The sequence below is a fragment of the Lolium perenne genome, chromosome 1 (genome assembly GCF_019359855.2).
Source record: "Lolium perenne isolate Kyuss_39 chromosome 1, Kyuss_2.0, whole genome shotgun sequence".
Classification (NCBI taxonomy): domain Eukaryota; kingdom Viridiplantae; phylum Streptophyta; class Magnoliopsida; order Poales; family Poaceae; genus Lolium; species Lolium perenne.
The window spans coordinates 75186918-75259006 of NC_067244.2; the positions used below are offsets into that span (position 1 = coordinate 75186918).

At 41.6% G+C, this 72089-nt stretch overlaps 2 long non-coding RNA genes across 2 annotated transcripts; both read right to left on the minus strand.

The window, feature by feature from the left end:
* Positions 1 to 28696: 28696 nt before the first annotated feature.
* Positions 28697 to 30386, minus strand: LOC139838509 (uncharacterized). The gene is made up of 2 exons (XR_011755559.1): positions 30162 to 30386; positions 28697 to 30087 (listed from the first exon to the last, which is right to left on the minus strand). It is a non-coding gene; the product is annotated as an uncharacterized lncRNA (long non-coding RNA).
* LOC127293538 (uncharacterized) lies at positions 30387 to 31501 on the minus strand. The gene is made up of 3 exons (XR_007845933.2): positions 31455 to 31501; positions 30583 to 31307; positions 30387 to 30490 (listed from the first exon to the last, which is right to left on the minus strand). It is a non-coding gene; the product is annotated as an uncharacterized lncRNA (long non-coding RNA).
* Between the last annotated feature and the right edge of the window lie 40588 nt (positions 31502 to 72089).

Here is a 72089-nt window from a genome sequence, read left to right on the forward strand (position 1 = left end):
CCCGCAACCCTCACTCGCCTCTATAAATACTGAGCTCCCCTGAGCAATCCAGGCACACCATCGCACTCGCCACTTCTCACTGCTTCTCAACCACCTCACCACTCACTCGATTCTCGCTGGAGCAAGGCCAATCGGAAGCTCACCGCCGCGGAAGCTCTGCAGCAATCGCCGGCGATCCTGACCACCTCAGGCGACGCCACCTGTACCAGGAGAACGGCCGTCGTCCACAACTTCGTCAAGCATACTGCCAACCCTAGCTGGAGCCGCCGTAAGCCCTCCGACCCCCTACCTGAGCCGCCGGCGAACTCTCTCTCTCGCCGGCGAGACGATGAACCTGAGCCGTTGATCCGTGTTCTAATCCAACGCGCCAGAGTGATCCATACCGCTTCGGGTTTTAAGACTCGCTGACGGGTGGCCCCCTGCTGTCAGGCAGCCCACGCGGGCACAGACGCGTGGTGGGCTGGCCTTGGGCCGTTTTATTCGAATCTGGCCCAGTTAGTTTTCCCGCCGGCCTGTTTAATTCAAATTCTATTTAAACAATTCCAAATGAATTTCAATACTGCCCAAACTTTGAAATTCAATAGAGTTCAATTGGCTCAACCAAATTTAATGAACTTTATATTGTTGGAAAGCTAATGAAAATATCTACACAATGCCACTGGTCCCATGCCAAGATTTGCTGTAGAATTAATTTGATAAAAAGAAGAAGGCAGGGACTATTCCATATTCAAACAATTATTAAAAATCAACCAAAATAGATATTAAGTTAAATCCAACTCTAATAGCTCACATTTCACTTAAACTAATTGATTATGCAATAAAATGGTGTGGTCACTTTGCATGATCATGCCCTAGTTAAATTAATGGACAATATGGCTAGTTTACTTAGTTGATATTATCCAAAACTATTAATTAAATCATATGAAGTATTATACTTCATTTAAACTTTGTCTCACATGAATTCATGTGATGTTTGGACCCCTGGTCCAAACTCTCTTATATGAATTACTTAGAGATTTAAATCATATGTAGCATTATTAAATGATATGAGGTGATCTACCTCATTTAAATCCTTTTTCTCAAATGATGATGATGAACATTTGACTTAGGTCAATATAAGTTCATATATGATTGTTTGAGAAATTAAGTCTTAAGAAGATTTCAATGAGAGGAAATTATTTCTCAAGAACCCTATGGAAACTATCATTTACATATTAAATAAAAAGAAGTGAATACTCCTCAAGCAACACAACCCATGCACCTTAATTAGATTATTTGTGTGCATAGAATAGTTTGTGTGTTTATATGTGATACATGGAATAGCCATTGAATTAGTGAGTAATTATACTCGTATTTAAATTTAGATGCTAGCACCGGAGAATACACCGAAGAAGAAGGTTGCTACCAAGAGGAGGAGGAGGAGAATTTTGAGAACTACCAAGGCAAGCTAATATTCTTGCAAAGTACAAAGCCCTTTTGGGGCAAGGCACCATAAATCTTATCTTTTCTTACATAAGCCTATCCCAAGTTCATACTTTACAAGTTTTACTTGTTGTTTTCCAAGAGTTACTTTTATAGTTAACTTTGGTCAAAGTAAAGGATGGTTACTAGAGTATTGAAGTAGTCTCAATCAAGCAAAGCAAGATAGCACCCCTCATGTTTTAGAGCTAGTGCTAATGAAATAAAACTTGACTACTCTAGATGGGAACAATGTGATTTGAAATGAATTTGAAACCTTGGAATGATGATGCATTCCATTGAATGATTTTTGAAGGTGAATATGACCAAGAGAAGATGGTGATTTTTGATAAACATGATGTTGGTTTGAATGCGAAACCTTTCCAATTAGTAAGTACCCTCACAATACCTGATTATGGGTAGGGCTTAACTAGAAGTTTATGCATCTTAGTATGGGTTCCCTCTGAACACACGTCATAGGGGTTACGCTTGAGGCTGCCTCCGTTGTTGAGAAATGATGTGAAATTGAGGTGAATTGTACGGCCAAGCCCTGTGCGATTCCTGTGTTGACAGTTGGTCTTCACTGGGAGGCCAAGCTCATGGGGAGAGGTGCTCATACTAGGGTTTGTAAGTGAAAGGTTATGGTTGATGATCCGCGTACTGTGTTACGATGATTCGGGGTAATCCCGACGGATGAAATCAAATGTTGTGGCACAAGTGTGCAACCTCTGCAGAGTGTAAATCTATTCGAATAGCCGCGTCCACGGTTACGGACGGTTGGAAAGTCCATACAGTTTCCGATGTCATATCTTTGAAAATGATGTTGAAAGAGGATGGTGAAAGGAATTGTGGTGAATTGAATTGAAATCACCACTTGAATGGTGGGAATGACACTAATGTTCCCACTTGAGTTAGTTAGCATATGAACAAGCTTTTCTCAAATACTTGTGAACTAAAATTGGCTTTATGCAAATAAACTAGAGCTTAGCAAACAATACTAGAAATGACTAGCACTTACATTAGTATTAGTTTGCGAGTACTTAAAGTACTCACGGCTTTGTCCCTGGCTATTCAAATGGCCAGAGTATGAAGATGACCAAGGAGATGACCAGCAGGACGCCTACGACAACTAGGAGTCTTCCGACGTCAAGCGTTGGCCTGTGGACTAGAGAGTCCTTGTATCTTACGCTTCCGCTATGAACTATGAACTTGTGTTTGTTCGTTGATCAATAGATCAACTATTCGTGTAATATGGATCATGTGATTCCAATTTGTAAGACTTATGGTTTGTAATGAATGATGACTGTGATACTTAACTATTATGCCTCACAACAACAATATTCCTGGGATTGCGATGTATGACATAATAGGCATCCGGACTTAAAAATCCGGGTGTTGACAGTTTTCCTCAGGTCTTCTTCCTTTTCCCAGGTGGCTTCCCTCTCGGGGTGATGCTTCCATTGTATCTTGCAGTACTTAATAGCTCGATTCCTGAGTTGTTTCCAGTTTTCCTCGAGAATCTTAGCTGGCTTCTCGATGTAGGTCAAGTCTGGTTGTAACTCGAGCTCGTCATGTGATACTGGCTCGTCTGGGGGTTTTAAACACTTTTTGAGTTGAGACACATGGAATACATTGTGAACTTGATCTAACCTTCCTGGTAGATCCAATTCGAAGGCTAACCCTCGGTTCTGACTCAGAATCTTGAAAGGTCCGATGTATCTAGGGCTCAACTTCCCTTTTACTCCGAATCTCTGAAGACCTTTCATCGGACTTACCTTGAGATATACCATATCTCCAACTTGTGGCTCCCATGTCCTTCTCTTTTGATCGGCATAGCTCTTCTGTCGACTTTGAGCTATCTTCAGCCTATCTCTTATGATGTCGATGATCTATTGCTTTTCCTTGACATAATCAGGATTGAACTCCTTGCTTGATCCAGCCTCATACCAACATATCGGTGATCTACACTTCCTTCCATACAGAGCTTCGAATGGTGCCATCTTGATGCTGCTTTGATAGTTATTATTGTATGAAAACTCTGCTAGTGGTAAGTGCTCCTCCCATGATCCTCCGAAGTCTAGGGCACAAGCCCTAAGCATATCTTCCAATATCTGGTTTGTTCTCTCTGTTTGTCCACCTATCTGAGGATTATAGGCGGTGCTATAGTCTAGCTTGGATCCTAAAGCTTCATGTAATTGCTTCCAAAATGCTGATGTGAACACGGATCCTCGATCTGACACTATCTTCTTGGGCACTCCATGTTTACTCACGATCTCTTTGATGTAAAGATCGAAGCTATGCAAGGAGTAGTGATTGCCATGCAACGGATGCACATAGAGCTATATGTGTATGAAAGCTCTCCAATGGAACTAGTGGGGGTGCATCCAACTTGGTTGATCACGAAGACCTAGAGCACTTTTGAGGAGGCTCATCATTGGAATATACAACCCAAGTTCTATAGTGTAAATTCCCCACATAGTTATACTAGTAAAACATGAAAACTCTCTCATATGGAGTGTAGGTGCTAAACATGAGCACAAATGATGACTATGAATATTGCAGGTGCTAAAACATGAGCCCAAGTGTGGATAAAAGATAGTAATGCTTCCCCCTTTTTCTTTCTCTCCTTTTTTTTTCTTTTTTTCTTTTTCTTTTTCTTTTCTATTTTTTTTCTTTCTTTTCTTTTTCTCTTTTTGATGGCCTCCATGGCTCTTTTCACTTTTAGGGGCAACATCCTAATATGACAACACACATTTTGGTACAAATAACTCATAATGAATAAAACATGTTGTATAAAACTGTATGCCTCTGCCAGTGTAGCAGGATGTGCAATGATCTAGCGTAACATGGGTAAACCTCACATCAGCTTTATAGAATCATGCAAAGCAATGTATAAATAATGAATGACAACAAGTCATGTAATGTAAAATGGAAGTTGCATGGCAATATATCTCGGAATAGCTATGGAAATGCTGTGGTAGGTAGGTATGGTGGCTGTTTTGAGGAAGATGTGTGGCTTATGTGTAGGAGAACAAGAGAAAGTCCTCCCACGGGTTTGGATGTACTGGCGAAGTATGCAAAATTCTCAATGTGAGCAAAAGGCAATGCACAGTTGTAATGTCCCAGGTTTAGAGACGATCGAGGGGTAGATTTTAGAAAGGGGTGTGCACTGCATCATAAATTCTGGGGAAATTTCACGCTTTTAAAACAAAACTGCATCGAAGGGGGGCAAGTTTCTCTCTCGACACCTTACAGTGTTAGGGTTTCAAGAGTGCGACAAACTTGCTTCTCATTCCACTAAGTTAGGGTTTTGAGAAGAGAGGAGAGTATGTGCATTACAACTTAAGTTGCATGATTGAATTCAAACCTAAGTTGCATTTGAATTTCAAATTCAAACCTCAAATGAATATCTCATAATTTAAATGTGAGGTAATTCATTAAGAAAATTATAAATAATAAAGAATATGAACAATACAAATATAAAGTAAAGCTCATTAGAGAAAATTGGAGCTTTATTGATAATCACACAAGATACATTGTCTTTACAATATTCAGATTTGGAATATAAGATATTACAACACATTACAAGAATCAACAAAATGGAAGAAAAAGAAAGAAGATTACAATTTAATGAAATTCCTAAACTACAAAATAATCTTCAGGAAATGCTTGTGCATGATGATCTTGAACTTCATTTTGATCATCACTTTGATCCCGGCACACAAACAAAGCAAAACACAAGTTATGCCAAGTGGCATTGCCACTTGGCAGGTTAGCAGGAAAATGGTTATTGGAGAGGATATGATCACAAGCTGCCGAGCTGATCCTCTCACAGCCCAAGTCCCAAGCCCAGGACACACACACACACCCTAGCTGCTCACCAGGCTATGTGCATGCACAATAGCACACACAAGCCAGGGGAGTCACCAAGTGTTGCAAGGTCAGCTGTCGACCAGGAGAGCAAAGAAAGGATGATATAAAAACCTTTTTCCATCCAAACCCTAGTCATTCATCGACAAGCCTCTGGGTAAGTTCACCAGAAACACAAGAACACACGAACAGGAAGAACAGCCACTGCTGTTCAACCTGCTCAAACAACCACAACACTTAATCAAGCACCACAAGCTTGCAAGGAGGAGCAGGGCAAGCAAATCAAATAGCACAGAAGCAATCCTCTACACCAACACCCATTTCTAGGAGCTGGAGTGAGGTATACCAGATAAACATGAGCAAACCATGGTTTTGCTCATAATTAAGCATGTGCATATGTCACAGAGGAAAGAGGGTAGAATACCCTGTTTGTGTCATCATCTGGCTACATAGTCAGTTGGTGCAAGCAAATGGGAGAGGCCAATAGGAAATCATCCTAGGGGAACACTAGTTATGTCAATCAGTGGCACAACTAAGGAAATCCAGCAAAGGATGGATTCACAGCTAGCCTAGCCCAGTTCACCTAGCACCTTGATACGTCTCCGACGTATCGATAATTTCTTATGTTCCATGCCACATTATTGATGATATCTACATGTTTTATGCATACTTTATGTCATATTTATGCGTTTTCCGGAACTAACCTATTGACGAGATGCCGAAGGGCCAGTTGCTGTTTTCTGCTGTTTTTGGTTTCAGAAATCCTAGTAAGGAAATATTCTCGGAATCGGACGAAATCAACGCCCAGCATCTTAGAATCCCCGGAAGCATCCAGAACACCCGAGAGTCGCCAGAGTGGACCCACATGGGGCCCAGGAGGTAGGCCGGCGCGGCCCAGGCCCTGGCCGCGCCGCCCTATCGTGTCACCGCCTGTTCGACCCTCTGACGCCGCCTCTTCGCCTATATAAAGGTCCTCGACCTAAAACTTCGAGACAAAAAAGCCACGGTACGAGAAACCTTCCAGAGCCGCCGCCATCGCGAAGCCAAGATCTGGGGGACAGGAGTCTCTGATCCGGCACGCTGCCGGGACGGGGAAGTGCCCCCGGAAGGCTTCTCCATCGACACCGCTGCCATCTCCACCGCCATCTTCATCACCGCCGCTGTCTCCCATGAGGAGGGAGTAGTTCTCCATCGACGCTCGGGGCTGTACCGGTAGCTATGTGGTTAATCTCTCTCCTATGTACCTCAATACAATGATCTCATGAGCTGCCTTACATGATTGAGATTCATATGAGTTTTGTATCACTATTCATCTATGTGCTACTCTAGTGATGTTATTAAAGTACTCTATTCCTCCTGCATGATGGAAAGTGGACAGTGTGTGCATCATGTAGTACTTGGCATAGTTTATGATTGTGATCTCTTGTAGATTATGAAGTTAACTATTACTATGATGGTATTGATGTGATCTATTTGGTTATGTTGATCTATCTTGCACTCTAAGGTTATTTAAATATGAACATTGAATATTGTGGAGCTTGTTAACTCCGGCATTGAGGGTTTGTGTAATCCTACACAATTAGTGTTCATCATCCAACAAGAGGGTGTAGAGTCTAGCATTTATCTATTCTGTTATGTGATCAATGTTGAGAGTGTCCACTAGTGAAAGTATAATCCTTAGGCCTTGTTTCCTAAATACTGCTATCACTCCTTGTTTACTGTTTTACTACTGCCTGCAATATTACCACCATCAACTACACGCCAGCAAGCACTTTTCTGGCACCGTTACTACTGCTCATACTTATTCATACCACCTGTATTTCACTATCTCTTCGCCGAACTAGTGCACCTATTTGGTGTGTTGGGGACACAAGAGACTTCTTGCTTTGTGGTTGCAGGGTTGCATGAGAGGGATATCTTTGACCTCTTCCTCCCTGAGATCGATAAACCTTGGGTGATCCACTTAAGGGAAACTTGCTGCTGTTCTACAAACCTCTGCTCTTGGAGGCCCAACACTGTCTACAAGAATAGAAGCACCCGTAGACATCACACCTACAGCTAGAATACCATCAGACAGATAGGCAACCTGTGCCTATTTTTGTTTGTCAATAGTAAAGCTCACTGGAAATCCAACAAGGAATTGCCAGAGAGCATTTGTCCATACACAGCAAGCCACAGAGAGGGGGAGCTACCCATGACAGCATCACAGAGCTGCCAGGGCCACCTCAACCCACAGCCAACACTTTGAACCACCACATCCTTACCCAAAAGGGTTCAGTAGTGGGCTAGGGTACCAACCAGTGGTTGGCATCCAGCTAGCCCTAACAAATTCATTGAAATGATCATCACTAAATCATAGTTCACATCATTCATCCATTTAATAAAGCAAGATAAACAGATAAATGAATTACACAAGCAATTGATGCACCAGAGCCTTGCAGATGATCCAATGGATCATTGCAAGCATCAACTGATGCTTGAGCAAGCACCATCACACACATGCCAAGCCTGTGTGATGCACACACAGCAAAGAGTGGGCACTAGATAGTCACAGATAGAAGCACAGCAGTTAATCATCAAGCAACTAATGATCATGTGATCATCAGAAGCTTGCTAGCACTTGTTACAGGTTGCTATAACCAAGCAGAGCATCAGTAGTTAGCCAGCTACTGAAGAATTACACCCAAGCAATAACTGAATAAACAGATACAGAAATAATGACTTTATAATTGTATCCAGAAGCACATCAAAGGCATGATGAACCACTGGATCAAGATACACAAATAAAGCACACAACATTCTCACCGGATAGTACTGATAAGCCAACAATAATGCCCAATTAAGCATGCTCATGAAATTAAGCACAAGATATAGCACATCAGAGCACTGGCACTTGCAAATTTGCAAGAATTATACACAGTCATCAAGCCAGGGCAGCATAATTTAATACACTTGAGTGTCTAGCAAGAATAGTAACAAGAACAGAGGCACGGGGAAGGATTCAAGCAAGAAATGCAAGCATAAGCAAGCACATAGCTTAGGAATCTTGCATAGAATCATGTACAGCATGGCAGGGCAGCACAACAGTAGTAACCATGGCAGTAGCAAGGCTAGCAGATACACAGCAGCAGAACAGCAGCATAGCAACACAGCACAGCAGCACATGCGCAGGCTAGCAAGGCACAGCAGCAGCGCATCGGCACGGCAAGCATCTCTATATGGAGATGCAGGCCAGTGACTGAGCAAGACACAGAGGAGGAGGAGAGAAAGGAGTAGAGCAGAGAGGGAGAGAAGGAGGCGACGGAGCACTTACAGGTGGCGTGAGGCGATGAGCACGGCAATGGCGGCCACGACGGCACACGCCGAGGGCGTGGCAGCGCCAGGCCAAGCCACGACGGCGCCGCAGCACCAGCACCACCACGGCCGGGCACGGCGGCGCCACGGCATCTGGAGCGTCGGCGGCAACGAGATCGCCACGGCACTCCACGCCAGGCGACCAGAGGTGAAGAGGACGAGTCGAGGAGGCGGCGAAACACGAATCGAAGCAGAGGATCTGAAGCGCCGTTGAACGGCGGTTCAGATGCGCTCCATCTCACCAGCGGCGATGGCCGGAGTTGGCCGGAAGAATTCGGCGAAGGCGGCGGCGACACGGGAGTCGCGAGAGCGAGGGCTAGGGTTCGTGGGAGAGTGAAGGAGAAAGGGGCGGGGCGTCCGACCGAGCCCAAGTGTGGCTCGGGTTAGGGTTAACCACTGGGCCGCACTGACATGTGGGCCCGGGGGCAATTGTGACATTTCACAATTCCATAAAATACTGAAACTTTGAAAATGCATAGTAAATGTTAAATAGCTCTAAAAAATAATTAAAAATATGAAAATCACTCAGTATAAAATTCTCTATCTGAATAAAATATAAAAAGGAATATTTGAAGACAACTAAGAATAAGTCTTAATTTGATGATTATAATAATCATTTAAATCACACCTTGTATTTTCAAAAATGAAAATAAGTCCATAAATGCTTTTGGACTTTCAAAACACCTAGACAACATTTCAAGGTTGTATTTTACCCTAAATAAAGTATTCCTAAATTATTCTTAGTATTAACCTCTCACATGAAATGATAAGACATCCGAAGGGGGGAACAAACCCTAAAACTGGAATCATGCACCAATGCTTCTTTAACCATTGCCCTTATCGGACAATGATGCTATTTTTCAGCAACAGAGGACAAGGGTCAGTCCACACCATCCAACTGCAACACTTTGCAGTGTTCAGGCAAGTTCATCACTTTCTCATGTCATTCGAGTATTTTTTACCAAATTACTTGCAAAGTACTATGTTTATCACTATTGCATGAAAAGCAAAACCACTATTTTCATAACTATGAATATGACTAAGTGGTGGGCAATGGAACCATGGATTGTGTTGATATGGTGGAGGTTCCATTGCAAGGGTTTATATCCATCTAGGATTAAACAACAAATGTCGTCCAGTGATTCTTGTGTCGTAATACCCGTGTTAACCTTAAGATCCGGAGTGGGACGGAGTAGTCAAAAGTGTTTCCACCTCTCGTTCATCAACGGATGCGCTTTACCGTAGTACACTTGTAATCCAAGGGGCAAGCGGTGAGGCTGGGGAGTCCTAAGTCCCCACGGCATTGTCCGTAGAACACTTGTCGCCCGAAGGAGCAAGCGGTGAGGCTGGGGAGTCCTAAGTCCCCACGGTATTGCGGTCTATGATGGGTTGCAGCTACCGGCGAAGGAGTTTGGTTCGATCCCAGACTGTCGTCGTGGTCGGGGTCCATCCTTAATTGGTGTAAGAGGACCGACGAGGACCCAGGGTCGGGGTTTGCAACAAAGGGTGGGTGTTCGAGGTAGCGGAGGAACATGATTGGCTAGACCTTATACCGGGCCTCACACCGAAGGAAGTGTGGACAGGAAAGCTGCCTGGTTGGCACCAAGGTTAAGATCTCTTATGGGTAAAGCAACACACCTCTGCAGAGTGTAATGAATCGTGACCTGTCACTCCCTGTTCCGGGATTTGGAACTGCGAACGCAGCCGGAAAGGAACTCCATGAAGTTCTAGTGAACCGGTGAAGGCTGACGGACATAGTTCTTTGGAATAAAAGCAACCTCTTGAAGAAATGTTTATCAAAACTTGCATTTGGTATTAGACTTTCTGGTCTAATATCGTAGCTAGTGCATTAAACACCTCTTTTCTATAATGAACTTGTTGAGTACGCTCGTACTCATACCACTCTTAAATCCCCTGCTTAGACCATCTGGAGGAGGACAACGACAACCCTGAAGGAGCCGACATCATCGGCTATGAAGAACCAGACCTCTCTGGAGGTGTTGAAGGTGTAGACTACCTTATAGTCTACGGAACCGGGGAGGGTTCCAGAGGAGAGCACGTGTAGACCTACCAAGTAGTATTAGTATCCGAGCAGTACGAACTCTTAGTACTTAACTGCTCGAGGGATAAATGTATAACTTAGTAAGACTGCTATATTGTAAGTTAAGTTGGGTTCACCTCGAACCCAGGAGTATCCCTCTTAGGACCCAAGAGGAGCTCCCAGATGATAGGTACATTATGCTTGTAATAATAAATGAATGAGTTATGGACCTGCTATGTTCTGTTGTACTACTCTGAGGGATGTAATATTTGCGGATTGGTACTTCGTGAATGTTATATCAACGACTGGCATACTACAACATGCAGTGGTATGCAGGGTCACCACAGTTGGTATCAGAGCAAAATCTTTGACCTTAGGTTGGAACCTAGTAAATGGGACAGAACGTTAGGAGTCAAATAGGATTAGTAAAGAATTCTCTAAAAATATTGTGTATATTCACTTGAGAATAAAACAATCATATCTTTTAGTGCGATTATTCTTTATTATCTCTATTATGATGCATTATTACTAATCTTATATTCTTTCTATTCTACAGCCAACTATGGCAAGTTCACGTTTGGGACGTAACGTGAAAGTGATGGAGTCAACATTGAGTGACTATGAAGGAGGACTCGCGGACATTCTTCGTGCCATGCTACTTGAATTTGGGTGCGATCCCCAGATCCAAGTAAGGAAATACATGTACTTTGATGGTACAGTATTGGCGAAGTGTAGGGTAGGACTAATACTTCCAGAATCCCTAGGAATGAGTATAGTGATGCCAGCAGGTGAGGCTAGAACTATCCAAACAGCCTACCACATAGCCATTATGAGAGCCATCACTGATATTCGGGAACATAAGACAAAGGAGCTTATGGGTTCCGAATTCTCACACATTCCTCATATGGAGGAGGATGATGATCCTATGCTTAACCACTTCAAATTTGCAAAACGCAAACCAGCAGAAGCCGCTAAGTACATGGACAATAGCCGCAACTTACTATCATTGTTCTTTCAGTTGAACCGACATCTGTCGGGGGCAATTGATACAATGCTAGAAGAGTTCACTGAGCCCAAGGAGGAGACTAAGGCGAAGGAACCAATGGAGAATGAAGTTCACACACCAGTTTATTCAGCTGGTGATTACATTAGTATTGACCATCCCGAACTACAAACCACACCCATTACACCTAGGTACTATCCTAGTAGTTCCCATGGAGGATATGAGGGTGGAGAGGAATCCGGAAACCATCAGCGTTCTGAGACTCCTATAGAGAACTCAACTGGTTGGCGTTGGGGGTCAGACACAGGAAACTCTGGCGATCCATTCAGAGATAATGCGGAGATGAATGAGGGCGCCACAACCCAGTTCCAGAACAATCAGTATAACAGGGGAGACTATGAGGAGTACCCTATACTGATTGAATCAGATATTGATGGTGGAAATACCTATGGCGGAGTCACAGGGGAGTACACCCGATGGGTGGATTATGATGTTTCGAATAATCAATTCATGAACACAGATTTCTCCCTGGGATCATCCTCTGATTCCGACTACCAGCCGACGGGAAGACCCTACGTTCCAGATTCTGTCAGGAGGACGACACGTTCGACCGGATGGAAGCCTGGGATGTACCGGGAGTGAAGCACGACTAGAGACCACCAAAGGGAGGCGAGACTACAATACAATAGTACCACATGTATTGTAGTGTGTAATATTTGTAGAAATTTGTACATATACTTCAATAAGTGAGTTTGCATACTCACATCGTCACTGAGTATTGTAATAAAACCACTTAAGTATGTATATACATGGTATATGTTTTGTATGATTTGGATTTGCTTCTTGATTTCCATTGCGTGACTAGTTCTGTGCACAAAGTTGAGCTCAGAAAACTTGCGCATGGAGTAACTATGAGTACCACTTTGTGTTGCAGAACTAGGGGGATATGTCGGGAGCGATAGGTGAGGAGAGTGAAGCGCAGCGCATAGAGCGTGAGGCCAAGCAGAAGGAGGAGGCTGATGAAGCAGCTAGAAACCAGTTTCCACCACTGATGCGTGTGGTTGGCACGTCCGTTGGGAACCCCAAGAGGAAGGTGTGATGCGCACAGCGGCAAGTTTCCCTCAGTAAGAAACCAAGGTTTAATCGAACCAGTAGGAGTCAAGAAGCACGTTGAAGGTTGATGGCGGCGAGATGTAGTGCGGCGCAACACCAGTGATTCCGGCGCCAACGTGGAACCTGCACAACACAACCAAAGTACTTTGCCCCAACGAAACAGTGAGGTTGTCAATCTCACCGGCTTGTTGTAACAAAGAGTTAACCGTATTGTGTGGAAGATGATTGTTTGCAGAAAACAGTAGAACAAGTATTGCAGTAGATTGTATTTCAGTAAAGAGAATTGGACCGGGGTCCACAGTTCACTAGAGGTGTCTCTCCCATAAGACAAACAGCATGTTGGGTGAACAAATTACAGTTGGGCAATTGACAAATAAAGAGAGCATGACCATGCACATACATATCATGATGAGTATAGTGAGATTTAATTGGGCATTACGACAAAGTACATAGACCGTCATCCAACTGCATCTATGCCTAAAAAGTCCACCTTCAGGTTATCATCCGAACCCCTTCCAGTATTAAGTTGCAAAGCAACAGACAATTGCATTAAGTATGGTGCGTAATGTAACTAGTGACTACATCCTTGAACATAGCACTAATGTTTTATCCCTAGTGGCAACAAAGACAACACAACCTTAGAACTTTCGTCACATCGTCCTGTGTAAATGCAGGCATGAACCCACTATCGAGCATAAGTACTCCCTCTTGGAGTTACAAGCATCTACTTGGCCAGAGCATCTACTAGTAACGGAGAGCATGCAAGATCATAAACAACACATAAGCATAACTTTGATAATCAACATAACAAGTATTCTCTATTCATCGGATCCCAACAAACGCAACATATAGAATTACAGATAGATGATCTTGATCATGTTAGGCAGCTCACAAGATCCGACAATGATAGCACAATGGGGAGAAGACAACCATCTAGCTACTGCTATGGACCCATAGTCCAGGGGTAGACTACTCACACATCACACCGGAGGCGACCATGGCGGCGTAGAGTCCTCCGGGAGATGATTCCCCTCTCCGGCAGGGTGCCGGAGGCGATCTCCTGGATCCCCCGAGATGGGATCGGCGGCGGCGGTGTCTCTGGAAGGTTTTCCGTATCGTGGCTCTCGGTACTGGGGGTTTCGTCACGGAGGCTTTTTATAGGCGGAAGGGCAGGTCAAGAGGCGGCACGGGGGCCCCACACCACAGGGCCGCGCGGCCAAGGGGGGGCCGCGCCGGCCTATGGTGTGGCCCCTCCGTGGCCCCTCTTCGTCTCTCCTTCGGACTTCTGGAAGCTTCGTGAGAAAATAGGCCCCTGGGCTTTGATTTCGTCCAATTCCGAGAATATTTCCTTACTAGGATTTCTGAAACCAAAAACAGCAGAAAACAAAGAATCGGCACTTCGGCATCTTGTTAATAGGTTAGTTCCAGAAAATGCACGAATATGACATAAAGTGTGCATAAAACATGTAGATAACATCAATAATGTGGCATGGAACATAAGAAATTATCGATACGTCGGAGACGTATCAGCATCCCCAAGCTTAGTTCTGCTCGTCCCGAGCAGGTAAAACGATAACACAGATAATTTCTGGAGTGACATGCCATCATAATCTTGATCATACTATTTGTAAAGCATATGTAGTGAATGCAGCGATCAAAACAATGTATATGTCATGAGTAAACAAGTGAATCATAAAGCAAAGACTTTTCATGAATAGCACTTCAAGACAAGCATCAATAAGTCTTGCATAAGAGTTAACTCATAAAGCAATAATTCAAAGTAAAGGCATTGAAGCAACACAAAAGAAGATTAAGTTTCAGCGGTTGCTTTCAACTTGTAACATGTATATCTCATGGATATTGTCAACATAGAGTAATATAATAAGTGCAATAAGCAAGTATGTAGGAATCAATGCACAGTTCACACAAGTGTTTGCTTCTTGAGGTGGAGAGAAATAGGTGAACTGACTCAACATTGAAAGTAAAAGAATGGTCCTCCATAGAGGAAAAGCATCGATTGCTATATTTGTGCTAGAGCTTTGATTTTGAAAACATGAAACAATTTTGTCAACGGTAGTAATAAAGCATATGCATCATGTAAATTATATCTTATAAGTTACAAGCCTCATGCATAGTGTACTAATAGTGCCCGCACCTTGTCCTAATTAGCTTGGACTACCGGATCATCACAATGCATTGTTTTTACCAAGTGTCACAAAGGGGTACCTCTATGCCGCCTGTACAAAGGTCTAAGGAGAAAGCTCGCATTGGATTTCTCGCTATTGATTATTCTTCAACTTAGACATCCATACCGGGACAACATAGACAACAGATAATGGACTCCTCTTTTATGCATAAGCATATAACAACAATTAATAATTTTCTCATTTGAGATTTGAGGATTGTTGTCCAAAACTGAAACTTCCACCATGGAGCATGGCTTTAGTTAGCGGCCCAATGTTCTTCTCTAACATATGCATGCTTAACCCTATGGTGGTAGATCTCTCTTACTTCAGACAAGACGGACATGCATAGCAACTCACATGAAATTCAACAATGAATAGTTGATGGCGTCCCAGTGAACATGGTTATCGCACAACAAGCAACTTAATAAGAGATAAAGTGCATAATTACATATTCAATGCCACAATAGTTTTTAAGCTATTTGTCCCATGAGCTATATATTGCAAAGGTGAATGATGGAATTTTAAAGGTAGCACTCAAGCAATTTACTTTGGAATGGCGGGAAAATACCATGTAGTATAGGTAGGTATGGTGGACACAAATGGCATAGTGATTGGCTCAAGTATTTTGGATGCATGAGAAGTATTCCCTCTCGATACAAGGTTTAGGCTAGCAAGGCTTATTTGAAACAAACACAAGGATGAACCGGTGCAGCAAAACTCACATAAAAGACATATTGAAAACATTATAAGACTCTACACCGTCTTCCTTGTTGTTCAAACTCAATACTAGAAATTATCTAGACCTTAGAGAAACCAAATATGCAAACCAAATTTTAGCATGCTCTATGTATTTCTTCATTAATGGGTGCAAAGCATATGATGCAAGAGCTTAATCATGAGCACAACAATTGCCAAGTATCACATTACCCAAGACATTTATAGCAATTACTACATGTATCATTTTCCAATTCCAACCATATAACAATTTAACGAAGGAGAAACTTCGCCATGAATACTATGAGTAGAAACCAAGGACATACTTGTCCATATGCTACAGCGGAGCGTGTCTCTCTCCCATAAAGTGAATGCTAGGATCCATTTTATTCAAACAAAACAAAAACAAAAACAAACCGACGCTCCAAGAAAAAGCACATAAGATGTGATGGAATAAAAATATAGTTTCAGGGGAGGAACCTGATAATGTTGTCGATGAAGAAGGGGATGCCTTGGGCATCCCCAAGCTTAGACGCTTGAGTCTTCTTGATATATGCAGGGGTGAACCACCGGGGCATCCCCAAGCTTAGAGCTTTCACTCTCCTTGATCATGTTGCATCATACTCCTCTCTTGATCTTTGAAAACTTCCTCCACACCAAACTCGAAACAACTCATTAGAGGGTTAGTGCACAATATAAATTGACATATTCAGAGGTGACACAATCATTCTTAACACTTCTGGACATTGCATAATGCTACTGGACATTAGTGGATCAAAGAAATTCATCCAACATAGCAAAAGAGGCAATGCGAAATAAAAGGCAGAATCTGTCAAAACAGAACAGTTCGTATTGACGAATTTTAAAATGGCACCAGACTTGCTCAAATGAAAATGCTCAAATTGAATGAAAGTTGCGTACATATCTGAGGATCATGCACATAAATTGGCATAATTTTCTGAGCTACCTACAGGGAGGTGGACCCAGATTCGTGACAGCAAAGAAATCTGGAACTGTGCAGTAATCCAAATCTAGTACTTACTTTTCTATCAACAGCTTAACTTGGCACAACAAAACTCAAAACTAAGATAAGGAGAGGTTGCTACAGTAGTAAACAACTTCCAAGACACAAAATAAAAACAAAGTACTGTAGGTAAAAACATGGGTTGTCTCCCATAAGCGCTTTTCTTTAACGCCTTTCAGCTAGGCGCAGAAAGTGTGTATCAAGTATTATCAAGAGACGAAGTGTCAACATCATAATTTGTTCTCATAATAGAATCAAAAGGTACCTTCATTCTCTTTCTAGGGAAGTGTTCCATACCTTTCTTGAGAGGAAATTGATATTTTATATTACCTTCCTTCATATCAATAATAGCACCAACAGTTCGAAGAAAAGGTCTTCCCAATATAATGGGACAAGATGCATTGCATTCAATATCCAAGACAACAAAATCAACGGGAACAAGGTTATTGTTAATGGTAATGCGAACATTATCAACTTTACCCAAAGGTTTCTTGGTAGAATGATCAGCAAGATTAACATCCAAATAACAATTTTTCAGCGGTGGCAAGTCAAGCATATTATAGATTTTTTTAGGCATAACAGAAATACTTGCACCAAGATCACATAAAGCATTACAATCAAAATTTTTAACCTTCATCTTAATGATGGGCTCCCAACCATCTTCTAGCTTTTTAGGAATAGAGGCTTCACGCTCTAGTTTCTCTTCTCTAGCTTTTATGAGAGCATTTGTAATATGATGCGTGAAAGCCAAATTTATAGCACTAGCATTAGGACTTTTAGCAAGTTTTTGCAAGAACTTTATAACTTCAGAGATGTGGCAATCATCAAAATTCAAACCATTATAATCTAAAGCAATGGGATCATCATCCCCAATGTTGGAAAAAAATTCAGCAGCTTTATCACGTGCAGTTTCAGCTTTAGCAGTTTCTGGCAGTTTTTCGCGCTTTGCATTAGAAGTGGAAACATTGCTAACACCAATTCTTTTATTAGTATTAGTAGGGGGTGCAGCAACATGTGTAGCATTAGCATTACTAGTGGTGGTAATAGTCCAAACTTTAGCTATATTCTTCTCTTTAGCTAGTTTTTCATTTTCTTCTCTATCCCACCTAGCACGCAGTTCAGCCATTAATCTTATATTCTCATTAATTCTAACTTGAATGGCATTTGCTGTAGTAGTAATTTTATTATGAAGATTCTCATTAGGCAAAACCTTTGATTTCAAAAGATCAACATCAGCAACAAGACTATCGACTTTAGAAGCAAGTATATCAATTTTCCCAAGCTTTTCTTCAACAGATTTGTTAAAAGCAGTTTGTGTACTAATAAATTCTTTAAGCATGGCTTCAAGTCCAGGGGGTGAATTCCTATTATTGTTGTAAGAATTCCCATAAGAATTACCATAGCCGTTGCCATTATTATAAGGATATGGCCTATAGTTGTTACTAGAATTGTTCCGGTAAGCATTGTTGTTGAAATTATTATTTTTAATGAAGTTTACATCAACATGTTCTTCTTGTGCAACCAATGAAGCTAATGGAACATTATTAGGATCAATATTAGTCCTATCATTCACAAGCATAGACATAATAGCATCAATCTTATCACTCAAGGAAGAGGTTTCTTCGACAGAATTTACCTTCTTACCTTGTGGAGCTCTTTCCGTGTGCCATTCAGAGTAGTTGATCATCATATTATCAAGAAGCTTTGTTGCTTCACCAAGAGTGATGGACATAAAGGTACCTCCAGCAGCTGAATCCAATAAATTCCGTGAAGAAAAATTTAGTCATGCATAGAAGGTTTGGATGATCATCCAAGTAGTCAGTCCATGGGTTGGGCAATTTTTAACCAGAGATTTCATTCTTTCCCAAGCTTGAGCAACATGTTCAGTATCTAATTGTTTAAAATTCATTATGCTACTCCTCAAAGATATAATTTTAGCAGGGGGATAATATCTACCAATAAAAGCATCCTTGCATTTAGTCCATGAATCAATACTATTCTTAGGCAGAGATAGCAACCAATCTTTAGCTCTTCCTCTTAATGAGAAAGGGAACAATTTTAGTTTAATAATATCACCATCTACATCTTTATATTTTTTCATTTCACATAGTTCAACAAAATTATTAAGATGGGCAGCAGCATCATCGGAACTAACACCAGAAAATTGCTCTCGCATAACAAGATTCAGTAAAGCAGGTTTAATTTCAAAGAATTCTGCTGTAGTAGCAGGTGGAGCAATAGGTGTGCATAAGAAATCATTATTATTTGTGGTTGTGAAGTCACACAACTTAGTATTTTCAGGATTGGCCATTTTAGCAACAGTAAATAAAGCAAACTAGGTAAAGTAAATGCAAGTAAACTAATTTTTTTGTGTTTTTGATATAGCAAACAAGATAACAAGTAAAGTAAAACTAGCAACTAATTTTTTTGTATTTTGATTTAGTGCAGCAAACAAAGTAGTAAATAAAACTAAGCAAGACAAAAACAAAGTAAAGAGATTGAGAAGTGGAGACTCCCCTTGCAGCGTGTCTTGATCTCCCCGGCAACGGCGCCAGAAATTTGCTTGATGCGTGTGGTTGGCACGTCCGTTGGGAACCCCAAGAGGAAGGTGTGATGCGCACAGCGGCAAGTTTCCCTCAGTAAGAAACCAAGGTTTAATCGAACCAGTAGGAGTCAAGAAGCACGTTGAAGGTTGATGGCGGCGAGATGTAGTGCGGCGCAACACCAGTGATTCCGGCGCCAACGTGGAACCTGCACAACACAACCAAAGTACTTTGCCCCAATGAAACAGTGAGGTTGTCAATCTCACCGGCTTGCTGTAACAAAGAGTTAACCGTATTGTGTGGAAGATGATTGTTTGCAGAAAACAGTAGAACAAGTATTGCAGTAGATTGTATTTCAGTAAAGAGAATTGGACCGGGGTCCACAGTTCACTAGAGGTGTCTCTCCCATAAGACAAACAGCATGTTGGGTGAACAAATTACAGTTGGGCAATTGACAAATAAAGAGAGCATGACCATGCACATACATATCATGATGAGTATAGTGAGATTTAATTGGGCATTACGACAAAGTACATAGACCGTCATCCAACTGCATCTATGCCTAAAAAGTCCACCTTCAGGTTATCATCCGAACCCCTTCCAGTATTAAGTTGCAAAGCAACAGACAATTGCATTAAGTATGGTGCGTAATGTAACTAGTGACTACATCCTTGAACATAGCACTAATGTTTTATCCCTAGTGGCAACAGCACAACACAACCTTAGAACTTTCTGTCACTGTCCTGTGTCAATGCAGGCATGAACCCACTATCGAGCATAAGTACTCCCTCTTGGAGTTACAAGCATCTACTTGGCCAGAGCATCTACTAGTAACGGAGAGCATGCAAGATCATAAACAACACATAAGCATAACTTTGATAATCAACATAACAAGTATTCTCTATTCATCGGATCCCAACAAACGCAACATATAGAATTACAGATAGATGATCTTGATCATGTTAGGCAGCTCACAAGATCCGACAATGATAGCACAATGGGGAGAAGACAACCATCTAGCTACTGCTATGGACCCATAGTCCAGGGGTAGACTACTCACACATCACACCGGAGGCGACCATGGCGGCGTAGAGTCCTCCGGGAGATGATTCCTCTCTCCGGCAGGGTGCCGGAGGCGATCTCCTGGATCCCCCGAGATGGGATCGGCGGCGGCGGCGTCTCTGGAAGGTTTTCCGTATCGTGGCTCTCGGTACTGGGGGTTTCGTCACGGAGGCTTTTTATAGGCGGAAGGGCAGGTCAAGAGGCGGCACGGGGGCCCCACACCACAGGGCCGCGCGGCCAAGGGGGGGCCGCGCCGGCCTATGGTGTGGCCCCTCCGTGGCCCCTCTTCGTCTCTCCTTCGGACTTCTGGAAGCTTCGTGAGAAAATAGGCCCCTGGGCTTTGATTTCGTCCAATTCCGAGAATATTTCCTTGCTAGGATTTCTGAAACCAAAAACAGCAGAAAACAGCAACTGGCACTTCGGCATCTTGTTAATAGGTTAGTTCCAGAAAATGCACGAATATGACATAAAGTGTGCATAAAACATGTAGATAACATCAATAATGTGGCATGGAACATAAGAAATTATCGATATGTCGGAGACGTATCAACCACCACCACCCATGACGCACCAGAATTTCCTCCAATACATGCAAATGTTGGAGGAAAGGCAGTGTATGACGATGGAGCAGCAAAATAAGTTCTTCCAGGAGCTGCTTCAACAGAACAGGGTGGAGAGGCCAGACAATCAGGGAGTCACTCTGTCAGACTTCCAGAACACAAAGCCAATATCCTTCGCATACGCGCCCGAACCTATGGACGCGGAGGATTGGCTGATGGACACCGAGCGTAAGCTCAACACTGTTGGATGCGACGACTTGGAGAAGGTCAGATATGCAATACACTTGTTGTGTGGACCCGCCGCATCATGGTGGGACAACATAGTAGCCGTTTATCCGGCTGAGAAGGTATTCACCTGGGAGGAGTTCAAGAGGAAGTTCAGGGAATCCAATGTCCCTGAGAGTATAGTGGAGTTGAAGCGTAGAGAATTTGAAAGTCTCGAGCAGAAAGATAAGGCCATCCTGACTTATGTCAGGGAGTTTTCGAAGTTGTCTCGGTATGCAGTTGAGGAGGTCAACACCGAGGACAAAAGGAAGAAGAGGTTCTTGCGGGGATTAAGTCCCCAGTTCAAGGTACAGCTCCGAATGATGAGAGCGACCGAGTTCCAGGAGTTGGTGGATGCAGCCTTCACTCTTGAAGATGACTTCAAGCAACTGCAAGAAGAAAAGCGAAAGAAGGCCAAGTTTGAGCCTAAGAGATATGTCAGCAACAAGCCTAATACCGGCTTGAGTTTCAAGCCAAGGTACAACAACAACAACAACAACCAGAGGAGGAACCAAGGATTCCAGGCTGCAAACCATATTGTTTGCCGTAGCTGTGGAATGAAAGGACATCTCTCAACAGAGTGTCATAAACCCAAGATAATATGCTTTGGGTGTTGTCGGGAGGGGCACATGATGAAGGATTGCCCCAATAAAAAGAATGGAGGAGGTCAGTCGGGAGGAGGAGGAAGCCGAGGAGGAAACAATGGAGGGAATTGGAAGAACAAGAAACCCTTCGGCAAGTTAAACTGCACCAGCTTGGAGGAGGTGGTGAACTCCGATCAGGCAGTGATAGGTACGCTCCAGATACTTACTCATCCTGGCAAAGTACTTTTTGATACTGGTGCAACTACATCATTCATTTCTCAGCAATTCATCATCAAACATGGGATTAGTTGCACTAAGCTAGATACACCCATAACCATACTTTCCGCGGGGGGGACGATAGTAGTAACCCATACCAAACAAAAACAAGTCATTATGATCAATAAATGCGTGTTTGATGCAGACCTGTTCATTTTACCGATGAAGGACATTGATGTCATTCTTGGTATGAACTGGTTAGAAGCTAATGGAGCATTGATCGACTGTGTGAATAAGACTGTGTCTTTGAAAAGCCCCGATGGAAGTAGAATGATCTACCAAGGAGATAAGCATACACAGATCGAAGTCGAGCTACAGCTGAATAGCATGAAGGAAGTGAAGTTGGAGGATATACCTGTAGTAAATGAATTCCAGGATGTTTTTCCTAAGGAATTACCTGGAATGCCACCAGATAGGGAGATAGAGTTTACTATCGACCTAATTCCAGGAACAGCTCCGATTGCTAAGGCACCATACAAGATGGGGCCTAAGGAGTTGAAAGAACTTAAGGAGCAATTGGATGACTTGGAACAGAAAGGATTCATACAAGAGAGTATCTCACCATGGGGATCACCTGTGATTTTCGTGGATAAAAGAGATGGAGGTCGAAGGATGTGTGGAGACTACAGGAATCTGAATAATGTTACTATCAAGAACAAGTATCCACTTCCTAGATTACATGATCTATTTGATCAAGTTAGAGGCGCGGGAGTCTTTTCCAAGATTGATCTAAGGTCCGTTATCATCAGATAAAGATCAAGAAGGAAGACGTTCCGAAAACAACCTTTGTCTCAAGGTATGGACATCATGAATACCTAGTAGTACCTTTTGGATTAACCAATGCCCCAGCAATCTTCATGAATCTTATGAATAAGATATTCATGCCATGTCTAGACAAGTTTGTCATCGTATTCATCGATGATATCTTGATATATTCCAAAGATAAAGCTGAACATGCTGAACATCTGAGGATAGTGTTGCAAACACTAAGAGAACATCAACTCTATGCCAAATTCAGCAAGTGTGAGTTTTGGCTAGATCAAGTAGAATTTCTTGGTCATGTCATTAGCAAGGATGGAATAGTTGTTAATCCGAGCAAGGTAGCATCAGTTTTAGATTGGGAAGCACCCAAGACTGTCAAGGAAATCCGAGGATTCCTAGGAATGGCAGGATACTATCGGAGATTCATTGAAGGATTCTCTAAGATAGCAGGACCAATGACTAAGCTGTTAAGGAAGAACACACCATTCGTGTGGTCGGAGGAGTGTGAGAAGAGTTTTCAAACTCTGAAAGAGAAACTCACCACGTCACCGGTGTTAGCAGTCCCGGAAGTTGGCAAGGATTACACCGTGTACTGTGACGCATCCAAACATGGATTGGGTTGCGTACTCATGCAGGATCGGAAAGTAATATCTTATGGATCGAGGCAACTCAGACCTCATGAAGTGAACTATCCAACACATGATCTAGAATTAGCAGCAGTAGTATTTGCACTTAAAACTTGGAGACATTTTCTCTATGGAGCCAAGTGTGAGCTCTATACAGATCATAAGAGTCTCAAATACTTCTTCACTCAGAAGGAACTCAATATGAGGCAGAAAAGATGGCTTGAACTAATCCAGGATTATGATTTGACCATCAATTATACTCCAGGAAAGGCTAATGTTGTAGCAGACGCCTTGAGTAGGAAGAGCACTGGAGGAGTGGAACAAGAGTTATCACCGGAGTTGAGGAAGGAAATAAGCCAAGCCCAAATACAACTTTGGGAGAAAGAAGCGCATGAAGGACTTTCGGCTTTACAAGTAGCCGATGAGCTAAGTGTTAACTTAAAGAATGAGATAATCATGGGTCAACTGGACGATCCATTCATCGTGGAGGAGATGAGAGGGATTGATGAGGGAAGACCATCAGAATTTCACCGAGGAGAGTCTGGATCATTATGGTTTTAGAAGAGGATTTGCGTTCCGGATATTGATGAGATCAAGGAAGTTATACTCCGGGAAGCACATCAAACACCATACTCTATACATACGGGAAGTACAAAGATGTACATGGATCTCAAGGAACTATTCTGGTGGAATAACATGAAGAGAGAGATAGCACAATACGTGGCGGAATGCCATACCTGCCAAAGAGTGAAAGCTGAACATCAAAGTCCGGTAGGAAAGTTACAACCTTTACCAATCCCAGAATGGAAATGGGAAGAGATAGGAATGGATTTCATTACCGGACTACCCATGACAAATAAAAAGAAGGATATGATATGGGTAATCATGGACCGGTTGACGAAGAGTGCACACTTCTTAGCAGTAAACCAGCAGGATAAAGGAGAGAAACTTATCGAAGACTTCCTCTTGTCTAATAATCACTTATAGCTTTGTAAGACTTTCTTCCATTTGGCCTTCCAAACCCCCATTAACGTTCTTTATGCCATAACATCCTGGTGCCAATACCAAATGCTTGCGCTCACCGGTTGAGTAGACTTCGAAACAGTTGATTCATGACGTTCATGTTTATTTTTACTTGACTGAATCCTTTTTATGTTGTGAAAATTTACTTGATGCTTGGAATGAAGGATAGAACTGCTACGCTGGATACTTAAAACATCTTTATTGAAGTTTGTACGGTTTCATGTCTTTAAATCAACAGTTCATGAAAACTTCTAGCTTGTTTAACTCTTGCATTATCATCTCTTATATCAATATAGACATTTTCTTTGAATGATTTGATCTCAACACATATGCTTTACAATAGTATTGATCAAGATTATGATAGCATGTCACTTCAGAAATTATCTTTGTTATCGTTTACCTACTCGAGGACGAGTAGGAACTAAGCTTGGGGATGCTTGATACGTCTCAAACGTATCTATAATTTCTTATGTTCCATGCTACTTTATTGATGATACTCACATGTTTTATACACACTTTATGTCATATTTATGCATTTTCCGACACTAACCTATTGACAAGATGCCGAAGAGCCAGTTGCTGTTTTCTGCTGTTTTTGGTTTCAGAAATCCTACAAAGGAAATATTCTCGGAATTGGACGAAATCAACGCCCAGGGTCTTATTTTTCCACGAAGCTTCCAGAAGACCGAAGGAGTTACGAAGTGGGGCCACGAGGTGGTGCCACACTAAGGCGGCGCGGCCAAGAAGGGGCCCGCGCCGCCCTGTTGTGTGGGCCCCTCGTGTCGCCCCTAAACCTACCCTTCCGCCTACTTAAAGCCTTCGTCGAGAAAACCCCACTACCGAGAGCCACGATACGGAAAACCTTCCAGAGACACCGCCGCCGCCAATCCCATCTCGGGGGATTCAGAAGATCGCCTCCGGCACCCTGCCGGAGAGGGGAATCATCTCCCGGAGGACTCTTCATCGCCATGATCGCCCCCGGAGTGATGTGTGAGTATCACCCCTGGACTATGGGTCCATAGCAGTAGCTAGATGGTTGTCTTCTCCTCATGTGCTATCATTGTTAGATCTTGTGAGCTTCATATCATGATCAAGATCATCTATTTTTAATGCTACATGTTGCGTTTGTTGGGATCCGATGAATATGGAATACTATGTTATGTTGATTATCAATCTATCATATATGTGTTGTTTATGATCTTTCATGCTCTCCGTTGCTAGTAGAGGCTCTGGCCAAGTTGATACTTGTAACTCCAAGAGGGAGTATTTATGCTCGATAGTGGGTTCATGCCTCCATTTAATCTGGGACAGTGACAGAAAGTTCTAAGGTTGTGGATGTGTTGTTGCCACTAGGGATAAAACATCAATGCTTTGTCTAAGGATATTTGTGTTGATTACATTACGCACCATACTTGATGCAAATGTCTGTTGTTTGCAACTTAATACTGGAAGGGGTGCGGATGCTAACCCGAAGGTGGACTTTTTATGCATAGATGCATGCTGGATAACGGTCTATGTACTTTGTCGTAATGCCCAATTGAATTTCACACTACTCATCATGATATGTATGTGCATTGTCATGCCCTCTTTATTTGTCAATTGCCCAACTGTAATTTGTTCACCCAACATGCTATTTCTTATTGGAGAGACACCACTAGTGAACTGTGGACCCCGGTCCATTCTTTTACATCGAATACAATCTACTGCAATACTTGTTCTTACTGTTCTTTGCAAACATCATCTTCCACACTATACATTTAATCCTTTGTTACAGCGAGCCGGTGAGATTGACAACCTCACTGTTACGTTGGGGCAAAGTACTTTGATTGTGTTGTGCAGGTTCCACGTTGGCGCCGGAATCCCTGGTGTTGCGCCGCACTACACTCCGCCACCATCAACCTTCACGTGCTTCTTGACTCCTACTGGTTCGATAACCTTGGTTTCTTACTGAGGGAAAACTTACTGCTGTACGCATCACACCTTCCTCTTGGGGTTCCTAACGGACGTGTGCCTCACGCGTATCAGGCCTCTACATCGCCATGTCTTCATCTGAGGTGATGCGTGAGTAGTCCTCCACGGGGACCATGGGTCCATAGCAGTACCTAGATGGTTGTCCTCTCCTTTTTGAGCTTCATGTATAGATCTTGTGAGATGCCTAACATGATCAAGATCATCTATTTGTAACCGCTACATGTTGGTTTGATGTGGATCCGATTTATAGAGAGATTGCTTTGGTTGAGATTATGTATTATGTTATTATGATCTTGCATGCTCTCTGTTTCTAGTAGATGCTCTGGCCAAGTAGATGCTAGCGACTCCAAGAGGGAATATTTATGCTCGATAGTGAGTTCATGCCTCTATTTAACCATGGGAAGTGACCTTGTCTTCTACGGTTGTAGATGTGTTGTTGCTACTAGGGAGAAAACATCGGTGTTCTATTCAAGGTTAGTTTCATCGTTTACTTTACACACATTGCTTAAAGCGATAGTTTGTTGCTTGCAACTTAATACCGGAGGGTGTCGCGGATGCAATCCTTAAGGTGGATTATTAGTCATAGATGCAGTTGGATTACGGTCTATGTATATTGTTGTAATGCCCGCATACATTCATAGCATGTATTCTGCACCAACCATTAGCGTAGAATCTCTGTTTGTCAATTGCCCACCTATAATTTGTTTACCCAGCATATTTATTTTATTGGGGACGCGCCTCTAGTGAACTGTGGACCCCGGTCCTTCTTCTTTTAATTGCAATCTTCTACAACATTTTCCTATTCCGTTCTCTGCAAACAATTCTTCTTCCACAAGGTTCGTTTAATCCTTTGTTTTCAGCAAAATCAGTGAGCTTGACAACCTCGCTGAAAGTTGGGGACAAAGTACTTGGTTGTTTGTGTGCAGGTCTCCACATTGTTGCTGACGCCGGCAGTGCGCTCTGCCACGAGTTGGTTCGCAACACCTCGGGAGAGAACGTTATTCTCCTACTGGTCGCTAAACCTTGGTTTCTTACTGAGGGAAAACTTCCTGCTGTGCTCATCATACCTTCCTCTTGGGGTTCCACTCAACATTGCGCATAAATTATCCTTCATCAACTCCGCGCTCAGCAAATACCAAAACTACTGCATTTTTTATTATTGTTTACTTGTCAAATCCGCTAACCAATACCTTCATCTCCTCGTGGGTTCAAGAACCTTTCTTATTGAAAAGTACTACACTTGATCTCCTGCTCTTGGGAGCCATCAAAATGATACACCCCGAGGGTTTTGGTTATCCGACCAATGCTAACAAGGTATGCAAACTTCAGAAATCCATTTATGGGTTGAAGCAAACATCTTAGAGTTATAACATTCACTTTTATGAGGTAGTCAAACCGTCTAGCTTCATCAAAAGTGATCTAGAGTCTTGTTTATAAATGAAGTTTAATGGGAGCTCAGTGAATTTTCTAATCTTTATATGTGGATGATATATTACAGAATGGAAAGGATGTCAATATGCCTAAAGAAACCAAAGGATTTTCTCAAGGAAAGACTTGGGTGAGGTGACTTACATACTAGGAATCATGATCTATAGAGATATATCAAGGAGTCTCATTGGACTGAGTCATAGTACATACTAGATGGTACCCCGCGCGTTGCTGCGGAAAATTCATATAAAACAATCAGAAGAGATATGCATAATAATGTTAAAGAAAATGGTAATTCATAAAAGCATTATTAGACACTTCATAGTATTTGCTATATATGTTAATAGGTAAAAATGGAAACTACCAAATGGTCCATAAATACCATTATTTGCATTTCGATCCAACAAAAAAATGCTCTATTTGATCTCATCAGCTGACAAAGCTAGTACATACCATTGAATCCATAAGAGTAAGCAGTCTGCAATGATCCATTTTATGTCCTGTAATAAAGATTAAAAGCTCGAATCTAAAAGAAAGATGTCGGAGACGTTGGATTATTTGGTAGTTCCCCTTACTTCTGGAATCCAACTCTTCCAATTAGGTTTGCAATTGTCTAGAGATACTTGTCTGTAGTATTTGATGATCTAGTCGTCTTATTTAGGAGAGGATCATTAAAAAAAACAGAAGTTTCACTTCCAAGCACATGGAAATACATTACTCTTTCTAATGTCATGTTTCTTCATGAGTAATCAGACCCAAGCCCTGAAAATGAGTCCACTGTTCCTCTGTATAATAAGCATTGGCTGATAATCCACAAAACATGACAACTTCATAAGTTCATAAAGGGGTGCGTAATTGTATTTGCATGATGGAGTAAGAATGCATACATCACATAAATTCAGAAACAGTAAGATCACATAAGACTTCAGAAATTTAGAGCGCACAAATTGCTGAAAATAGAGGCAGTAAGCAGGGATTGTTGTCTTCTATAGAAGGGATTTACATCACATATTACGGAGTATAACCATATGAACAAATACGTCAGCGCAAGCATGCAACATGGCAGTAACAGTTGTTGTTCTTTCATGGTTGACACAAAGGAATTGATCTTGTTAATCCACAGTTGGCAGTGTTAGTTTTGGCCGCCTAGAATCAATTACCTGCATAGTACCTGAGACGTGGTGGTGAGCATACATTTTACAGTATCTCAAGTACGCTTTGCACAATATTGACCAGAGCACACATAGCATCAACTCACCTTGAAAATTAAAGGAAAAACTGTGTCACCTCATCAGCTACATTGAGTAAACTGTGTCACTTTTCTATCACACGAAAATAGAAGCATAAGAGAAAATGAATAATATGTCAGATGTTACAACTTATTATTGTAAAGGAGGATACTGACTTTATGCTAATTTTTCAAATGTGCACAGTTCTGCAAGTCAGTCAATTTTCATATGGAACCAACAAACAATATAATTTAAACATAAAACATACAGAAAATATGTATGCAAATTTAAATAAACTGGATGTATGCTCATTTGAAAGTGGTACAGAAAATGTCCTGAAGACAGAGTGAGAGCGGACTGGTGTCATCAACCCTTAAACTCTATATGCACTGTTGTCGGTAAAAATGGTAGAAACAATGGGAGCACATAGTACCTTGCCTTCACAAAGTCGGCCAAAAGCTGAATGATCTAACAGGATGCACCAGCCCGACATATGCATCTACTATTGCTTATGGTGTTACTCATTATTAGTTGTCAAATGAAGTTGTCATCGTCAATGCCCACATTCATTTTTCTAGGAAAGCTCAAACTTAAACAGAATCATTGGGAGCTCCATAATGCTTCAGTTGTAGTGGAGGCGCTCAATAGCATTCTAAGATAACTGCATAAAGAGAAGGAGAAGCGATTTTTGTCTGTAAACTTTTTCAATTCACCAGATGGTGGAGATATTCCATCAAACATCTGACAGACAAAACTGTACCTGCAGGTAATACAGAAATGCATACATATCCATGACCATCTAGTAGGAGGGGTGAGACAATTCTTTGAGCTTATACCAGGTAGGCAATCACCTCTATCATGCACCATATCTGGTTCTGAAACAAAACTGCAGAGCAAAATACAACATTTGATACCTGGACCGAAAGCATAATCCAATGAAAACCAATCAGATCCGGTGGAGACAAAATGTCAAGCAGCTTCAAAGCCGAACGCAACCTAACAGATTGACAAACATGAGTGAGGGATTTAAACAAACAAAGGGAGAAGGAAAATCTTGAGCGGACGACTACCAGAGATGGCGACGGGAGCAGGCGGGGACGCTGGATTTCCAGGGCAACACAGGCAGTGGGTCAGTTCAACTAAGCATAGCAGTTTACTCTCTCATCTAGAGCCTGTAAAGAGAGATGTACATAACAAAAGAACACATCAGTATTATAGAAATAAACATAGAGACTTGGCGAATCGTTAGTGGAAGTTGAACGCGGAGGAGATGCAAGGAGGGAAGGACCTGTAGGCTGTAGGCTGCAGAGGCTGCTTATAGGACAAACGCATTTCAAAATTTTCCTGCAGATATTAGACATCCTTGGCAAATCTTCTATAGACGTGTTTTGTAAAATAACTGAAAATTAAAGACACGGCAAGACTTTCAGTCTCATGTCGGAAACCCTCAGAGTGAAAATATGGAGGAAGATACATAAATATTTTACCCACCACCGAAAAAAGAGCTCGTTTCAACTACAACCAGGTTTCCCTTGATATACTTCAAAGTTCAAAGCACGGAAGGCGCAGTCCACTATGCCAATCTTTTCAAACTGTAGCTCGTTTTGTATTAGACAAATGCAATTATCTCATTGAAATAACAGATGAACTTTTACATAGAGTCATAGACCTACATCCTTTTATATGACAGCAATAGCATCTTGACAGTTTACAGAAAGAGAGGTCAACCCAGCAAACAGTTGGGCCAAAATTTTAGTAAGTCTGGCCATAATGTAATTTGTGACTAACTGACTTGTCTATTCTTTGGTCACGACAGGAAACACATACTCACATTATTGGGGCCTGCACATAATGCATTGGTTTATGAATTCATGTTCTGAGTCATGCATTCATTCTAAGGCCAGAGCCTAATGTGATCCTGAGACTCGTTAACTGCTTCAATAACAATGACCAGTATACCTGTGTCAGGTAACAGGAAAAATGCAACAGAGGATGCTTATTCAACCCACTGAAACATGTGACACGAATAAAATTGCTCAATCATGTCATGTATATTGTAAAGTTCAGAAGTGGAATAAAATGATAGAAAAACAACAGTAAACACAGTAAAAATAAACAACAGATGAACTGGCCGGACATTACTTGAAACATATGAATATAATCCTCCATGGGGCTTTTCGTGTAGAAGAATGGAATCATCCATTTTTCCATATATCCTATATGGCAAACAAAAACTCCAATTACAGTACTACATGGGGGAGGCTTTCATTTGATGTGTGAGCATCCAATTTAAACTTCAATTACAGCAGAACGTAAACATGCATACAAACAACCTACGTATCTTTTTGGAGACCACAGAATACCTGATTTATGTGATGAGGTAACAGTGGAAATCCGGAGGCGCGACAAAATCTGCAGGCGGAGATGAACCTGGTAGATCGTTAAGTTGTAGTGAGGGATTTAGGGATTCTAGAAAAGGAAGGAGGAAGAAGAATGGAGAGGGGTAGGTACCGACGTTGAAGCAGCTGTCCGTCTTGGGTGCAGCGACGTAGTTTGCCCGGATCGTTGTGGGGGCGGAGAGCACCATCGCGTGCCTTTAAGACGGCGGCGGTAGAACAAATTCTCCGAGCAGTTTCTATTGTCTTGAAGGACGGATTAATTGAGTTGAATGCGGAGATTGGCAGAGCATTGCGAGCGGTGATGATGGACGAAGAGGAAACGAATGGAGTCGTGGTGGGGGAGAGATCTACGGGGCGACGAGGCGAGGAAGATGAACAGAGTCGTTGACTCGTGATGCCGGCTTCTTTTTTTCGCAGCGAAGGTAGGTCCTCATGGGCCGGTGCCTTCGGTCTGGGTCGGCCCATCTTGTGTAGGCGCGTGGGTGTGGCAACGAACGGACTGTCGTTCAGATCCTCCCGTCCCGTGGGTATGGCGCTCCACTCGTGCCGTGTCGGTCTGGACATAAAAATGTTGCGTACAGCTGGGAATAAATGAGGGGAAAGTGAAGATTCTAAATCAGGTGACGTGGCTCGCTGTGAGACCAGCAAAATGGGGCCATCTATTAAGAAAGAGAAGATTTGGACAAAGTGTTGAAGAAGTTTGGCATGTAATCTTCTAATAAGGGGTTCTTACCGATATCCCATGATATTAAGCTTAGCAAGACTGGGTATTCTCATAGGACTCATGAGCAAAGTCGCATGAGTCTGATCCAGTATGATTTGGGACTGGGATCGATCGTGTACACCATGATTTGTGCTAGACTAGATGTTTCCTACAATCTGAGTGTTACGAGCATATACCAGGATGATCCTGGCAAAAGCCACCGGGCAATAGTTAAAACTTCCTAATGTACTTGAGAAGGACTACATATATGTTCCTACTTTATGGAGGCGGGAATGAACTTGGTGTAAAGGGTTGCACATATACGAGTTACCTTACCGAATTGGATGATTCTTATTTGAAATATGGCTAATCATTTGTAATGAATGAAGGTGTTGTGATATGGAAGAGTTTCAAGCAAGAAACGGTGGAAGCATATACATCAAAGGCTAATTATATTGCCCCCCTTGGAGGCAGCAAAGGAAGCCATCTAGATTAGGAATTCCCTGATAGATCTTGGTGTGGTTCAGGGTGCGCCCAATCTGTTAGATGTGTATTCTGACAATAATGATGTTATTTAACAAACTAATGAACCTAGACAACAATATAAAAACAAACATATACTCATGTGTTTATCACCTTATTTGCCATTTTGTCGACTCAGGTCATATCAAATTATGCAAGATACACACGAATGCAAATGTTGTGGATCCATCGATAAAGCCGCCACCACAACCTAAGCATGAGGTGCACACAAGATCTATGCACATTAGATTCCTGGAAATGTGATGTCGAATTGATTGACTTTAGTGCAGTTTGGAGACTGTTGACAATATGCCCTAGAGCCAATCATGTATGATGTAATTTCTAATGTATTCATAAATATATTGACCTCATCCTTTTATGAACATTCCATATGTGATGTATCCCAAGTGCAAGAGATCAATCATAGTACCTTTCAATAATAAAAGGTTGTCTAACTCACGAGGAGCTAAAGATATTGATTAGCATGTTTGACAAGTAAAACAATAAATGATGCAATCGTTTTGTATTTTGGTGTATAGTTCTCAAGAAAAGTAAATTGCAGTAAAGTAAATGCTCTTTTCAAAGAAAGCCCAGTCCTCTATGTAGCAAGAGGAAAAGCTCAAGTGTGTGTAATTATATAAAACAAATGTTTCTAAGGGCAGCATGGATTTACTTATCACAAAGATTCCTTATACAACATGGTAAATATTTTGTCAAGTTTAATTCTTGTTGGAACGAGCCTAAATTTGGTGTAGCCATAGACTTGAGCAAGTGCACCCTAATGGTTGGTCCTAAGGACATTTTCATGAGAAAACTAAGGAATCATTAATACCTAGATGTCCAACCACATTAGTTAGTTCTATGGTCCCCGATATAAATTCCCCTATTGCAACTCATAGAATTGGAATACGGTTTCTGCCATACCGCCCCTTCCTACCCCTTTCATTACATTAAGGTGCAGCCCTATGAGCTCATAAAGTTGAAGTTATATGTAGTCTTAGTTCACACATTACCATCATAGAATCACATAAAAGATTAAAACTTGACCAAATACTCATTGCATACTATATAGAAATCATAGTCAACTCATCCTATGCCATCAGGAACATGGGGAACTACTCACAATGGTGACACATGATATGGATTAGTGGCATATGAGTTACAACACAATCTGTTCATATAACTTCACCACCAAATAAAGACAAGTTTCCAATCATAATCATACAAATAGGGTTTCTAGCAAAATGGAGGAGTCTCTGAAAAGGGAGAGCCAAGGCGGTGCTGGAGGCACCAACTTGCATGGGTGGCGCGGTCAAACGGTGGGCCTCCGCCACCTGGTCTCATTTTGCCGTAGTGGCTCCCCTCCCGTGATTGCAATGCTCAATGTCCTTCTCCCGATGAAAAACTTGCATGATATTTTCCTTCTATTTATTGACATCCGTAAGGTCGCTGAAACAACAAAATAGGAAAAAAGAAGTTTTTTGACTCCCATATATTAAATACCAATGTAGTCCTCTCCTACTCCAGATGATAAATAATGCAGAGACAATGATAAATAATGCAAATAACAATAAGAATGATTCCTATATGTTGTTGTTATGATGATACAAAATGCACATATCAATATGTATCATCGAATACATGATTTGGTTGTGGAACTATTTATTTGTGTTGTTCATCTCAGATTTTTCTTAGTCATCGAGGTTGAATTGTACACAAGACTTAGACTAATGTGAAATTCCGTAGATGACTCAGTTCCAGTTGTCATGGGCATGGTGATGCTAACCCGACTTACAGGGACTCGGCTAAAGTGTTTAGAGAGAAGGACATACCCACATTGAGATAAAATGAACAAGCCATCATTTGTATGTCTCAATCAATGTAATCCTTAGATTTGCGGTTATTGCATGATCCAAGTTGACCGACTTAGGTCTTATCAATTGTTGTTTGGTAACAAGGCAGTTATAAAGGCAGAGTTCTGGCCGGATGTGAATCAAGAAGCGTGATGTGGATAACCAATATGAGATTTTATCCCTTGGACTAGAGATATATTCTTTTGGCCTTATCGTATGATCTGATTTGGAATGCACGTATCAATATGTATCATCGAATACATGAGTTGGACTCTAGCCAAACCAGGACTAGGTCAACGGGTTGGACTCAGGATGACCATAATAGGGTTTTTTTGCAAGTGGGCCAAAAGGCCGCAAATACTATTGAAAGTGCATGGAGCCCCATGTGTGATTTTGGTAATTAATGACAAGGTCTATGGACTAATGTTCGCATTAAGTTTTATTTGTAGGATATTTCCATTAGGCAATGCTTCAACCATATGTTGGCTTCAAGGTTGCAATAAGAATAAATTGATGAAGAATATCAAGTGACAAGCATGTCTTGAAGAAGAATATTAAGTGATCTCTCATGTGTATCTTCAAGACATCACCATAATGAAGACATAAGAAATGAGGTGCAAGTTCAGGATGATCACATGCTTGAAGCTTGCCATACATATGGTGATCATGGATATGTGAATATGCGCCAAAGCAGAATCTCTCCCATATTGGTTTAATTTATGGGGAGCAATCTACAATACTTCATTAAGCAAGCATAATCAAGAAAGGAATCCATATTGCTGCAGTCAAGATCGTTATCACCAAGATCAAGTGGAATGTGCAAGGTTAAGGTTTTCTCTTGATCTATGGTTTCTTCCATACCGGTCTCGTGGTTTAGTTGGGAGACCGGTTTATAGGTTAGTTGTCGTTCTATCAAGAGGGCTTTCGAGTGAGTAACTCGATCGTATCACTCAGAGGGGCTCAAACCTTTGCATCCTTGCATCATCTTTCTTGGTTGTTATTTTAATGTTATCCATATGGTGTTTTAGAGATTGTGCTTATTCTCATGACACACTCTAGTTAATCGAAAACGGTTTCCACATGAATACTTATTGCGTTGTCGATACTGGAGTTTTTCCCAATTCTTCGTATTGAGAGGTTTCACCTCTCAATTCATGGAAAACTATACTCCACTTGTTCTTAAGGTTTTAACTCTTTGTGGGGTATCTCTTGTCAACATATTTCCAACAAAATTGGTTTCACCTAAATCGGAGTTTTCTAACTCAATTTGTTGTGTTTTCCATATTGGAGGTTTTACTAGGTTGTCTCTTTTAGATATGTTAAACTTTCCACCATTTAGTTCTATCCTCCCTTGCCGGACTATGATGTTTCTAAGCATATTGTTGTACAGATCTTTGTTGTGATTTCAACGAGCTAAAGATTATCGAAATCGGAGTCTAGATGCAAAAGTTCTTGAACTTCTTGTACCATGTTGTCTTGTACTTTTTCCTTGGGCAGTAGTACTGGCCAAGTACTGGTCTACTTCGGAAATATCATTTATTTTGTGCCGGGAGCAATTCCAGGCACCCGGTAGTTGCCCGGTACTACCGGGGGGCGGTACCGCCCCAAATGAGCGGAAGTTCCAGTAATTACGAGTTTTGTGCATAATGGGCAGATTTCTCTTGCCCTATTTAAGGGGGTTTTCTTCCCCAAAGTTTCTTAATGGTGTGATCTTATTTTTTTCCCATTGTTGACTGATGACCCACAAGTATAGGGGATCGCAACCGTCTTCGAGGGAAGTAAAACCCCATTTATTGATTCGACACAAGGGGAGCCATATAATATTTGTAAGCCTTAACATCGGAGTTTTCAATTTAGCTGCACCTGGAAACAGACTTGCTCGCAATAGTTTATCAGTAGCAACAGTTTTATAGCAGTAGCAGTAATGAAATATAAGCAGCAGTGTAATAAAGACATCAGTAGTGATTATAGTAAACAGCAGGATTAAAATACTATAGGCATAGGGATGGATGAACGGGCGCTGCATGGATAAGATAACTCATGTAATAATCAAGACTAGGCATATGCAGATAATAATAAAATAGTATCCAAGTACTAAATAACCATAGGCACGTGTTCCGTATATAGTCGTACGTGCTCGCAATGAGAAACTTGCACAACATATTTTGTCCTACCAGCCGGTGGCAGCTGGGCCTCTAGGGAAACTACTGGTAACTAAGGTACTCCTTTTAATAGAGTACAGAGCAAAGCATTAACACTCCGTGAACACATGTGATCCTCATATCACAGCCTTCCCCTCCGGCTGTCCCAATTTCTGTCACTTTGGGGCCTCGGGTTCCGGACAGCAATATGTGTATACAACTTGCAGGTAAGATCATAAAACAACGAATATCATCATGAATCAATAACATGTTCAGATCTGAAATCATGGCACTCGGGCCCTAGTGACAAGCATTAAGCATAACAAGTTGCAACAATATCATAAAAGTACCAACAACGGATACTAGGCACCATGCCCTAACAATCTTATGGCTATTACATGAACAATCTCATCCAATCCCTACCATCCCCTTCAGCCTACAGCGGGGGAATTACTCACACATGGATGGTGGAAGCGTGGATGGTTGATGGAGAGGCGTCAGTGGCGATGATGGCGATGATCTCCTCCAATTCCCCGTCCCGGCAGGGTGCCAGAACGGAGTTTCTGATCCCGAGATTGAGTTTCCCGACGGCGGCGGAGTTCTGGATGTCTTCTGGCAAATTGGTCGAACCCCCCGTGCGTTTTTAGGTCAAGGGCTTTAAGTAGTCCAGAGGGGAGCATCGGGGGCTGGCCGAGGTGGCGTCACCATAGGGCGGCGTGGCCCAGGGGCCTACCGCACCGCCATGTGGTGTGAGCCCCTCGTGGCCCCCTCCGTCTCGTCTTCTGGCTCCGTAGGTCTTCTGTGAAAATAGGCCCATTGCAATTATTTTCGGGGATTTTCCTGAAAGTTGATTTTCTGCACAAAAATAAGACACCAGGGCAATTCTGCTGAAAACAGCGTTAGTCCGTGTTAGTTGTATCCAAAATACACAAATTAGAGGCAAAACAATAGCAAAAGTGTTCGGGAAATTAGATACGTTTTGGGCGTATCATTGACCTTCTTTGAGCTTGCTATCTCCCTCTCCCTCCCATGAATCTTGCATCTATTTGAGAGAAAGATATAGGAGATCTAGATCTAAATATTAACCAATCAAATCCCTCTCTTTGTGAGGGGAATCCATTAGATCTAGGTCTTGGAGAAATTTGGTGTTCCTCCTTTGTTCTTCCTCTCTTAATCCCCAACAGATTTAGTATCTTTGTTATAATTTGAGAGTGAAGGATTTTAACATCTTAGTGGTGTTCTTGCCATCTCATTTGGTGCATCGGTTTGAGTTCTCCGCGGTGATACGTGGACGTGAAAGTTCATGGGTTATTATCTTCGGGAGCTTGTTCCCGGAGCTTGTTCCTCTTGGCCTTTGGACCCTAGATGGCTTAGTGGTCTTTGTGGTATTCTTGGGTGCCTCCAATTAATTTTTGGAGAATCCTCAAGTGTGAGGCCTTTGTGGCGGTATATTGGGAGCCTCCAATTAAGTTGTGGAGATAGCCCCAAGCTTTGTGCTGGTTCGGTGAGCACCCTCAAGGTTCCATAGTGGATCGAGGTCTTCCCTTTTGGTATGAAAGCTCGAGGAGAATACAGTGAAGCCTTCCTGGCATTTGGGGAGCCTTTGTGTTGGAGATATGCCCAAGAGGCAATAATAAAAGTGGTTATTATATATCTTTATGTTTATGATAAATGTTTATATACCATGCTATAATTGTATTAACCGAAACATTGATACATATGTGTTATGTAAACAACAATGAGTCCCTAGTAAGCCTCTTAACTAGCTTGTTGATTAATAGATTATTAGAGTTTCATAATCATGAACATTGGATGTTATTAATAACAAGGTTATATCATTACTAGCTGAATGCTCGTGCGTTGCTACGGCTTGTTAAATTTCTTTTCTTTGTCTTTAAAAAAAAAGTCTATTTTTTTTGTTCCCGCCCATGTTAACATGTTATTCGTGTGGTATTTTTTTTATCTTTAATCCTTGTATGACCACGAGCGTGTTGCACTAATTCATGGGAGATGTCAACCTCGTCAACAACATCGTTTTTGTAACTAACACCAGCTTGTTGGCCCAACCCACATACAGAGAGTGCTTTCAGGCGTGACTGACGGCGCGTGTACACAACTATTCCTCGATCCCTTTTGTTCATTTAAATATGCAGCCACACACACGTACTGGCCTGGCCGCCTGGCCCGTCCTCAGCTCAGCATCAAACAGCATCGTCGGCAGGCACGAAAGATCCAACAACCATATCCCTTCTCTTCTAATTTCCTTCTGTAAGATTACTGGACCGATTCCTTCATGGATTTGGATTTACTGGGCCTTGTTTGTTCGGCAAAAACTGGGCCTTTAGCGATCACGATTGACCGTGCGTGGCGAGCGACGTACCACGGTCGCTTAGCAAAATTATTAGTACAGATATTAATGATGTAATGGACACACCCAATTAAGCGTAGCATAAGATCACGTCATTAAGTTATTTGATATAAGCTTTCGATACATAGTTACCTAGTCCTTTCGACCATGAGATCATGTAAATCACTTATACCGGAAAGGTACTTTGATTACATCAAATGCCACTGCGTAAATGGGTGGTTATAAAGGTGGGATTAAGTATCCGGAAAGTATGAGTTGAGGCATATGGATCAACAGTGGGATTTGTCCATCCCGATGACGGATAGATATACTCTTGGCCCTCTCGGTGGAATGTCGTCTAAATAGCTTGCAAGCATATGAATAAGTTCATAAGAGACCACATACCACGGTACGAGTAAAGAGTACTTGTCAGGAGACGAGGTTGAACAAGGTATAGAGAGATACCGATGATCAAACCTCGGACAAGTAAAATATCGCGTGACAAAGGGAATTGGTATCGTATGTGAATGGTTCATTCGATCACTAAGTCATCGTTTAATATGTGGGAGCCATTATGGATCTCCAGATCCCGCTATTGGTTATTGGTCGGAGAGAGTTCTCAACCATGTCCACATAGTTCGCGAACCGTAGGGTGACACACTTAAGGTTTGATGTTGTATTAGTAGAACTTGAATATGGAATGGAGTTTGAAGTATTGTTCGAAGTCTCGGATGGGATCTCGGACATCACGAGGAGTTCCAGAATGGTCCGGAGAATAAGATTCATATATAGGAAGTCATTTTATAAGTTTGAAAATGATCCAGTGATTTTATGGAAGGTTCTAGAAAAATCCGGAAGAAATCACTTTGGAAGGCGAAGTCCCGAAGGGACTCCACCACCCATGGCCGGCCAACCCTAGAGGGGTGGAGTCCCAAGTGGACTCCACCAAGGAGGCTGGCCACCCCCCTCATGGAAGGGTGGGAGTCCCACTTGAGGTGGGAATCCCACCTTGGGTAGGTTTCCCTACACATGGAAGGTTTTGGGTTGGGGTCTTACTCGAAGACTTGTAGTCCAACACTTGGGGGTTCCACCTATATAATGAGGGGCCAAGGGGAGGGGGCCGGCCACCACAACACCACCACCTTGGCCGCACCGCAAGGAGGCCAGCCACCCCCTCTCCCCAAACCCTAGCCGCCCCACTCCTCCCCCTCTCCCGCAATGCTTAGCGAAGCTCCGCCGGAGATCTCCATCGCCACCGCCACCGCCACCACGCCGTCGTGCTGCCGGATTCAAGGAGGAGCTACTAGTTCCGCTGTCCGCTGGCACGGGGAGAAGGACGTCGTCTTCATCAACTCCGAACGTGTGACCGAGTATGGAGGTGCTGCCCGATTGTGGCACCGTCAAGATCTTCTACGCGCATTTGAAAGCGGCAAGTGATCGTCTACCGCAACAACAAGAGCCTCATCTTGTAGGCTTTGGAAATCTTCAAGGGTGAGTCTCGTTCATCCCCTCGTTGCTCCCGTCTTCTAGATTGCATCTTGTCTTGGATTGCGTTCTCGCGGTAGGAATTTTTTTTGTTTTCTATGCTACGAATCCCATCAGTGGTATCAGAGCCGTGTCTATGCATAGATGGTTGCACGAGTAGAACACAATGGTTTTGTGGGTGTTGATGCTTATGTTGTCTTTAGTTTGAGTACTTTGCATCTTTGTGGCATAGTGGGATGAAGCGGCTCGGGCTAACTTTACATGACCGCGTTCATGAGATTTGCTCCACGCTCGACATGCAACTTGTATTGCATAAGTGGCTTTGCGGGTGTCTGTCTCTCCTACTATAGTGAAGATTCAATTTACTCTTCTATTGACAACACTAGTATCACCGTTGTGGTTCATGTTCGTAGGTAGATTAGATCTCACTCGAAAACCCTAAACCACGTAAAATATGCAAACCAAATTAGAGACGTCTAACTTGTTTTTGCAGGGTTTGGTGATGTGATATGGCCATAATGTGATGATGAATATGTATGAGATGATCATTATTGTATTATGGCAACCGGCAGGAGCCTTATGGTTGTCTTTAAATTTCATGTTGAGTAGTATTTCAAAGAAGTTGTAATAGTTGCTACATGGGAGAACAATCATGAAGACAGCGCCATTGACCTTGACGCTACGCTGACGATGATGGAGATCATGCCCGTTGATGATGGAGATCATGTCCGTGCTTTGGAGATGAAGATCAAAGGCGCAAAGACAAAAGGGCCATATCATATCACATATGAACTGCATGTGATGTCAATCCTTTTTATGCATCTTATTTTGCTTAGATCGCGACGGTAGCATTATAAGATGATCACTCTCACTAAAATATCAAGATAATAAAGTGTTCATCCTTAGTAGGACCGTTACTAACACTTGTCGTTTCGAAACATCTCGTGATGATCGGGTATGATAGATTCAACAAGTGCATACAACGGGTGCAAGCCAGTTTTGCACACGCGGATACTAAGGTTGCCTTGACGAGCCTAGCATGTACAGACATGGTCTCGGAACACGTGATACCGAAAGGTAGAGCATGAATCATATGATTGATATGATGAACACTTTGAGTGTTCGCCATGGAAGTTACATCTTGTCACGTGATGATCGGATTTGGTGTGGTGGATTTGGTTCGTTTGATCACTAAGACAATTCGAGGGATATTGTTTTGAGTGGGAGTTCACCTAGTTTTTAATTTTGTTGAATTAAAATTTGAACTCAATTTGTCAGAAACATTAGTATAAACTATTGCAAATATATGTTGTAGATATGGCGTCCTCAATCAATTTTAACCAGTTCCTAGAGAAAGAAAAGCTTAAGAGCAACGGTAGCAACTTCACCGACTGGTTCCATCATGTGAGGATCTTCCTCGCTGGTGGAAACCTGCAATATGTGCTTGATGCACCGCTAGGTGACCCTCCTGCAGAAACTGAAACCGATGAAGTAAAGAATGTTTACGCGACTCGGAAAACTCGGTACTCTCAAGTTCAGTGTGCCATCCTATGCAGTCTGGAAGCCGATCTTCAAAAATGTTTTGAGCACCACGATCCTCATGAGTTGGTCAATGAGCTGAAAGCTATATTTGAAACTCATGCGGCCGTGGAATGCTATGAAGCATCGAAACACTTCTTCAGCTGCATGATGGAAGAAGGCAGCTCCATTAGTGAGCACATGCTCGCCATGACCGGGCATGCGAAGAAACTCAGTGACTTGGGAATAGTGATTCCTAACAGACTGGGGATTAATCGTGTCCTTCAATCACTGCCACCTAGTTACAAGAACTTTGTGATGAACTACAATATGCAGAACATGAACAAAGAGTTACCTGAACTCTTTGCCATGCTAAAAGCTGCTGAGATTGAGATCAAGAAAGAGCATCAAGTGTTGATGGTCAACAAGACCACCAGTTTCAAGAAACAGGGCAAGTCTAAAGGTAAATTCAATAAGGGTGACAAGAAATCTGCCACGCCTCCTATGAAACCTAAGAACGGCCCTAAGCCTGATGCTGAGTGCTATTACTACAATGAGAAGGGACACTGGAAGCGTAATTGCTCCAAGTATTTGGCTGATCTGAAGAGTTTCCTTGTCAAGAAGAAGAAAGAAGGTATATCTGATATACATGTTATAGATGTTTATCTTACTAGTTCTCGTACTAGTACCTGGGTATTTGATACTGGTTCGGTTGCTCATATTTGTAACTCGAAACAGGAACTAAAGAATAAACGAAGACTATTGAAGGATGAAGTGACGATGCGCGTTGGAAATGGATCCAAGGTCAATGTGATCGCAGTCGGCACACTCCCTCTACATCTACTTTCGGGATTAGTTTTAAACCTCAATAATTGTTCTTTTGTACCCGCGTTGAGCATGAACATTATATCTGGATCTTGTTTAATGCAAGACGGTTATTCATTCAAGTCTGAGAATAATGGTTGTTCTATTTTTATGAATAACAACTTTTATGGTCGAGCACCTGAAAAGAATGGTTTATTTCTATTAGATCTCGATAGTAGTGATACACATATTAATAACATTGATGCTAAGCGAATTAAATTGAATGATAATTCTACTTATATGTGGCACTGTCGTCTTGGTCATATTGGAGTGAAACGCATGAAGAAACTCCATACCGATGGATTACTAGAATCACTTGACTTTGAGTCACTTGATAGATGCAAAGCATGTCTGATGGGAAAAATGACTAAGACTCCATTCTCTGGTATTATGGAGCGAGCTACAGACTTATTGGAAATCATACATACCGATGTGTGCGGACCAATGAGTGTAGCTTCGCACGGTGGTTATCGTTATGTTCTAACCTTCACAGATGATCTGAGTAGATATGGGTATATCTATTTCATGAAACATAAATCCAAAACTTTCGAGAAGTTTAAGGAATTCCAAAGTGAAGTAGAAAATCAACGTAACAAGAAGATTAAATTTCTACGATCTGATCGCGGAGGTGAATATCTGAGTTATGAGTTTGGCATGCATTTAAAGAAATGCGGAATACTTTCACAATTGACACCGCCGGGAACACCACAACGAAACGGTGTGTCCGAACGTCGTAATCGAACTCTCTTAGATATGGTTCGTTCTATGATGTCTCTTACTGATTTGCCGTTATCATTTTGGAGTTATGCATTAGAGACAGCTGCATTCACTTTAAATAGGACACCATCTAAATACGTTGAAACGACACCGTATGAATTATGGTTTAATAAGAAACCTAAGCTGTCGTTCCTTAAAGTTTGGGGTTGCGAAGCCTATGTAAAAAAGTTACAACCGGACAAGCTACAACCCAAAGCGGAGAAATGCGTCTTCATAGGATACCCTAAGGAAACTATAGGGTACACTTTCTATCACAGATCCGAAGGCAAAATCTTTGTTGCTAAGAACGGAACCTTTCTTGAGAAAGAATTTCTCACTAAAGAAGTGACTGGAAGAAATGTAGAACTCGATGAGATTACTGAATCTTCACTCGTTGATCAGAGTAGCGCAGTACCGGAAATTGTTCCTATGCCGCCTACACCGGCAACAAAGGAAGCTAATGATAATGATCATGAAACTTCGAATGAGGAAGCTACTGAACCTCGCAGATCGACAAGGGAACGTGCCACTCCTGATTGTTATGATCCTTGTCTAAATGTCATGATTGTGGACAACAATGATGAAGACCCTGCGACGTATGAAGAAGCGATGATGAGCCCAGATTCCAACAGATGGCAAGAAGCCATGAAATCCGAAATGGGATCCATGTATGATAACAAAGTGTGGACTTTGGTAGACTTACCTGATAGCCGCAAGGCTGTCGAGAATAAATGGATCTTCAAAAGAAAAACAGATGCTGATGGTAATATTATTGTCTATAAAGCTCGACTTGTCGCAATGGGTTTCCGAGAAATTCAAGGTGTTGACTACGATGAGACTTTCTCACCTGTAGCGAAGCTAAAGTCTGTGAGGATTTTGTTAGCAATAGCTGCATTTTTCGATTATGAGATTTGGCAGATGGATGTCAAAACGGCGTTCCTTAATGGAGACATTGAGGAAGAGTTGTATATGGTACAACCCAAAGGTTTTGTCGATCCTAAAAATGCTGACAAAGTATGCAAACTTCAGCGTTCAATTTATGGACTGAAGCAAGCATCAAGAAGTTGGAACCGACGCTTTGATAAGGTGATCAAAGACTTTGGGTTTATACAGTGTCGTGGAGAGGCCTGTATTTACAAGAAAGTGAGTGGGAGCTCTGTAGCATTCCAGATATTATATGTAGATGACATATTATTGATTGGGAATGATATAGAACTATTAAGCAGTGTAAAAGGTTATTTGAATAATAGTTTTTCAATGAAAGACCTTGGTGAAGCATTGTATATATTAGGCATCAAGATTTATAGAGATAGATCAAGACGCCTAATAGGGCTATCACAGAGTACATACCTGGACAAGATTCTAAAGAAGTTTAGAATGGACGAAAGTAAGAAAGGATTCTTACCTATGTTACCAGGCAAGGTCTTGAGTAAGACTCAAGGTCCGGCTACGGCAGAAGAAAGAGAAAGGATGAGTCAGATCCCTATGCCTCGGCAGTAGGCTCTATTATGTATGCCATGCTATGTACTAGACCGGATATAGCACATGCTGTTAGTTTGACTAGCAGATATCAAAGTGATCCAGGAACGGAACACTGGACAGCGGTCAAGAATATCCTGAAGTACTTGAAAAGAACTAAGGATATGTTTCTTTGTTATGGAGGTGACCAAGAGCTCGTTGTAACCAGTTACACCGATGCAAGTTGGAACACTGATCCTGATGACTCTAAGTCACAGTCTGGGTACGTGTTTATATTGAATGGTGTTGCAGTAAGCTGGGCAAGCTCGAAGCAGTGCACGGTGGCGAAGTCTTCAACAGAATCGGAGTACATACCGGCTTCAGAGGCTTCATCAGAAGTGGTATGGATGAAGAGGTTCATTGTAGAGCTCGGTGTGGTTCCTAGTGCATTGGACCCACTAGTCATCTACTGTGACAACATGGGTGCCATCGCCAATGCACAAGAACCAAGGTCACACAAGAGGCTGAAGCATATCAAGCTGCGTTATCACTCAATTCGCGAGTACATCGAAGATGGAGAAGTAAAGATTTGCAAAGTACACACTGATCTGAATGTAGCAGATCCGTTGACTAAAGCTCTCCCTAGGGCAAAGCATGACCAACACCAGAATGCCATGGGTGTTAGGTACCTTACAATGTAATCTAGATTATTGACTCTAGTGCAAGTGGGAGACTATTCGAGATATGCCCAAGAGGCAATAATAAAAGTGGTTATTATATATCTTTATGTTTTTGATAAATGTTTATATACCATGCTATAATTGTATTAACCGAAACATTGATACATATGTGTTATGTAAACAACAATGAGTCCCTAGTAAGCCTCTTAACTAGCTTGTTGATTAATAGATGATTAGAGTTTCATAATCATGAACATTGGATGTTATTAATAACAAGGTTATATCATTATATGAATGATGTAATGGACACACCCAATTAAGCGTAGCATAAGATCACGTCATTAAGTTATTTGCTATAAGCTTTCGATACATAGTTACCTAGTACTTTCGACCATGAGATCATGTAAATCACTTATACCGGAAAGGTACTTTGATTACATCAAACGCCACTGCGTAAATGGGTGGTTATAAAGGTGGGATTAAGTATCCAGAAAGTATGAGTTGAGGCATATGGATCAACAGTGGGATTTGTCCATCCCGATGACGGATAGATATACTCTGGGCCCTCTCGGTGGAATGTCGTCTAAATAGCTTGCAAGTATATGAATAAGTTCATAAGAGACCACATACCACGGTACGAGTAAAGAGTACTTGTCAGGAGACGAGGTTGAACAAGGTATAGAGAGATACCGATGATCAAACCTCGGACAAGTAAAATATCGCGTGACAAAGGGAATTGGTATCGTATGTGAATGGTTCATTCGATCACTAAGTCATCGTTGAATATGTTGGAGGCATTATGGATCTCCAGATCCCGCTATTGGTTATTGGTCGGAGAGAGTTCTCAACCATGTCCACATAGTTCGCGAACCGTAGGGTGACGCACTTAAGGTTTGATGTTGTATTAGTAGAACTTGAATATGGAATGGAGTTCGAAGTATTGTTCGAAATCTCGGATGGGATCCCGGACATCACGAGGAGTTCCGGAATGGTCCGGAGAATAAGATTCATATATAGGAAGTCATTTTATAAGTTTGAAAATGATCCGGTGATTTTATGGAAGGTTCTAGAAGGTTCTAGAAAAGTCCGGAAGAAATCACTTTGGAAGGCGGAGTCCCGAAGGGACTCCACCACCCATGGCTGGCCAACCCTAGAGGGGTGGAGTCCCAAGTGGACTCCACCAAGGGGGCCGGCCACCCCCCCTCATGGAAGGGTGGGAGTCCCACTTGAGGTGGGAATCCCACCTTGGGTAGGTTCCCTACACATGGAAGGTTTTGGGTTGGGGTCTTATTCGAAGACTTGTAGTCCAACACTTGGGGGTTCCACCTATATAATGAGGGGCCAAGGGGAGGGGGCTGGCCACCACAACACCACCACCTTGGCCGCACCCCAAGGAGGCCGGCCACCCCCTCTCCCCAAACCCTAGCCGCCCCACTCCTCCCCCTCTCCCGCAACGCTTAGCGAAGCTCCGCCAGAGATCTCCATCGCCACCGCCACCACGCCGTCGTGCTGCCAGATTCAAGGAGGAGCTACTACTTCTGCTGCCCGCTGGCATGGGGAGAAGGACGTCGTCTTCATCAACACCGAACGTGTGACCGAGTACGGAGGTGCTGCCCAATTGTGGCACCCTCAAGATCTTCTACGCGCTTTTGAAAGCGGCAAGTGATCGTCTACCGCAACAATAAGAGCCTCATCTTGTAGGCTTTGGAAATCTTCAAGGGTGAGTCTCGTTCATCCCCTCGTTGCTCCCGTCTTCTAGATTACATCTTGGCTTGGATTGCGTTCTCGCGGTAGGATTTTTTTTTCTATGCAACGAATCCCTACACTTTGTGCCTCCACGCCACTCCAACGGAGAGTAGCAATCCAAGAGTGTGAACTTCGTGATACATCATCTTCTTCGCTTCACCTCAGTTTTTTCTATACCCGAGCTCTTTACTTATGCACTTTATTTTGTGATAGCCTTCGTGCTTGAAGTTATATATCTTGCTATCACATAGTTTCTTGTCTTGCTTAGAATAAGTTTTTGGTGCACATAGGTGAACCCTAGTTATATAGGTTTTGTGCTTGAAAAATTAAATGCTAGTTGTATTCCGCATTTGTTAAGCCATATTAGTAAAAGTTTTAAACCGTCTATTCACTCCCCTAGGTGGCATCCGTGTCCTTTAAATTGGTATCATAGCCCGGTCTCTCATTTTAAACTTCACCGCCTTAAGAGTAAGGATGTCGGCTAGGTGATTAGTGCTTGATGACAATTTTCTATTTGATGGCACAAATTATAATATATGGAAAATTCGCATGCTTAGTCATTTTTGGGCCATTGACCCTCACATGGAGAAAAATGTAGACATAGATTTTTCTTCTAATGGATTCCCAAAATATTTAGAGGATGTGAAAATTTTATATCTCAATGTTCAAGCTTCTAATGTGCTTGTTAATGCTTTGAGTAATATAGATATTTTTGCAATCATGCCTTTTCGGTGCGCTCATGAGCTATGGAAAAATCTTCAAGATAAATATGATGTGTCCCCAATATTATTGAGGATGATTGTATTAATTCCCTCCACTTCCGGCCGTGATGAAATTTTTCATCCATTTCATCAATGTATTGCAAGACACAAGGAAATGCCAAGGTGAGTGGTGACGAACAATGCAATGTTGATAGTGTGATTACTCTTGATGATCCTTGATGCATGTAAAATGCATACATGAACTTTGTCCTTTATCATATTGAATTCCCACATATTTGCAACATATATGATGATAATACCATGTTTTACATTGATTTATGGGGATTTACCAATGATCCCCTTTATTTGGTTTATAACTCTGCAGAACATGAATTCCCTGTTTTGCGTATTTTTCACTTTTAGAGACCTATACGGAGTCAAATTGACCTGCGATTTTTGGAGCGTCACTTTTTCATCGGGAGAATCACCCTGGAACTTTGGAGGAGACCCGGATGATCCTGAGGCCCAAAAGAGGGCAGGTGGCACGCCCAAACATGTTGGGCTCACCACCCACCCTCTTTTGGCCGTCGATCGCCCAATTGACCTAATTCTTTCACCCACCGACGTATTTTGACCTAAAAATCACTATATATGGACCCGGAGAGTTCTCGGGAGGAGAGCGCCACAGAAGACGTAAACACGAAAATAGAGGCCTGCAGCTGAGAAGATTGGAGGGGGAAACTCCACCGGGATCACCGCCGGAGGGATCTCCACCTCCTCCAACATCTTGATCATCATCACCATGATCAAAGGGGAGCAGTCCACCTCTGGAATACATGTTTGTGGCATTAGCTTGATCTATTTCTCTCATGTTCTTCATGGTTCTTAGTGCCACATGAGCTGCCCTACATGATTATGCCATATTTGTTATACTATGTGGTGGATCCTTATTATATGATATTGTGCTATGAGATATGATCATATTATGTGCAAGATGTATTGATATATGAATATTATGTACACCATTTTTAAGTATTTGTTCAGATCCAACATCTATGCAAGAGCGTGTGTGGGGTGATGTGTGTATTAGATGGAGTAGCATGGTTTTAGTGATTGAATAGTGACAACAAATTCATGATCTATTATGGTTTTGCCTTTTCTTTTGCTACCTCACTAGGGATAAAGTGAATGCATGTGCTATGTTCGCATGTGACAAAAGTGATGATCTTGTTTGTTCAAGGTTGCATATTTGATATTCAAACATCATGTCAAAGTACTTATGGCTATGCTCTGTTAATTCTTAATACAAGAGTGCATGGAGTTTTCCCTTTCTTGTGGAGTATAAGAGAGATGTGTTGCATCATCTCTCTGTTGGACGTGGTGTCCATATGAATGCATATATTTCACATGTTATTATTTTGCATCCTCATATCTCATTCATGAATAGCTATTTGTCCACTACAACTTAAAAGAGAGAATAGTCAAGTGAACCCATGAACCCCGGTCCACTTCTTATCATAAGAAACACTGTTACCTTGCTTTTATCTTGTTTTCTATTTGCTGCACTATTTTAATCCGAAAATACAAAAAAAAAAATTCTTATTCGCATCCAAAACACGAAAAACAATCAAACCCTTTACTGTTTTTACTTGGTTACTTTATTTTATCTAGTTTTACTCGCTTTTATTTTCACTTGTGTTTTATTTATTTACATGAAACGTTGTGCTTGATGATACGCGTACAACACGCGTCCATTGGGAACCCCAAGAGGAAGGTGTGATGCGTACAGCGGCAAGTTTTCCCTCAGTAAGAAACCAAGGTTTATCGAACCAGTAGGAGCCAAGAAGCACGTTGAAGGTTGATGGTGGCGGAGTGTAGTGCGGCGCAACACCAGGGATTCCGGCGCCAACGTGGAACCTGACAACACAACCAAATTACTTTGCCCCGACGTGACAGTGAGGTTGTCAATCTCACCGGCTTGCTGTAACAAAGGATTAGATGTATAGTGTGGATGATGATGTTTGCAGAGAACAGTGAGAACAAGTATTGCAGTAGATTGTATTCGATGTAAAGAATGAACCGGGGTCCACAGTTCACTAGAGGTGTCTCTCCCATAAGAATAAGCATGTTTGGTGAACAAATTACAGTTGGGCAATTGACAAATAAAGAGGGCATGACCATGCACATACATGTTATGATGAGTATTGTGAGATTTAATTGGGCATTACGACGAAGTACATAGACCGCTATCCAGCATGCATCTATGCCTAACAAGTCCACCTTCAGGTTATCATCCGAACCCCCTCTAGTATTAAGTTGCAAACAACAGACAATTGCATTAAGTATGGTGCGTAATGTAATCAATAAATATATCCTTAGACATAGCATTGATGTTTTATCCCTAGTGGCAACAGCACATCCACAACCTTAGAGGTTGCTGTCACTCCCCTAGATTTAATGGAGGCATGAACCCACTATCGAGCATAAATACTCCCTCTTGGAGTTACAAGCAAAAACTTGGCCAGAGCCTCTACTAGCAACGGAGAGCATGCAAGATCATAAACAACACATAGATGATAGATTGATAATCAACATAACATAGCATTCATTATTCATCGGATCCCAACAAACGCAACATTTAGCATTACAAATAGATGATCTTGATCATGTTAGGCAGCTCACAAGATCTAACAATGATAGCACAATTAGGAGAAGACGACCATCTAGCTACTGCTATGGACCCATAGTCCAGGGGTGAACTACTCACACATCACTCCGGAGGCGACCATGGCGGTGTAGAGTCCTCCGGGAGATGATTCCCCTCTCCGGCAGGGTGCCGGAGGCGATCTCCTGAATCCCCCGAGATGGGATTGGCGGTGGCGGCGTCTCTGGAAGGTTTTCCGTATCGTGGCTCTCGGTACTGGAGTTATTATCGACGAAGGCTTAAGTAGGCGGAAGGGTAGGTCAGGGGGCGCCACGAGGGGCCCACACCACAGGCCGGCGTGGCCAGGGCTTGGGCCGCGCCGCCCTGGTGTGGCGTCGCCTCGTCGCCCCACTTCGTATCTCCCCCGGTGTTCTGGAAGCTTCGTGGAAAAATAAGATCCTGGGCGTTGATTTCGTCCAATTCCGAGAGTATTTCCTTACTAGGATTTCTGAAACCAAAAACAGCAGAAAACAACAACTGGCTCTTCGGCATCTTGTTAATAGGTTAGTGCCGGAAAATGCATAAATATGACATAAAGTAAGTATAAAACATGTGTGTATCATCATAAAAGTAGCATGGAACATAAGAAATTATCGATACGTTGGAGACGTATCAGCATCCCCAAGCTTAGTTCCTACTCGTCCCGAGTAGGTAAACGATAACAAATATAATTTCTGAAGTGACATGCCATCATAATCTTGATCAATACTATTGTAAGCACATGTAATGAATGCAGCGATCCAAAGCAATGGTAAAGACAATGAGTAAACAATTGAATCATATAGCAAAGACTTTTCATGAATAGTACTTTCAAGACAAGCATCAATAAGTCTTGCATAAGAGTTAACTCATAAAGCAATAAATTCATAGTAGAGGCAGTGAAGCAACACAAAGGAAGATTAAGTTTCAGCGGTTGCTTTCAACTTGTAACATGTATATCTCATGGATATTGTCAACATAAAGTAATATAACAAGTGCAATATGCAAGTATGTAGGAATCAATGCACAGTTCACACAAGTGTTTGCTCTTGAGATGGAGAGAAATAGGTGAACTGACTCAACATAAAAGTAGAAGAATGGCCCTTCGCAGAGGGAAGCATTGATTGCTATATTTGTGCTAGAGCTTATATTTTGAAAACAAGAAACAATTTTGTCAACGGTAGTAATAAAGCATATGTATCATGTAAATTATATCCTACAAGTTGCAAGCCTCATGCATAGTATACCAATAGTGCCCGCACCTTGTCCTAATTAGCTCGGATTACCTGGATTATCACCGCAATACATATGTTTGAACCAAGTTTCACAAAGGGGTACCTCTATGCCGCCTGTACAAAGGTCTAAGGAGAAAGCTCGCATTGGATTTCTTGCTTTTGATTATTCTCAACTTAGACATCCATACCGGGACAACATAGACAACAGATAATAGACTCCTCTTTAATGCATAAGCATTTAGCAACAATTAATATTCTCATAAGAGATTGAGGATAGTTGTCCAAAACTGAAACTTCCACCATGGATCATGGCTTTAGTTAGCGGCCCAATGTTCTTCTCTAACAATATGCATGCTCAAACCATTCAACTCATGGTAAATCGCCCTTACTTCAGACAAGACGAACATGCATAGCAACTCACATGATATTCAACAAAGAGTAGTTGATGGCGTCCCCAGGAACATGGTTATCGCTCAACAAGCAACTTATAAGAGATAAAATGCATAAGTACATATTCAATACCACAATAGTTTTTAGGCTATTTGTCCCATGAGCTATATATTGCAAAGATAAAGGATGGAAATTTAGAGATAGCACTCAAGCAATTTACTTTGGAATGGCGGAGAAATACCATGTAGTAGGTAGGTATGGTGGACACAAATGGCATAGTGTTTGGCTCAAGGATTTTGGATGTATGAGAAGCATTCCCACTCGATACAAGGCTTAGGCTAGCAAGGTTATTTGAAACAAACACAAGTATTAACCGGTACATCAAAACTCACATAAAAGATATATTGTAAGCATTATAAGACTCTATACCGTCTTCCTTGTTGTTCGACCCTTACTAGAAAATATCTAGACCTTAGAGAGACCAATCATGCAAACCAAATTTTAGCAAGCTCTATGTATTTATTCATTAATAGGTGCAAAGTATATGATGCAAGAGCTTAAACATGAGCACAACAATTGCCAAGTATCACATTATTCAAGACATTCTACCAATTACCACATGTAGCATTTCCCGTTTCCAACCATATAACAATTTAACGAAGCAGTTTCAACCTTCGCCATGAATATTATGAGTAAAGCCTAAGGACATATTTGTCCATATGCAACAGTGGAGCGTGTCTCTCTCCCACACAATGAATGCTAGGATCCAACTTTATTCAAACAAAACAAAAACAAAAGCAAACAGACGCTCCAAGCAAAGTACATAAGATGTGATGGAATAAAAATATAGTTTCACTAGAGGAACCTGATAATGTTGTCGATGAAGAAGGGGATGCCTTGGGCATCCCCAAGCTTAGATGCTTGAGTCTTCTTGAAATATGCAGGGGCGAACCACTGGGGCATCCCCAAGCTTAGAGCTTTCACTCTCCTTGATCATATTATATCATCCTCCTCTCTTGATCCTTGAAAACTTCCTCCACACCAAACTCAAAACAACTCATTAGAGGGTTAGTGCATAATTAAAATTCACATGTTCAGAGGTGACATAATCATTCTTAACACTTCTGGACATTGCACAAAGCTACTGAAAGTTAATGGAATAGAAAAATCCATCAAGCATAGCAAAACAGGCAATGCGAAATAAAAGGCAGAATCTGTCAAAACAGGACAGTCCGTAAAGATGAATTTCTAAGAGGCACCAGACTTGCTCAAATGAAAATTCTCAAATTTAATGAAAGTTGCGTACATATCTGAGGATCACTCACGTAAATTGGCAGAATTTTCTGAGTTACCTACAGAGAATTCAGCCCAGATTCGTGACAGCAAGAAATCTGTTTCTGCGCAGTAATCCAAATCTAGTATGAACCTTACTATCAAAGACTTTACTTGGCACAACAATGCAACAAAACTAAGATAAGGAGAGGTTGCTACAGTAGTAACAACTTCCAAGACTAAAATATAAAACAAAAGTGCAGAAGTAAAATCATGGGTTGTCTCCCATAAGCGCTTTTCTTTAACGCCTTTCAGCTAGGCGCAGAAAGTGTGTATCAAGTGTTATCAAGAGATGACGCATCTACAGCGGGGTTCAGAGTTTTCTCAACCATGCATTGTATTTTGTATACGTAAGTTTCAGAGGCTCCCTTTTCATTAGTCTTAGGCTTGCTATTCTCATCAAACAAATTTTCAGGGACAAGCCAAGCATAATTATCATCTAGAGCTTCATGCATTCCTAGGAGCTTGCAAGGTATTGGTGCTTTAATCTCCCCACCATCATTAACATTATTAGTATACTTTATTCTATCCATGTCCATCTTTTCAAGTGTTTTCTTAAAATCAGTGAACAAACCAAGCCTCTTATGCTTAATGAAAACTTTTCTAGCTTCTTTAGCTACCTCTTTAAATTCTCTAACAAGGACTTTTAAAACAAAATCTCTCTTTTCTCCCATCTCCATATCAGAAAGTGTAAGAAACATGTGTTGTATCATGGGGTTGAGACTAATAAATCTAGTTTCTATCATGTGTACTAAACAGGCAGAGGCACTTTCATAAGTAGGAGCAGCTTTTAATAATGGTATATCTTCAAAATCTTCATCCATGCTAACATGGGTGAAAAATTCTTCTATATTATCTCTTCCAATGATAGACCCTTCTCCTACATATATATCTTTTAGAGTGAAATTAGGAGGAAACATGATGAAATAAGTAAAGCAAATGCAAGTAACTATTTTTTTTGTGTTTTTAATATGGAGATTGCAAACAAGACAGTAAAATAAAGTAAAACTAGCAACTAATTTTTTTGTGTTTTGATATAATGCAGCAAACAAAGAAGTATATAAAAGTAAAGCAAGACAAAAACAAAGTAAAGAGATTAGAAGTGGAGACTCCCCTTGCAGCGTGTCTTGATCTCCCCGGCAACGGCGCCAGAAAAAGAGCTTGATACGCGTACAACACGAGTCCGTTGGGAACCCCAAGAGGAAGGTGTGATGCGTACAGCGGCAAGTTTTCCCTCAGTAAGAAACCAAGGTTTATCGAACCAGTAGGAGCCAAGAAGCACGTTCAAGGTTGATGGTGGCGGAGTGTAGTGCGGCGCAACACCAGGGATTCCGGCGCCAACGTGGAACCTGCACAACACAACCAAATTAGTTTGCCCCAACGTGACAGTGAGGCTGTCAATCTCACCGGCTTGCTGTAACAAAGGATTAGATGTATAGTGTGGATGATGATGTTTGCAGAGAACAGTGAGAACAAGTATTGCAGTAGATTGTATTCGATGTAAAGAACGGACCGGGGTCCACAGTTCACTAGAGGTGTCTCTCCCATAAGAATAAGCATGTTGGGTGAACAAATTACAGTTGGGCAATTGACAAATAAAGAGGGCATGACCATGCACATACATGTTATGATGATTATTGTGAGATTTAATTGGGCATTACGACAAAGTACATAGACCGCTATCCAGCATGCATCTATGCCTAAAAAGTCCACCTTCAGGTTATCATCCGAACCCCCTCCAGTATTAAGTTGAAAACAATAGACAATTGCATTAAGTATGGTGCGTAATGTAATCAATAAATATATCCTTAGACATAGCATTGATTTTTTATCCCTAGTGGCAACAACACATCCACAACCTTAGAGGTTGCTGTCACTCCCCCAGATTTAATGGAGGCATGAACCCACTATCGAGCATAAATATTCCCTCTTGGAGTTACAAGCAAAAACTTGGCCACAACCTCTACTAGCAACGGAGAGCATGCAAGATCATAAACAACACATAGATGATAGATTGATAATCAACATAACATAGCATTCATTATTCATCGGATCCCAACAAACGCAACATGTAGCATTACAAATAGATGATCTGGATCATGTTAGGCAGCTCACAAGAGCTAACAATGATAGCACAATTAGGAGAAGACGACCATCTAGCTACTGCTATGGACCCATAGTCCAGGGGTGAACTACTCACACATCACTCCGGAGGCGACCATGGCGGTGTAGAGTCCTCCGGGAGATGATTCCCCTCTCCGGCAGGGTGCCGGAGGCGATCTCCTGAATCCCCCGAGATGGGAATGGCGGCGGCGGTGTCTCTAGAAGGTTTTCCGTATCGTGGCTCTCGGTACTGGAGTTATTATCGACGAAGGCTTAAGTAGGCGGAAGGGTAGGTCAGGGGGCGCCACGAGGGGCCCACACCACAGGCCGGCGCGGCCAGGGCTTGGGCCGCGCCGACCTGGTGTGGCGTCGCCTCGTCGCCCCACTTCGTATCTCCCCCGGTGTTCTGGAAGCTTCGTGGAAAAATAAGATCCTGGGCGTTGATTTCGTCCAATTCCGAGAATATTTCCTTACTAGGATTTCTGAAACCAAAAACAGCAGAAAACAACAACTGGCTCTTCGGCATCTTGTTAATAGGTTAGTGCCGGAAAATGCATAAATATGACATAAAGTAAGTATAAAACATGTGTGTATCATCATAAAAGTAGCATGGAACATAGGAAATTATCGATACGTTGGAGACGTATCACTTGACAACCACACAATGGAGTTGGAGACACAAGGCTTTTATTTTACTTTGTTGGATTGCTAGTTGATTTGATTTTATGTTTACCGGACCTATCTAGTTTACTTTGTTTAGGTTGTACTCAATGGATGGAAATAGGCCACGGTCAAGGATTCTCCTGCAGGTATGCATACATATAGAAATGAAATACAAATGTGTAGTAAATAAAATAGTGATAAGAGATTTGTGAGAAGCACATCCGTAAATACTCTTGCCCCTAAAGCCAGAGGTGACAAGAGTCTCTTGGTCCAACCATTGTTCCCAGAGCCGCGAGTAACAATAATTATTAAGTAAATTAATACAAACCAAAGCATTAAGCTAGATGATTGTGTCGTTGATCCCGAGTGAATCACTAAACATGTACTATTACTTTCCCCTTTCTGTCACTGAGGTTTTGCGGTAGCACGTCGTTCTCCCCTCGTCCCACCTATTACCTTGATCGATCTGATAGACATGGGCACCTTCAGATCATCGAATCGAGGAAAATATACAATGATACAAGATTGCAAAGCTCCTATTCGATTCTTACACATATTCATGAGATTAGAGGCATATAAACGCTGCGAGAATTCACCCCAACCCACAGCCCGTGAGGACTACTCACACATGATATCAAGATCAAAGATAAAAATCATTGTTGTAAATACTTGAATTCAAATCACAATATTCTTACAATGATCGCCAATTCTCAAGGAGATCTCTATTACAATGGTGATGGCTATGACTATGGAGGAGATGGGTGATACGTCTCCGACGTATCGATAATTTCTTATGTTCTATGCCACATTATTGATGATATCTACATGTTTTATGCATACTTTATGTCATATTTATGCATTTTCCGGCACTAACCTATTAACGAGATGCCGAAGAGCCGATTCTTTGTTTCTGCTGTTTTTGGTTTCAGAAATCCTAGTAAGGAAATATTCTCGGAATTGGACGAAATCAACGCCCAGGGGCCTATTTTCACACGAAGCTTCCAGAAGACCGGAGAGTCAACGAAGTGGGGCCACGAGGTGGCCAGGAGGTAGGGCGGCGCGGCCCAGGTCTTGGCCGCGCCGACCTGTCTCCTGGGCCGCTCGTGACGCCCCCTGACCTGCCCTTCCGCCTACAAATAGCCTTCGTCGCGAAACCCCCAGTACCGAGAGCCACGATACGGAAAACCTTCCAGAGACGCCGCAGCCGCCAATCCCATCTCGGGGGATTCAGGAGATCACCTCCGGCACCCTGCCGGAGAGGGGATTCATCTCCCGGTGGACTCTACACCGCCATGGTCGCCTCCGGAGTGATGAGTGAGTAGTCTACCCCTAGACTATGGGTCCATAGCAGTAGCTAGATGGTTGTCTTCTCCTCATTGTGCTTAATTGTCGGATCTTGTGAGCTGCCGAACATGATCAAGATCATCTATCTGTAATGCTATATGTTGTGTTTGTTGGGATCCGATGAATAGAGAATACCATGTTATGTTGATTATCAATTTATACCTATGTGTTGTTTATGATCTTGCATGCTCTCCGTTACTAGTAGATGCTCTGGCCAAGTTGATGCTTGTAACTCCAAGAGGGAGTATTTATGCTCGATAGTGGGTTCATGTCTCTGTGAATCTGGGGGAGTGAGAGAAACCTCTAAGGTTATGGATGTGCTGTTGCCACTAGGGATAAAACATTGATGCTATGTCCGAGGATGTAGTTATTGATTACATTACGCGCAATACTTAATGCAATTGTCTGTTGTTAGCAACTTAATACTGGAAGGGGTTCGGATGATAACCTGAAGGTGGACTTTTTAGGCATAGATGCATGCTGGATAGCGGTCTATGTACTTTGTCGTAATGCCCAATTAAATCTCACAATACTCATCATAATATGTATGTGCATGGTCATGCCCTCTCTATTTGTCAATTGCCCAACTGTAATTTGTTCACCCAACATGCTATTTATCTTATGGGAGAGACACCTCTAGTGAACTGTGGACCCCGGTCCAATTCTTTACATCTGAAATACAATCTACTGCTATTGTTCTACTGTTCTCTGCAAACAATCATCATCCACACTATACATCTAATCCTTTGTTACAGTAAGCCGGTGAGATTGACAACCTCACTATTTCGTTGGGGCAAAGTATCTTGGTTGTGTTGTGCAGGTTCCACGTTGGCGCCGGAATCCCTGGTGTTGCGCCGCAATACATCTCGCCGCCATCAACCTTCGACGTGCTTCTTGACTCCTACTGGTTCGATAAACCTTGGTTTCTAACTGAGGGAAACTTACTGCTGTACGCATCACACCTTCCACTTGGGGTTCCCAACGGTCGCGTGCTGTACGCGTGTCAAGCTAAATTTCTGGCGCCGTTGCCGGGGAGATCAAGACACGCTGCAAGGGGAGTCTCCACATTCCAATCTCTTTACTTTGTTTTTGTCTTGCTTTACTTTATTTACTACTTTGTTTGCTGCACTAAATCAAAATACAAAAAAAATAGTTGCTAGTTTTACCTTATTTGCTATCTTGTTTGCTATATTAAAAACACAAAAAAATTAGTTACTTGCATTTACTTTATCTAGTTTACTTTATTTACTACTGCTAAAATGAGTAATCCTGAAGTTGAAGTTCGTTCGTTTAAGCAACAAGGGGGAGAATGTTTAAGAGATGCTTGGTATAGAATTAGTGATGCCCATAATAGGTGCACTAAGAAACACTCCACCACTATCCTACTCAGAAATTTTTATGTTGGTGTCTCTGGCTGGAATAGGTATGTTCTTGATTGTCTCGCGAAAGGTAACTTCCTAAGTACTCCTGCATTAGAAGCTAGTTGCATTATTGAGAGCTTATTTGGAATACCACCTGTTAATGAATTTAAAATTGAAATCTCTCTTGAAGATGTCATGAAAAAGTTGGAAACCATAGAGCAAAACCTTCCAAGTATTGAGACTAATTTGGGAGCATTACTTGATAGCACTGATAAACTTGATAAATCTCTAGTTGGAATTAATGAGAGAATTGCCATATTAGAAGCTTGTGCTATTCATGATAATCAAACCCAAATGATTAGTGAACTTGAAGAGGCTATGAAAACATTGGGTTCAACCTTTTCATCTATAAAGTTTAGAGAGAAAGCTTATGTGGGTAAAGAGCAAAGGTTCATGTATGTCGCTAAGGGGCCTAAACCAAAAAGCTATTATAGGCCTAAAATTGATAAAGCTCTTAAAACCACTATAGATAAGGGAGCATATAAGATACCTAATGGGATAAATTCTGAAAATGATGTTGATGTTTCATCACTTGATAATACTTGATACACACTTTCTGCGCCTAGCTGAAAGGCGTTAAAGAAAAGCACTTATGGGAGACAACCCATGTTTTTACTACAGTACCTTTGTTTTATATTTGTGCCTTGGAAGTTGTTTACTACTGTAGCAACCTCTCCTTATCTTAGTTTTGTGCTTTTTTGTGCCAACTAAAGTCGTTGATAGTAAGGTTCATACTAGATTTGGATTACTGCGCAGAAACAGATTTCTTTGCTGTCACGAATCTGGGCAAAATTCTCTGTAGGTAACTCAGAAAATTATGCAAATTTACGTGAGTGATCCTCAGATATGTACGCAACTTTCATTAAATTTGAGCATTTTCATTTGAGCAAGTCTGGTGCCTCAATAAAATTCGTCATTACGAACTGTTCTGTTTTGACAGATTCTGCTTTTTATTTCGCATTGCCTATTTTGCTATGCTCGATGGATATTTCGATTCCATTAACTTTCAGTAGCTTTGTGCAATGTCCAGAAGTGTTAAGAATGATCATGTCACCTCTGAACATGTATATTTTGATTGTGCACTAACTCTCTAATGAGTTGTTTTGAGTTTGGTGTGGAGGAAGTTTTCAAGGATCAAGAGAGGGAGATGATACAACATGATCAAGGAGAGTGAAAGCTCTAAGCTTGGGGATGCCCCGGTGGTTCACCCCTGCATATATCAAGAAGACTCAAGCGTCTAAGCTTGGGGATGCCCAAGGCATCCCCTTCTTCATCGACAACATTATCAGGTTCCTCCCCTGAAACTATATTTTTATTCCATCACATCTTATGTGCTTTGCTTGGAGCGTCGGTTTGTTTTTGTTTTTGTTTTGTTTTGAATAAAATGGATCCTAGCATTCTTTGTGTGGGAGAGAGACACGCTCTGCTGTTGCATATGGACAAGTATGTCCTTGAGCTTTACTCATAATATTCATGGCGAAGTTTCTTCTTCGTTAAATTGTTGTATGGTTGGAATTGGAAAATGATACATGTAGTAATTTGCTAAAATTTCTTGGATAATGTGATACTTGGCAATTGTTGTGCTCATGTTTAAGCTCTTGCATCATATACTTTGCACCTATTAATGAAGAAATACATAGAGCATGCTAAAATTTGGTTTGCATATTTGGTCTCTCTAAGGTCTAGATAATTTCTAGTATTGAGTTTGAACAACAAGGAAGACGGTGTAGAGTCTTATAATGTTTACAATATGTCTTTTATGTGAGTTTTGCTGCACCGCTTCATCCTTGTGTTTGTTTCAAATAGCCTTGCTAGCCTAAACCTTATATTGAGAGGGAATACTTCTCATGCATCCAAAATACTTGAGCCAACTACTATGCCATTTGTGTCCACCATACCTACCTACTACATGGTATTTCTCCGCCATTCCAAAGTAAATTGCTTGAGTGCTACCTTTAAAATTTCTATCCTCTACCTTTACAATATATAGCTCATGGGACAAATAGCCTAAAAACTATTGTGGTAATGAATATGTACTTATGCACTTTATCTCTTATTAAGTTGCTTGTTGTGCGATAACCATGTTCCTGGGGACGCCATCAACTACTCCTTGTTGAATATCATGTGAGTTGCTATGCATGTTCGTCTTGTCTGAAATAAGGGAGATTTACCACCAAAATGGTTAGAGCATTGCATAATGTTAGAGAAGAACATTGGGCCGCTAACTAAAGCCATGATCCATGGTGGAAGTTTCAGTTTTGGACAAATATCCTCAATCTCATATGAGAAAATTAATTGTTGCTACATGCTTATGCATAAAAGAGGAGTCCATTATCTGTTGTCTATGTTGTCCCGGTATGGATGTCTAAGTTGAGAATAATCAATAGCGAGAAATCCGATGCGAGCTTTCTCCTTAGACCTTTGTACAGGCGGCATAGAGGTACCCCTTTGTGACACTTGGTTAAAACATATGCATTGCGATGATAATCCAGGTAATCCGAGCTAATTAGGACAAGGTGCGGGCACTATTAGTATACTATGCATGAGGCTTGCAACTTGTAGGATATAATTTACATGACACATATGCTTTATTACTACCGTTGACAAAATTGTTTCTTATTTTCAAAATCAAAGCTCTAGCACAAATATAGCAATCGATGCTTTCCTGTTTGAAGGACCTTTCTTCTACTTTTATTGTTGAGTCAGTTCACCTATTTCTCTCCACCTCAAGAAGCAAACACTTGTGTGAACTGTGCATTGATTCCTACATACTTGCATATTGCACTTGTTATATTACTTTACATTGACAATATCCATGAGATATACATGTTATAAGTTGAAAGCAACCGCTGAAACTTCATCTTCCTTTATGTTGCTTCAATACCTCTACTTTGAATTATTGCTTTATGAGTTAACTCTTATGCAAGACTTATTGATGCTTGTCTTGAAGTACTATTCATGAAAAGTCTTTGCTATATGATTCAGTTGTTTACTCATGTCATTTACATTGTTTTGATCGCTGCATTCATTACATATGCTTACAATAGTATGATCAAGGTTATGATGGCATGTGATACGTCCAAAACGTATCTACTTTCCCGAACACTTTTGCTATTGTTTTGCCTCTAATTTGTGTATTTTGGATGCAACTAACACGGACTAACGCTGTTTTCAGCAGAACTGTTCTGGTGTCTCGTTTTTGTGCAGAAATCCAACTTTCAGGAAAATCCTCGGAATTTTTGCAGAAGGCCCTATTTTCACAGAATATTGGCGGAGCCAGAAGGACAAGTCAGGTGGAGGCCTGAGGGCCCCACACCATAAGGCGGCGCGGCCTAGGGGGGCCCGCGCGGCCCTGTGGTGTAGCCCCCTCAGCCGGCCTCCGACGCCCTCCTTCGGACTATATATTGCCTTCGACCTAAAAATGCACGGAAGAAGTCGAAGTCGCCAGAAAGCCTCCAGAATGCCGCCACATCGCGAAACTCCATCTCGGGAGCCAGAAGTCTCCGTTCTGGCACTCCGCCGGGACGGGGAATTGGAGGAGATCATCGCCATCATCATCACTGACGCCTCTCCATCAACCAGCAATGTTTCCCCCATCCATGAGTGAGTAATTCCCCCGCTGTAGGCCGAAGGGGATGGTAGGGATTGGATGAGATTGGTCATGTAATAGCATAAGATTGTTAGGGCATAGTGCCTAGTGTCCGTAATTGGTACTTTGATGATATTGTTGCAACTTGCTATGCTTAATGCGTGTCACTAGGGCCCGAGTGCCATGATCTCAGATCTGAACATGTTATTATTTCATCATGATATTCATTGTTTATGGTCTTACCTGCAAGTTGTATACACATGTCGCTGTCCGGAACCAATGGCCCCGAAGTGACAAGAATCGGGACAACCGGAGGGGATGGTAGTGATGTGAGGATCACATGTGTTCACGGAGTGTTAATGCTTTGCTCCGGTACTCTATTAAAAGGAGTACCTTAATATCCAGTAGATTCCCTTGAGGCCCGGCTGCCACCGGCTGGTAGGACAAAAGATGGTGTGCAAGTTTCTCATTGCGAGCACGTACGACTATAATTGGAACACATGCCTATTGATTGCTTTGTACTTGGACACCGTTTTATTATTATCTGCAAATGCCCTGCTATGATTGTTACATGAGTTTCTCTCATCCATGCAACGCCCGTTATCCGTCCCCGTGCCTACAGTATTTTAATCCTCGTTTACTATAATCACTCTTGTCTCTCGTTACTCTGCTGTTATTTCACTCATCCTATCGCTATAAAACTATTACTACTGATAAACTCTTGCGAGCAAGTCTGTTTCCAGGTGCAGCTGAATTGACAACTCCGCTGTTAAGGCCTCCAAGTATTCTTTGTCTCCCCTTGTGTCGAAACAATAAATTGGGTTATACTACCCGCGAAGACTGCTGCGATCCCCTACACTTGTGGGTCATCAAGACTGTTTTCTGGCGCCGTTGCCAGGGAACATAGCTTTATTTGGAAGTTCACTTGGATTGATATTGTTCGCTGCAAATTCTCCATCATGGGTAAACCTCGCGATTCTAAAGTTGCCATATTACCATCCACTACAAGAAAAGGTACAACTCTGAGTACCTCCGCTACACTTGATTCGCCATCTGTGATAAGTCAACTTGTTTCACCGCCACAAGCTGGTACGTCTGCTGAATCTGAAAATTCTCGTAATATTGATAATGTTTCTGCTGTGCTTGATGATAGTGGTTCACTGGGATCCTTTCTAGATGCTACAATTGCTAGGTCTAGACAAATTGAAAATGCTGAAACTCCTAATGAAAATGCCACTACACCTGTTAGTTCACCTGAACTTGATTATTCTAGTGATGATCCTGATGAAGATTATGTGGAGCTTAATGATGATCTTATTAATAGATGCAATGCTACTGCTGATGCAAGAAACATTAAAAAGTTTCTTACACAATATACTGTTAGACATAAGCTATCTCCTGATCCTGAATTTGCCACATCTCCTATATGCATTAAGGATAAAGATTATGATTTTTCTCTTGATCTATCTCATATAGCTATTGTAGAGAAAGCACCCTTTTGTGGTACTGAAAAAGAAAGTGCTGTAGAACACATGAATGAACTTTCTTCTATGAGTAGTTTGTTCTCTGATGATGACAAGATGCGTACTTGCTTTGTCATTAAAATTTTTCCTTTCTCATTAAAGGATGATGCTAAAACTTGGTATAATAATTTGCCTCCTGGTTCTATTAAAAGTCCAGCTGATTTGCGTGATGTTTTCTTTCGAAAATACTTTCCTGCTAGTGCTCAACATGCTGCTTTACAGAGAATTTATAGGTTTGACCAGGGAGATGAAGAGAAATTGCCTGCGGCATGGGCAAGATTTTGTTCTCTTATCAGAGCTCGACCTGGACATGATTTAGAAAAGAATGATCTACTTGATATATTTTATAGTGGACTAACCATTGAATCTAGAGCATATTTGGATAGTTGTGCTGGTTGTGTTTTCAGGAAAAGAACTCCAGACGAAGCTGAAGAATTATTGGCTAGAATAAGCCGGAATCATGATGATTGGAATACACCTGAACCAACTCCAACGCCAATATTGAAGAAGAGGGGTTTAATTGAATTGAATGATGAAGATATGAGGGAAGCCAAGAAGTCTCTCAAGGAGAAAGGTATTAAATCCGAAGATGTGAAGAATCTACCTCCCATAGAAGATATATGTGAGATAATTCCCCCTTCATCCATGATTGAGGTAAACTCCCTTCAACGCTTTACTAGGGAAGATATTCCGTATTCAAAACCTCCTGCGCAATGCTTAGATGAGTTTGATAATTATATTGTTAAGCAAGAAAATTTTAATATGAGAGTAGAGAATCATCTAATGGAAAATTCTCAAGCTATTAGCAATTTGCATGATATTGTGGAGAGAACCTCCAATGATGTTAAGATGCTTGTTAAACATTTTCAAATGATTCAAACTCAAATTGATCAACTCACTAAAGTGCAAAATGACTTGCTAAATAATAATTCTAAAGAGAAACATGCTTATGAAGTAACAACTAGAGGTGGTGTCTCTACCCAGGATCCTCTATATCCTGAAGGGCATCCTAAAAGAATTGAACAAGATTCTCAACGCATTGAACCTAGTGCTCCTTCTAAGAAGAAAAAGAAGAAGAAACATAAAAATGTTGTAGAATCCTCTGAACCTGTTAATGATCCTAATAGTATTTCTATTTCCGATGCTGAAACTGAAAGTGGTAATGAACATGATAATGATAATGATAATGATAATGATAAGAATGATGCTTCTGATAAAGAAGAGGTAGAAGATGAACCTGAAAAGCATGCTAAAAATAAAAAGTATACTAAAGAAGACTTTATTGCTAAGAAACATGGTAATGAAAGAGAACCTTGGGTACAAAAGCAAATGCCTTTTCCTGCTAAGAAACTAAAATCAAAGGAAGAAGAACACTATAATAAATTTTGCGATTGGATGAAACCTTTATTCTTGCAAATCTCTTTGTCTGATGCTATCAAATTGCCTCCTTATTCAAAGTATATGAAAGATATTGTTACTAACAAAAGGAAAATCCCCAATGAGGAGATTTCCACTATGCTTGCTAATTACTCTTTCAATGGCAAGGTTCCAAAGAAGTTGGGCGACCCAGGTATACCTACTATTCCTTGTTCTATTAATAATAATTATGTTAAAACTGCTCTATGTGATTTGGGAGCCGGTGTTAGTGTTATGCATTTTTCTCTTTATAAGAGACTTTATTTAGATAAGTTGATACCTACTGATATATCTTTGCAAATGGCTGATAAATCTACTGCTATTCCTGTTGGTATATGTGAGGATGTTCCTGTTCAAGTTACTAATAACTGCTTGATATTAACTGATTTTGTTTTGTTGGAAATGCCTGAAGATGATAATATGTCTATTATTCTTGGGAGACCTTTTCTTAACACTGCAGGGGCTATTATTGATTGCAATAAAGGAAAGGTTACTTTCAATGTTGATGATAAGGAGCACACCGTCTATTTCCCTAAGAGGATTGATAAAGTATGTGGAGTCAATACTATTTCTAATGTGAGAACTATCAAAATTGGAACTATCGATTGTCCTATATATGAGCCTAAAGAAGGTTATCAAAATCTTATGACTGGATCCATATCGATACAATTCAAGGTAACATGATTGATTTGAGGTTTATTTCTTCATATGCTATGTAAAATTTATTTGGTGGCAAGACTTGATCAACCTTGTTAACAAATACCTTTTATATGCATAGAGGAGGTAAACAACATCTCTTTCTTCCTCCACTTGTTTTATTTGCTGTAGCACTTCTTGATTTGCAAAGTTCCTTAGTTAATTAGAGATTTCAAAACTTTTCCTGGCCAGTAATAATAAACTTAATACCCAGAAATGTGCATTTTTCAAAGTTTTCAAAAATTCACAAAAATTATACCGTTGGTCCTATTTTTCGAAAATGCACCTGGGAGCACCAGAGGATGACCTGTGGGGCACCCCAGGGTGCCACACCACCAGCCGGCGCGGCCAAGGAGGGGGGCGCGCCACCCTGTGGTGTGGGCCCCTCCTTGCCCCACTACTTCATCTCTTCCTCCCAGACTCTTCTCTCTCCCGAAAAAATCGACACCAGCTTTCTCTCACTCGCGTTTTTGCTCAAGAGCTCAGGATTTTTCGATCTCTTTGCTCAGCCCAGATTTCTGTCTGAAATTTGGCACATTTGCTCTCCGGTATGTGACTCCTCCGCCTATCCAAGTAGAATTTTGTTTGGTTGAGTATATCTTGAATATTTTGCTGCAGTAGGTAACATGTTTAGTGAGCTTGCATGCTTGTTCTAGGTTGTATAAACTAGTTTTGATGCATGATTAGCACTCTAGCAAGTTCCTATAGTAGTTCCCCTTGATTGTATGTCACCAAATCAAATTTTATATTGTATGTTGAAAAATTTCAGAAAATGGAGTGGAATAGATATCAACTAAACCAACAAGAATTGGAGGTGCAACAAGTCATGAGAGTGAACCGTGAGGAGGGAGTATACCCCTCTTACTACCCGTGCACAGATTTCATGAGAAGCGCATGAATACTGGAAGATGTTCAGAGTCTAATTTCTCGTGCAGGGTTGAATGGTTTTGTTGATGGAGAACCATGCCAATATGCAAAATTGACTATGTCTGTTGTGCAGGACTTCCAGTTCAATTGGTCGCGATCTAACCCCATGGTTCAGTATAAGATTTATAATAAAACTGTCAACTTGCCATTCAATGATTTTTGTACAGCAATTGGAGTACCGCAATGGGGATCATGCGAGAAGATACGGGGATTGCCGCGAGAGCTCCTAAGCCTTTTCGAGATGATTTGTCATGGAAGGAGTTTCTCAGAGGATGATGGTAAAATTACTAGCATTCAACTCCCAGCTATCCGCTACTTTGCTTATTTCATTACTAAATGCGTTCTTGCTAGAAAGAGTGGTGGTAAACTATCTATCCAAGATTTAGCTTTTCTAGCTGCGGCACTGCAAGGTAGTAAGACTTATAATTTGGGGGCATTGATAGCTTATAGACTTACTACTAACCGTGAGAAAGGTGGAATTTGTGGAGGTCTCATCGCTTCTCGTTTACTAGCTTTTCATAATGTAGAACCTCATCATCTTGATGTTCAACTTTCCATAGAAAAACTTGACATAGTCTCTATGATTAAACATGAATTTGTTTCTGATTCATCTAATTTGGGTAACCTGTTCTACAAGATGACATTTTATAAGAAAGTTTGGAGAATAACTAAGAAAACTGAGAAACTAGTAAGATTGCCTACGCCTGTTCTATTTAACCTTGATTCCAGGGAGGATTGGCCAGTCACAGAAGGTGCACTGAATGCAGACATAGAGAGAGGAGGCCATCATGCAAGAGGCAACACGGAGAAGGCCGAGGAACACCTCGACTCATCATCCGATGCAGCAAGTTTCTCGCATCAACATGTTGGATATGTGGAGCCTCCACGCTTTTCTTCTGCACAGGAACCTTACTATGACTACGCCATGCATTACCCACCGGCGAGGAACAGCGACCCTCGTTGGGGTTGAACTCCACTTAGGCCAAAAGCCTAAGCTTGGGGGGAGGTATACCGGCATCACTCATTCTTTGCATATTATGATTGCTGGATACTTGTATATACTTGTTTAGTTTGTTTGAGTGGTTTTCTAATGAGAGGGAGATGATATTTGGGGAAGTGCTGCCTGAAAACAGATTCTGGAATGTTACCGAAAATATTCTCAAAAATAGCCAGAAAAGTATTTTGCGAAGAAAATTTTTGTGCATGTTCCCCAGGTTGTTATCTAACTTTCATTAGTTGAACCACTTTTCGATTTGAGCAGTGGAAGAATTTATTACAAATCGAGTACTGTACTGCTGTCAAGTTCGACGAATTTCTGCTGCTTCGTGTTTATGTGAGTCTTCTAGTTTGCTATTTCTTGTTTTCGCTTTGTTTCTTTCCCAAAACACAAAAAGACCAAAAATATTTCTGTTGTTTCTCTTCATAATTTGTTTGCTTTGGTTTCTTGTATTTATTTCGCTTTATTTGCTATTGCTAGTTTGCTATAAGAAAACCCAAAAAGATTTTGTTTTATTTGCTTGTTTTCTTTTGTTCTTGTTTCCAATTCGAAAACACCAAAAATATTTGCTGTTCTTCTTTGGTTTGTAAAGTTCATTATGAGTTCATTGGTCTTCGGTGGCTGGAGCGTGGTTTTCATTTCATATTATCCAAGCTACACAAGTAAAAGGCAATAATGACGATCTACGACAATTGGATTGTGGTGAGAGGCTGGTATGAACTCTATTTGTTTTCATTTTTGTACATATACTCATCCATGTGAGCATGCTTAGTTGGTTCATATGAGGTATATGTCATTTGAGAAAGTCTAGTAGTTCATGATCTCTCATGTTTAGCGCCAATTTATTAATATGAGTAGCATGTCATGGATGTTAGCTTGCATTGTTTTATTCATAAGTATGTATGGCATTGTGGTATCCTCCTCTGAATAATTCATTTATATCGACTTGGCACATGCTCACGCATGCATATGACTGAACAAAAGTCAATTAAGCCTCGATGATTTATATTGCTTCAGAGTTCTTGTATCACTTTTATGCCTCCGTTAATTTATTTTGCCGCAAGCATGATCATGACAGTTACTGCTCTCTTGATTTGTCGCTCCCTAGTCTTTTGCTAGCCTTCACTTGTACTGAGCGGGAACGCTGCTCGTGCTTCCAAACACCTGAAAACCAAGTTGTTCCAAAGTGTCCACCATAAATACCTATGCATGGCATTTCAAACCATTCCAAGTAAATTCTCATGCGCTACCTTTAAAACCTTCAAAATATTTCTCAATTTGTGTTTATGTTTCATAGCTCATGAGGAAGTATGTGGTGTTTAACTTTCAACCTTGTCATTTACTTTTGACGGACTTTCATATGGACTAGTGGCACATCCGCTTATCCAATAATTTTGCAAAAAGAGCTAGCAATGGGGTTCCCAGTCCCAAATTAATTAACTTAAATAGACACTCCTCCATGGTATGTGATCGTTGGACGGCACCCGAAGGATTCGGTTAGCCATGGCTTGTGTAAGCAAAGGTTGGGGGAGTGTCATCATAATAAAACTAAAATAAAAAGGCACTCCTTCATGGTATGTGATTGTTGGCAGGCACCCGAGGATTCGGTTAGCCATGGTTTGTGAAAGAAGGTTGGAAGGAGTGCCACATAAACATAAAAATAATTCATGGGAGCCGCTCTTGAAAGTCCGGTTGGCGAGGTAGTTGGTGTACCCATTACCATTCGTTGACAACAACAAACACCTCTCAAAATAATTTTACTCCTGTTTTAAAAAAATGAAAAGCTCTAGCGCATGTTAATCCCTGCTTCCCTCTGCGAAGGGTCAATCTTTTATTTTTTGTGTTGTGTCTCCATTCTTTCTTTGAGCACTATCTTGAGAGCACAACTGTCATTCTTAGTATAATATGCTTGTCTCAAAATATGATTGATTGTGGTATAACTTTGATGCTTTTATCTTTGACAATCACTACTTCTAGTCTTTTTATGAACTCCAGAGGTGCCTGGGCATTTATATTTTGCCGATCAAATACGGGCAAGCGAGATACCACTTTATCACACTCTCTTATGAACATTGCAATCCTGCTTATATACATGATTCATGATGCTTATTATTAATTGTTGGTACCTCTCCATGATTGACATAGCTGTTAGATGATCTTATTTGCATGCATCTCATTATGAACTGCCTAAGTGCTAGCCATAGCATGAGAATATTTACATCATATGAGCAAAATGTGTTCGTGAAAGTTCTTTTATCGCTCAGTTGTTAACTGAATTGCTTGAGGACAAGCAATAAGCTAAGCTTGGGGGGAGTTGATACGTCCAAAACGTATCTACTTTCCCGAACACTTTTGCTATTGTTTTGCCTCTAATTTGTATATTTTGGATGCAACTAACACGGACTAACGCTGTTTTCAGCAGAACTGTTCTGGTGTCTCGTTTTTGTGCAGAAATCCAACTTTCAGGAAAATCCTCGGAATTTATGCAGAAGGCCCTATTTTCACAGAATATTGGCGGAGCCAAAAGGACAAGTCAGGTGGAGGCCTGAGGGCCCCACACCATAAGGCGGCGCGGCCCAGGGGGGCCCGCGCGGCCCTGTGGTGTGGCCCCCTCAGCTGGCCTCCGACGCCCTCCTTCGGACTATATATTGCCTTCGACCTAAAAACGCACGGAAGAAGTCGAAGTCGCCAGAAAGCCTCCAGAACGCCGCCACATCGCGAAACTCCGTCTCGGGAGCCAGAAGTCTCCGTTCTGGCACTCCGCCGGGACGGGGAATTGGAGGAGATCATCGCCATCATCATCACCGACGCCTCTCCATCAACCAGCAATGTTTCCCCCATCCATGAGTGAGTAATTCCCCCGCTGTAGGCCGAAGGGGATGGTAGGGATTGGATGAGATTGGTCATGTAATAGCATAAGATTGTTAGGGCATAGTGCCTAGTGTCCGTAATTGGTACTTTGATGATATTGTTGCAACTTGCTATGCTTAATGCTTGTCACTAGGGCCCGAGTGCCATGATCTCAGATCTGAACATGTTATTATTTCATCATGATATTCATTGTTTATGGTCTTACCTGCAAGTTGTATACACATGTCGCTGTCCGGAACCAATGGCCCCGAAGTGACAAGAATCGGGACAACCGGAGGGGATGGTAGTGATGTGAGGATCACATGTGTTCACGGAGTGTTAATGCTTTGCTCCAGTTCTCTATTAAAAGGAGTACCTTAATATCCAGTAGATTCCCTTGAGGCCTGGCTGCCACCGGCTGGTAGGACAAAAGATGTTGTGCAAGTTTCTCATTGAGAGCACGTACGACTATAATTGGAACACATGCCTATTGATTGCTTTGTACTTGGAAACCGTTTTATTATTATCTGCAAATGCCCTGCTATGATTGTTACATGAGTTTCTCTCATCCATGCAACGCCCGTTATCCGTCCCCGTGCCTACAGTATTTTAATCATGTTGTTTACTATAATCATTACTGCTGTCTCTGTTACTCT